Below are 72,089 nucleotides of genomic sequence, written 5' to 3'. Positions count from 1 at the left end.
GCAAGGAAAAACAGTGAAAGCATACTGAGGCACAGTGTCACAGATTAAGATAGACAAGAAAGACATTATACTGGTTAAGAAATTGCCCATGAGAAATTGTGCTATGTAGTCATTAAATGCAACATTAGAAAAAGTGTACTGTTTTATGGTACATTAATGTTTGCTCCCGTTAATAGAAAAACAAACAAACAAACAAACAAAAATAGTGATTTGAACAGTCCTAGGCTGCAGTCTAGCTCTTTGCTTTTCTTTCTGCCTGCCTGAGACTCAGAAAATGAAAGAACAGTTAAGCGCTTCTCCATGGACTGTGTAAAGGTAACATGAGGACAGCCTCTCTGATCACCCCATTGATGGCCTCCACTGAGGAAGTGGAGGGACACTCTACCTCCTTTATTGGGGGCATTCCTCAGTTAAGATAAAATTTAAATCAATCTATATTATGCAAAATAGGTGCTGAGTAAGAAGTGTCCCTGAGATTATAGAAAATATGAGCTATCAAATATAGAAATAAGTTGTTCCTCCACTATTTTGGGATTCATCTTGATTCTCTTTTCCCTCTTTAGACTGCTAAAAAGAAGATTTAAATAAATTTGACAGATGCAACTGCATCTTGTTTACCAGCTGAAACACAGGTGAACATGTCATACCTGCCACACACCTCTAGAAGCCTCACTCTGCAAGATACAGAGCATTATTTACAGAACCACAGAAAACTCCATGGTGTTTTGTACCTTTGACCTTTGCTAGAAAACACTTGATAGCCTTTCTACAGGTTAAGGCTTTACATTTTAATCCCTTTCATCAAACAGTGGAGAGTCTTACTCCTGCCTCCAGCAGGGTTTATAAGGTTTCTTTCACAATGCAGATTTAATTATTTGGACACAGTATGCATACCATTGTGTACAGAGATAATGAGTGAGCATCTAAAGGGCTACAGCGGAATGCATGTTCATTCATGCTGACCCAAAAAGACCCTTCAAAAATGGAGACTGAAACCACAGAGTATCAGAAGCCACAACATCAAATTCATTTGTCTGTGTGCTGGCTGTAGGCAAATGTGGATATAAAAGTAGCTTATCTTTATTTTCTGTTACAGTGGGTCTTGTGATTGTATGGACTTGTAGACTTGTATCAACCACAAAATCTCAACAGTGATGATAAGTTGCTTTGAAAGGGAAAAGGCCTACATTTTTGTGATTAAATCCAACTTGCATACAGAGGGCGAAAGAAAGATTATATCAGACATGAACACATGGCAGCAGCCTGCACCCATCCCCTGCAATTCTTTCCTCAGCGAGTTCAAATCCTCATTAATCTGATCCCTGCTTTCAGCACAGACCCAAATTTCTACCATGCTGTGCCCCATATTTTTCACAAGGCTCCGGGCCCGGCGTGGCTGGAGCTCACCCTGCTCCCCAGACAGGGCCGGGGCGAGGCAGCAGGTTCCGCACCGCGGGCTGAGATGCAGCCCTTGCTCTGTGCGATGGCATTGCGCAGCTCAGCATCAGGTAACCCGTGTTACGTAACGGAATCTGATAACAGTGCTTGCACACGTAGCTACTGATCCCCGTCTTCACGTCTGCATATGTATTAAAATACAGTATGATAACAGTAAGCCGGAGCTGTTTTCGGACTGTCACGGACCATACCACGGCTCACCCAACCGTCCTCACCGCTCCCACACCCGTGCAGCCCGCCCCACCGCGGCCCGGGCAGAGGCGGTGCCAGCGACCGGTGTGTTGGCACGCAGCGGCTGTTGGGTCACTGCTGCCACCTGGCGCCCAGCAGCGGCAGCGGCCTGCAGCTCGAGCGGGGCCCGCCCAGGGTCCGGCTAGAGCGGGGTGACGCCGGCTTGTGGATGCGGTGTGACAGCAGCAGCCTCGTCCCAACTCTTCATGAGGGAACTGCGGGCTTCCCAGCTGTCCGTAATTTATAGATCTTTTTTGGGCTAAGTCTGTAATAAATTCCCCCTCTGAGAGATCACAGAATCACAGAATGGCCAGTGTTGGAAGGGACCTCAAGGATCATCAAGCTCCAACTCCCCTTCTACAAGCAAGGCCACCAACCTCCACATTTAATAGCAGCCCAGGCTGCCCAGGGCCCCATCCAATCTGGCCTTGAACACCCCCAGGGATGGGGCATCCACAACCTCTCTGGGCAGCCTGTTCCAGCACCTCACCACTCTCTCTGTAAAGAATTTCCCCCTGACATCCAACCTAGATCTCCCCTCCCTCAACTTAAAAGCATTTCCCCTTGTCCTGCTGTTATCTACCCTTTCAAAGAGTTGATTCCCCTCCTGCTTGTAGGCTCCCTTTAGGTATTGAAATGCTGCAAAAAGGTCACTCCACAACCACCTTTTTCTCCAGGCTGAACAAGCCCAGCTCACTCAGCCCGTCTTTGTAGAGGAGGTTCTCCAGCCCCCTGATCATCTTTGTGGCTCTCCCCTGGATCAAGGCCTGCATTTATCAAACAACAAACAAGTAGTAATGATTCTACATAAACAAATAGAAAAAAAAATTGCAATATTATCTTCAAAAATAAGATTTTATCAAAACACCATATCTGTGGGGCAGACTACTGTTTTAGGTCAGAGATAGGGGCTGTTCATCCAGTAAATGTATTAGCATTTGTCGCAATAACTCTTTTTCAAAATCACTCCTCCAAAGCAGGATGTTCACGTATGCATACTGTTCGTCCACACTGTAGATCTGTATGTCAGTGTTGGGAGATTACAGTTCTGGAATGTGCACTGCTGACCTCTGGTGTGACAAGTGACACAGAATCACAGAATGGGAGGGGTTGGAAGGGATCTCTGAGGGTCACTGAGTCCAATGCCCTGCTAAAGCAGGTCCCTACAGTGAGTTACACAGGAAAGCATCCAGGCGGGTCTTGAATATCTCCTGAGAAGGAGACCACAGTCTCTCTATGTATACTGTTCCTATACTCCAGTCTGTTATATTCTAGGCCCCAGTGCAAGAAACACTGTTTTACCATGGAAACAAAGACACAATGTGCAAAAGCAGGGTTCAGCATCTCATTGCAGATGTTGTGTTTCAGCGAACGGCCTCTTCCAAAGCCATATCTGAAAATCTATGTGTGTGATTCAAGGTCTGCCATTACGTATGTTTATAAGCAGATGACAGTTGGTGAGAATAAATTAACATGCATCGTTAGTAAAAATAAAAACAACAACAACAACAAAAAACATCATATAACTGAAAATGAGAAGCAACTATTTGCCAATCCTTTCAGATCATTTACTAATCACTGACAAAGACTAATGGAATTTATATACAAGATGAAATTTCATGATTAAAAATGGCCAGAGTCTCTAAAGGCAATCATGTTGTAGATAATGAAAGAGCTGCCATGAAACACCTCACACATGCCATGACAGTGCAGTGGGAAAATTTCTGCTACTCATCTGTACAACAAAAGGACTGTGCTTTATATATGGACATTAAACTCTGAAAAATGCATAATCTTTGATGACAAAACATGTCTATCTGCATTTCTTCATTTGCTGAATGCTGCTGCAAATATACATTTTTAATCACCTCTACTATATTACTACCTTAAACTACTTTCTTCAGTTTCATCAACTATAAGCACTGGCTTTGTACATCTAAGCCCCATTACAACTATCTGCTGTGATTTTTTTCATCTCTCATTCATCATTTAACACTAGCTCCTACATGCTATGAGGTTGTGGTATCAATCTGCATCACTTTCACACACTAATGTCTCAGTCTCCCATATTTAGTCCTTGCATAGAAGTTCCCTGGAAATACCTGCAAACTGGTTTCACTGCTTTTTTTCTTTTGTTCCCTTTATAAACTTCCACTTTGTTATGGTGCATAAAAAGAAGTTGGCAGTGATTAAACAACCAATGTGCCAAGTTTTTGTTTTTTGAGGGTAACCGTAAAAGTGTTTCACATCCTTTTTTTTGTTGTTGTTGTTTCCACTTGAACTTAGCTAGCAAAAAAGCCTGTGAATCCTTCACAACGTATAGAAAGCTCATGCAGCCAGCCTTTACATGTGCATCTGTCTTTTTCACAGCAATTGTATGTGACTCAGTAGACCAATTCCAATTACATCTATCTAAAAATTCATTACTTGTGTTAGAGGAGAATAACTATTAGTCCCATCGATAATAGGCAAAAAAAAAAAATACCACAATGTGAGATCCACCTTTCTGAGGTAATAAAGAACATCAATCTCTTAGAGAACATCTGTGGATAACCCAGTTAGAGCTCACAGTTTAGAAACTGAAGATAAACCTTGAAAAGCACATCCATAGAAATTAAGCTTCCTTGACTATATAAGGCAGTTAACTACTATTTTTAGAGATCTTCTTTGAAAATGAAAGGGTGTTTTCTCCAGTTCCTGCTTCAAGAATTGAATCTAGAAGGATGGTGGTACAAGAGTCTAGAGAATGTATGAGAAAGAGAGTCAGCAGAATTATCTTAGCTATTATGTTCAAGATTTTAGTTAACAGCAGGAAAAAAAAAAAAAAGAAAAGAAAAAAAAAAACCAAAAAACAAAAAACCAGCTACCAAACAACATCATCACTCACATACAAAAAGGGTTAAGTCAGAATTATTTACTAAGTCCTTCACTTCAGTGGTGAGTAGAGACTATGATACTACAGTGCAGCACATATATCCAATGTTACTGACAACAGCATTAAAGCAGACTTGTAATTCAATCAAGCCTTCAATCACCTAAAACAGCTATCATATATTTCATTTTTACAGAAAAGTGTAAAATTACCTAGCTGGTATGATGGAAGCCAAAGACACCATTTTGTGTCTCTCTCTTAGAACTCATATCACATATTTCTAAAGCCTAATTTTTAGTGAGCCTGTCTGTGCCTACCATTGGCCACCAGTGCCACACACAGTGATGGAAGTGCAACACAGAGCCTGCAGATTGACTACAGTGACACTGCTGGAGTGGTTGACCATGGCTGGTGTGAAGGAAACAATTAAACCCAAAATAGATGTGGTGATGCCACCCACACAAAGTAAATATCCATTAAAAAGGTCATTTTACACATTGCATCAGACCACGTTCCAGCTGAGATCAAAAACATGCCGCAGATTGGACCAGTGACTCAGACCTTATCTATTGTATTCTAAATGAATTTTATACTAAAATGAACATATGAAGGTGGGCAAGATGACAGCATATTGACATTTTTGTCCCTGAAGGCAACAGTGACTCAGTAATGACTGCTTTCCTCTGAGCCACAGAGAAATCTGTAGCTGATAACTATGCAACGCAGATAGCTGAGTCAGAAATGACTCTGAACAGACCTGTGTTTTGGAGACAGAAGCTAAAGTGATTGCACCTACATGCAAAGAAAAATTTCTGAATATCAAATAATTTCAGTAAGAGGAACAAGATATGGAGAAAACCTTTCCAGACAGCTCTACATTCAAGTGAGCTATTTGAATACTGATATTTAAACACAGCTTGTGCAGTAGCTTATGATAACTCTACCCTAAAGATTACGTTTCACATCCTATTTGCACTCTAGTGATACCATTGTAATCTATTTTTCATGAAAAACAAACAAACGTACCTGTATGGTAAATATGTGAGCCAAGATTTTTAAGTAGCGGCAGAAATGCTTACTCTTGCTGATTTGTACAATATTAATTATCATGAGCCCGTAAGTTTTGTTTTTCTTTTTTTAATATATATGTATATATATATGATAGTACAAATGGATATAAAAGATCTTTTAATTAAAAAACAAATGGAAGTTCACATTCCCACAGTATGAGAATAAGTGTTGGGCACTTACATGGACAAATACTATCTGCATAAGACAAATGCTACAAGTTCAACAGTTTCAGTGTTCTTGCAATGGCAGTGGAGAGGCAGAGTGCTCCTTATGAGTAACCTATAATACAACTTTGTCTTATGTACTCATCATTTTCCTAAAGGACATTAATTATCCGAAGGCTGAAGCTATGTATTAGAATTTCTCAGTGTATGATAGAAATTTGCACAAACTAAAAGAGGTTCTTCAGTTGCACAGTTGCCCCAGTGAACAGGGTAGAAGTCACCCAAAAGCAATGCTTTGACTAGAATTAATTGAGGTGATCTCCAGAAGTAGTTGTCTAGCATTTTACCTAATAAATAGAGCATCCACTAGATTTTAGGAGAGAATCTTTTGGGTGGAATAGAGCTTTCCCTTGGCTTGGATGACAGGGAAAATCCATCTCCTCTCCACTGTCTAGCTCTAATCCTGACAATCAGCATTATGATCTGTGAAGTGACCAAACTAAAAGGAAAGATTAATCAAGATGAAACAACAAATACAAGATTGCTTTGTGTGGCTTTCTTTGCTGATTGCTTGGCTGAGGTTGGAGGATGTTAGGCATAGACATGAATTTTGTTCCACTTCTTATGAAGTGTTACAACTGCTACTAGATATCAGTTCTGCAGTCTGAGGTGATAGACCACAGTTTAAACTAAAGCAGCATGACTCTTCAGCAGATAAAATGTTGCCTTTGCACTGCTCCTTTACAACATGATAAAGGAGCTACAGATTGAAAAAAAATGAAATGAGGTACAGTTGAAATCTAGAAATTAATTATTATTTGTCTTAGAACAGTGCTGTAATAATGAACAGCTAAGGAGCACCTGTCTCTCAAAGTTATAAAAAATAGTTAATAAAGATTAATTTGAAATGTCAAAGGAGTTACCAAAAACAATTCTACAAATTTTCCCTCATTCAGTAGGTCCTAGCTCAGGGGTGTCCAACTTTTTTACTTGCCTGGACTGCACTGAGCGAAGAGAAACTGTCTTGGGCTGCATTTAAAATACATAATATAGGTGATGTATAGAAGCAACAAAACTTATTTATTATATGTGTAAAAAAGAAAAATAAATAAAAAGGGCAACAAACATAAAACTAGTGGACACTTGGCCTTGCTTTTGGTTAAACTTTTGCATGAATAAGGTGTGACAGTGAAGCAAGGGATATTTCTCTCCGGTAATAGAGACCTTATAAAAGTCTAGTCAAAATACATGACCAGTTTTTTGAGTTCAATGTCTTAATGCAACTCTGTATATTCCATCTGAAAATTTACAGGTAATTTATTTATGTCAAATGAAAACAGAGTTGCAAATTTACTGAAAAACTGATGATTTTTTTTAAAAATCATATAACTTATTTTAAAATTCCTATATCAAAATGCACATATGCACAGCTGCATATTTTTGACTGTTCACACAACTATGTTTAGCCAAACGCATACGATTATTTGCCATAACTTGAGCTAGCTATAATCTGTTTCATTTTAAATGCTGTTATTATTTGAAACATAGTATACATAAGTTGATTTTCACCTTGAAAAAGTGAAAATTACAAAATTTCTCAGCAAGTGACACAAGCGCATGTAATGTGTAGCACATGTGGGTTTCAGATTCAACTCAAATGAATGTGTGGCAGTGTGAAAGACAGCCTTGCACTGTGCCCTCCCCTTGACAGCACTCCATTGTCACCCATGCTTGAGCTACACATAATCTTCTCATGAAAAATATCACAAAAATACAATCCTCTGGGGCCACGTTCCTGGCTATCCAAGGCTGTGGGTTTAGTGGTAGACCTGGTAGCGCTATCAGTTAGACTTGATGACCTTAGAGGTCTCTTCCAACCCAAATGACCCAAATCATTGAATGGCTTGAGTTGGAAAGGACCCCAAGGATCATCAAGTTCCAACCTGCTTCCAGAGGCAGGGCCACCAACCTCCAGATCTGGTGCTAGACCAGGTTGCCCAGGGCCCGACCCAACCTGGCCTTGAACACCTCCAGGGATGTGGCATCTACAGCCTTTCTGGGCAGCCTGTTCCAGCACCTCACCTGTGAAGAACTTCCCCCTGACATCCAGTCTTAAACTTCCCTCCTTTTTTCATGAGGGACACATGTGGCAACCTGGGCCAAAGTTTAGCCATAGCATACATACAGGGTTAGGGAAAGGGTCAGAGTTAGGATAAAGGCTAAGTCTAAAATTCTTGTTGGACTGGAGTTGCTTAAAGGATGCCAATAGAAGCTGTAAAAAGATTTTTTTTTTTTTTTTTTTTTTTTTTTTTTTTTTTTTTTTTTGCCTACTTTTGAACTACTTGTCCACTTTCTTCTATTCTAGTCTGGACTCAAGTCTAAGCCAAGGTCAAGATTTAAGGCCAAGTTAGGTTCAAGCTCGGGAAAGAGACATAGCATAGATTTGCCATTGGTATAAAGCTGAAAAGGAACTGCTTAAAAAGACTGCAAAAGATCCTCAGCCCTGGTCTTAGCCTCTACTGAACTTCACACAGAGCTTCCCCAGCCCCTTTGCAGCTTCACTCCAGTGACAGATCTACCATTTGTGCTTCTTTCAGCCCTAAGCCATGCTCCTCGAATAGCCTCTACCGGCTAGGTGATGCATCAGGGCGGACATGCCCTGGGCTCTGCTATGAAATCTCCTAAGGTTTCCAGCCTCTTGTCTCTGCTCAGAGCCACCGCCAGCGCCACTTCAATGGGTGACACAGTTAAATAATGTAGCCATCACTAGAGGGCAGAACAGTCCGCAGGAATTCAATGGCAAAGCCTTAGGAAGGGACGATTTAGAAAGTCTCTGGTAAGTCCATATCACACAAAAATTAGGAACGCTCAGCTGGACTTTCTTTCCATGATACACCTCAGAAATGTAGACCCTTTTTAAAAGGCTGGCCATATTTCTGAATCGAGGAGCCAACAGAGATTCCGCTCACGGTTAATTACCTGCCACAGAACACATGAGGATCCTGGTTTTTGTCACTTTCTGAACACAACTGCTGGCTATTTCCATGCCACATATAAGTCACAGCTTCAGCTGCTTGCACATTTCTGCCTTTCCTTTGAAAATAAGGTTGGAGGACCAAAGCATCCTCTTGTCTTCAACCAGCTCTCCAGAGGCCTGGGTAAGCAAATCAACAAATCTATGATAAGGAGCCAGAACAAAGCCTTTTATCAGGGAAAATCTTTTCCCAGGCTCATGAAAATTTGCCCACCACTGCCCACATTAAAGCCTAGGTTATATAACTCACTATGGGCAGATACCTTGTCTGTATCTCCTGCCCATGCTCAACATGCTGTGAGACTGAGCTGAGGGGCTAACTGTGATTGCCATGTCACTTTGCAGTCTGTGCCTGCCATGATGCCAAGAATTGCGCTACATTGCTCTCCTTCCCTATGGAGATATGGCACTCAAACTACTGTCTATGTACCTACCTACCCCTACCATTAGATCTTCTATTAGTTTCAAGGCCTGGAATAGCATGACAGTACTTGTAATATGGATCCAAATCCTTTGATCAAGTATTAGCTTTGCAAGGGATGGAGGAATGTCTCCTTCATTTTCAAAAAGAGTTGAGCTATGTGAGACCCAGGGGACTTAACCCTTCACTTCCAGTCCTCGTCCTCATGCCCTGTGCATATGAGAAGCTGTCTTTCCTATTGTACCTACAGCATCACTGGGCTGTGAACCATGGGCAGTTTGCCCCACAGCAAGTATGCATGTGAGTGTGTGGAAGAGACCAGCATCTTAACAAAGCGTGAGAGGGAATTCATCATGCCATCTCGGACTTCACAGACAAGTAAAACTGAAACAAACAAAGACAAAACTCGCTCAAAATGTTTCTGAATAGCAGTGTGCAATATGTGTAGAGTAGCACCCAAGCACTACTCAGATGCTGAGGGTCAAACACTGGGCATTTGGTAGCGAGGAGAGTTAATCTAATCTGACAGCAACTGGACTGTGAAGGAATTCCTATTTGTCTCCTTTACTTTCCTGGGAGGTCAATGTTCAGTCAAAATTATACATCTAGCTTTGCTCAATAGCCAGTAATGAAAGGCATCTGAGAAAGAGTGGGTTTATCCCACATATATCTAGCACATCTTTTAGGACTAGCCCCACTCCTTCTCTTGGAGGTAAATATCTTTCTGCTGCAGCACTATTTGTGTAAAATGAGGTTTCTAGTGCAGAAAACACTGTTCCAGTTCTTCTGTTTTATGTTTTGTGGCTTTCTGAAATCCTTTCATAATTTTCAGGAAGGGAAAAAGCAGAATCAAACTGCTGATAGTGATACATCATTGTACTGGGCACACTATAAGGTGTCCAAGAAAAAAGCCTCTGCAGCTGCAGTGCAGTCAATTTCTTCTGTTCCTTTCCAAAGTGTGGAGGGTGGATTTCAAATGCAAGCAGTCTAACCTCTTAAATTTTGTAGTTTACAGTGAGAATAATGTCCAGATCTCTGTCTGACAGGCTCCAAAATACTCATGGAAACTTTAAAAAGATGTACTCATGTACTCAGCTGCTCTGAAAAAAGTGCACGTGGACCATATGAGCACTGTGCAGCTGGAAATCCAGTCCCACAGAGCTTACTGGAAATTATATGACATCCCACTTCTCATTAAGGATCTAAAATTGGATATTAAGACATAAAGCCAAATCCCATGCAGACCAGTCCATATCAAACCAAATTGAGTACTCAGCATCCACCTGAAAAATGCATTCCATAGTCCTGGAAAAAACACAGACTATTTTGCACTCATTACCATTGGAGAACAATCTCATTCTGTCACCATATTAAATTCATTTAGTGTATAATCCTAAAGTTGCAGCCTGATGACTGACACATTTCTCCAGCTTTCCAAAAGGGGAGTTCTAGACAGTTACCTAGACTCCATTTCCATTTGATGGCCACAATCTCTGTTAAGCAGACACCTATATCTAGTGCTAACATATTTTCCTAATGAAGATCTGAAGGGAGTCATCAAACACTAGCTCTGCGTTATGGTATGTACCTGTTTGAAATGAAGGGCACATCAAAATCTTGAAACTGCAAACACTTTGTCTGATCTTTAGCAGAGCACAGACCAGGGTGCTGGTGTAGGGCCCTCTATACTGATGCTACCCATGCTGAAAAATGTGGCAGGGAAAAGTTGGGGACCAGCTGCAGGTACCTCGCCTCAGACTGACCAGTTACTGAGTCCACCTAATGCATTGCACAGTATGGGTTTCCAAAGGGCTCAGAGCCCTAAGGCTGCTTGGTCACTTTTTCTGGCTGTGGCTTCAATCCCTAAACAAAGACTTTCAGCATTCAGCTCCTCAAGAAACTTTCTTCTCACTTGAAACACTTGACACTGCAGCTGGCTTTGTATTTAAAACCAGCAGCATTACTTCAGGCTGCAGCTCTACAGGGCTTACTTCTTAACTCGATTCTCTTCTTATTCATTCAATCATTACTTTGAAGTAACTCCATGCCATGACACTGGACTTACTTCAGGCTGCTCAGGGAGATCTTTTACCAGGAACTATGACTGAATATCACCTACTCAACAAAACATGCACTGTCTTCAAACAAATGAAGGCTGTTCAGTGTTGGGAAAAGCTGACCCGTGGACCCTACAAAGGAAATGACTGTCTGAAATTTAATGAAATACAAGCTAGAAGAGGCTTTAGAAGATGTCTATTGGGGCTTGGAATCAGAGAAAGTGATTGGGAAGAAAGATAACTTTGATCTTGTATTCTTAGTTGAAACTTAGCATTTGTAATTAAGTCTTTAAACAGCAAGAAGTTTCTGTCCTTCATCTCCTGATCCTAGATCACCTCACATATTTAATGAAGACGGGTCCAGAAGGTTTTCTGCAAACACAATGTTTAGGCAATGAAAAACACCATTGTTGTGAGAACTGCACTGTCGCAAGTGTTACAGAGCTGGAGAGGGAGCATCTGAAGCAGCATCAGTTCTGCCACCCCAGATGGGTGTTAAATGCTATTTAAGCGCTCACCAACAGGAACAGCAATGCCAAGTCCGTCATTAATAAGAAATGAGCAATGTTGCAAGGGTCTTTGCTACTGCTTGTAAGACTGATTCAGGAGTTCTCTCCCAGCGTAGCTGAAGGCATTGCTTGTAGCAAAGTCCCTTGCAACAGTGACTCTTGCCACCTCCAAACAGTGACCAAAAATCCTGTTTGGGACTTTCAGCTTCCCACGGGATCATTACCCTATGCCAAAATTGTGAGATTCTTTTCCACCTTTTATCAAACATTCTGACCAGTTGTTTGCAGAACACGCTACTTAGTAATACCCCATTGGGAGCTGCTAATAAGTGAGTTTTCAGACTAGCATAGGTAGCACTGGGATAAGCCCCATAGTTATTATACCTCTCTGTTTTAGAAAAGGAGAGCAGATCCCACGTGCACAGCTCTCCTTCCAGCCTGCTCGGAGAGCTGAGCCTGCCCTACTTCTCTGCCTTTCCTGAGGAGCTTTGTCTCTAGCAGGCAATCTATTACTGCAACACATTTTCTCCTCTATTTTCTAATCCCACTGCACCATATCTCTGATGACAGTCCAAAGGAATTAATCCTGTAACTTTAACGTTATAATTATCTGAGTTTGAACTTCCCTTCCTTCCTCCTTTTCGCTGTCCAAATCTTCCTGTCTCTGGACACAGAATCTATAAAGTAGTACAAAGGAAAGCAGATGTAGCTTAATAAGTCATCATATCTGTGAAAAGATATCAGAGCTATATCTTAAATTATTCAGAAATTTCAATGAGAATACCTATGTTCTTTAATATTTATGTTGGTGTTTCTATATATGTGTATTATTTTTTAATTGTGATCCATGTGACCTACATGAAGCAGGAAGACAAATGTGACCATACCAATGTGGTAATTCTGCTGGCAACAACATCTCTCATTGCTATGTTGATAAGTGTGTGAGACAAAATTTATGTCTGGGGTTTGTTATGCCATGCACTATGTAAATCACTAAGAAAAAAAAGAGTGAATTATGACTAACCATTTATTTGATCTCATTCTCCTGCATCTTGTGATCAAATAAATGCATTTCTGTATAGGGAAAAGAAAAAATAAAGAAAAAGAAAAAAGAAAAAGCTAAATAAGTTATGAGAAGTATAATGAACAAACTGATATTCAGGCTTTTAATTTCTGTGGTGCACATTAAAAATCAAAGCAAGACTTTTCTCATTTCATGCAGCAAATCCAATCTATTTAAACCTATACTTTAAATCAATGCATACACATAAAAGTGGTAGTATACAGCCTTCATAGATCATTGTATGAATAATCACATTATTGAGGAGCTACACTCAGCAGTTTTAGATTGGTTCTGTGGGACGCTCTATAGTAGACAGCCCTTAATACAAAGCAGATATTATTACCAAATACCACAAATTTCATCACTGGCCATTAAATATTTGTTTCCTAGCTGCTTCTTGCTATAGCATACCTTGCAGAGTTGCATACCTTGCCCCCTGCATTGCATACTGAAGAAGATGTGAAGGCTGCCTTGTTGGCATGGCTCTTCTTTGAAACCCAGCTTCTGGAGGACTCCCACAGTCAGACAGGGGTGGCCTCAGAGCAGCTCAGGCACTTGTTCTCCTAGCTGTCTATTGGGCTTGTTTGTACTGTCAGTTATACTCAGTGAGGATGAGGATACTACAGTGGATTTGAGGACAGACAATTCTCAGGTGGAAACATTCATTCATTCTAAAGCTGAAATTCTGTGTCCAACAGACCCTCATCTCTGTTTCACTCGTTGCAGCTGTAAAAGTAGCTGCAGAGACTAGATTTTCTAGAGACTAGAAAATCTGAGACAAGGACTTCTCTTATCTGAAGCTCTATAGCCTGCATTATAGCATATCCCTGTTCATGACAGCAATCCTTATGTAGTGTGAAAATCCAAGCAATGTATACAGCACCATACATTTGTTGTCCCTAGAGTTACTCCAAGCCTTGTCCTCTGTATCTTTTTATTCTCACTGGTGAACTTCTGCATAAGCTCTTCTGGTTTATTCATAGTAAAGCTGAAGCAAGTCCATAACATCTTTAAGCACATGCATCTAGATTCTCTGCCTTATTTTCAGAAATCTTAAACATCATTCATAGCAAAGGAGATATAAAAGTAGCACAGAAAGAGAGTTAACCATTTGTAGGTACCTAACATTACAGAAACTATTTAATCTCATGTCATCAGGTTTTGCTTAGAGATCCTTTATCTGAAAAGCACACCTTCTTGAAGCAGTACAGATTGGTTTTTCTAATGGTTTTCTCAGATTCTGCACCCATCAGCATTTTTTAAAAGAAAGGAACACTAACATGAGAACAGGCAAAATTAACAGTATGGATCAGAGATGTATCAAAAGGGATGTAAAGATCTAGAACTAAGCAAAAACTAGCTGGGACATGATGGTGTGCAATTTATAACAGTAGAACTGAAAGTACTCAGGAGTCCTGAGGCACTTCTGGATGTTCCTCAACTCCATGCTTTCTCTACAGCTGGTGTCCATTGATGAGTCTCTTGGGGGTGCTCTGCTAGAGAAGCAAAGAATGAAAACTGAGCAAAACACTTCCTCAATACACATTTCATAAAATATTTAACATACACTCAATAAAACCCAGAAATGTCTAAAGACATTGAGAAAGAAAAGTTAGGTAGTGCATCACTGATCCCTAGCTTTTCTACGAATATGATGTTGCATTTCATTTATTACATTCTTCAGAAACAAAAGCACAAAAGCCTGGTGCACAGTGCTCTCTTTCCTTAGGTGATTACTGCCACACTGTATGTGCTCTGAGTTTGATGGTATGCTTGCCGAAACTGAAGACTCTCATCAGGAATGAAACTTTGTCTTGATTTGTCTGCACAGATGTGCTCTGGCAAAATCTGATCAGAGTAATGCAGGAATGAAAGTTTGATCTAACAGTTTGTTTTTGTCAGCTCTACAGTCACACAGTCATTCAGTATGAAAAGCCACAGATTAATAACTTTCCTCCCCCAACAAAAAGCTTGAGTGTGAAAGATATACAGTCACTTGGGAAAGCTCAAAGACAGAAAACAAGGGATGCAAAGAATTGGGATAAAACATCAAGTCTAAGAATGTAAGTAAAACTGCTACTCCTTCATAAACATCAGCATCAAGTGATTTCTCAGGGTAAGCCTAAAATCACAGTGATTCTCACTGAGATTAACTGAAAAAGAACCTTTTCCACATTTAAGAAATGATCTTAAATCCTAAGTCTAACTATGCAAATTTCCAGTGTCCATGTTTTCTCTCTGAGAGAGCACATCTAGAAAGATGTGCTAGTCTTCCAGCCTGGACTGGCAGTTAACACAACACCTGAAACTTCATCAGCACACAAATAAACATATAACCTAAGCTCAGAGCATTGTTATATTCTTCTTCAAGGAGAATCCACGTTGTAAGCACCTTTTTTTTTTTTTTCCCAGCAAACATGAAACAAAGTAATAAATGAAGTAATAAATAAAATAAAATAATCTCCAAATGCAGGTTTTGTAGGTGTGCTTTAAAAAGATTGTTGAGACACTGTGCATACATGAGACTTTGTAGTTATCCAGCCAAAGGGAGCTGAGACTTAAAACTTGCCAGCAAAGGTTAATAAGCCAGTAACTAAGTCATGGGTGATTCTTTATCCTCCAAAAAGTGAAGCTGCTGACTTCTTGAGGAAAAAAAATAGTAATCAGAGGGATCTGAAAGAAAATACATGAAAGGCTCTGAAAGGCTCTGTAGAAATGCATCCTGGTCTGGCAGGAGAGAACAAGACACAGCGAGACATCTAAGTGTCTGAGATAAAAACCCATCTGTATCATCTCATAAATCTGCCAGAGTAAACAAAGAAATATATGTAAGCTATGTGGCTTTTATATAGAGCAAATATACACTTAATCTTCTAGTGAATCACCTTTTTCACACAAAGATCATCAGTGATCCCTAGCAGAACAGCTGCTCAGTCACATTCGGCTGTGGCCTCAGAAAACTCCCACACCAATGTCATGAGTAAAAAGCTATAAAAGAGCTGTTCTGCCAGGTTGGAGGGTCAAATAGCAGCCTGTAAATGTTTGTTATAGAGGAGAATGTGACTACAGATATTCATCTTTCTCTCTTAATGGCCTTATGCAGAAGTAAAGATCAAGTACATGTTTCATGAGATACTAAAACATAGGTCCGGTCACAAGAAATGAATAATTCCCATCACATGTTAAGAGAAGTAAACTCAGAAGTTAAACAAAAATCCACAACACACTGCCTTTTTGCATAAACTTTATCCCACAGGAATACAAGGCAAGACCACAGGTCTAATTATCCACCTAGTGGAAAGAAGGCTCTCTGTCTCATCATCAGGTATCTGTGAAGGTTAATGCTGCCCTGTGCTTCCATGTGGGATCACTACATCTCTGTCTTGCTGCAGCATATAAAGAGTAAAAGCCACAGCCATCTATCTTCTTGAAGGAGTCGATTTCCACTTACCAATGTGTTACACATCTGGCTTTCAAGAGACGGAATTTGACCACTTCCTAGTTTTAGAAGTTCTTCCTACCTTCTCCTACCATAGTGAATTCTAACTTCAGATCAGTCCACACATTTTACTGTGATTATCTGTATCTGTTTGCTCCCCTGCCCAGTTTTCTCCAATTCTTCCCGAGACCTATGAAATTATTCATCTTTTTCCTTCATGCATGACCAATATAAAGAAAAATCTGCTTCCTCCTCTTAGCCTGATCAGATATTCTCTTTAGCTTCTTCAAAATTAACACTGAAGTTCATAGGCTGGAGAACAGAAAAGGCAACTGCCCCAATGATCTCAGAAATAATCAAATCTATTCCATTTTGTTGGACTTTTATTCTTTTTCTCTCATCCTGCAGAATATTTCCAGTTCTTAGAAAAGGAAAGACAGGGAGCTGTTTCCTCAGTTACTTTATTCTAGAACACTGCTAGATGTGGCAGGTATTGCAAAAGCAATAGTAATTTCAGTAGAAAAATGCCTCTTCTCCTGAAACTAATTGTATTTTCAGTCAAAATATCATTTCACATTAAAAAAAATAATAAATACAGTTTATTTACATAGCAAGCATTTCTGATATCTATTGTTTATTATTGTTATACATTAATATATGTATAGACAAGCATTAGGCTTTAAAAGCACAGAGACATTAGTCTATGGGAAAAAGGCTTTGAGACAGTGGAATCAAACATCATCCAAAACAAGCCAGATTTCAGCATGTTCTATTGGAGGCATGATATGTTATCTAATGATCATAGTTAGAGATTAGCACATGTTCTTCTGGAAAGATGGATTTCTCCAGCTGTCAGATTGAAAAACTCAGGCCTAGGGAGATGATACTAATGTAAAACTGCCCATGAAAAGGACAAAATGCTCATGTCAATCAGTTCTTGTGATCCCAAATATTCATCATAGGATGCTTTATAACAAGGTCACAAAAAATGCATGACAGCCCAATTCCAGCTGTAAAGATTGGAGGTTTTCTGTGACACAATTTTTTCCATCATCAAAACATAACCCTAAAAAAGTGTTGAGGAGTGATATTGCACTCATAAAATGGGTTCCCATATGCTTATCTTTGAAGTGGCTGAAAACAAGACATTTTCCCTGAACATCTGAAGAAGGAATATAAATTGAGAGATTTCAGAGGGAATATGATCTTATTACTTTCCATGGAGGGAGTATTAGTAATACTCAGGCTGATGAGACTAAGGGAGCAGACTTGACACCATACATACTGCAATACAAAAATTCAAGTGCAGGGAGCCTCTGACTACTTCAGAAGCAGTGCAGACTGCAGAGCAACACTGTGATTTGTCCATAGGCCCAAAATAGAAGAAATGGTCCCACTGTGTATAGTGTGCTCCTTGCACAAAGTCTATCCATGCACTCTGCAAAACAACACCAGGAGACCAGGGCAGCTGGGAAACGGAATGCAGAAAGAGGAACTGCCCACAAAATCAGTCTGCACAAATTCATGATCAGGATGGTGCCACAAGTTAGCATCAACCTTTCTAAGAAATCCTATAAAGAGAATAAGATTTTAATTTGAAAATCTCAGATTTTTAACAAATAATTTAAGCACAAGTCATAATTAAAAAAAAAAGAATAAACAGTCTTCAACAGAGGACTAATCTTCATCTCTTCTTCGTATCTTGCTATCTTTTCTCACTCTCTCTTTCATAGGTAATACTAATATTTGCCTAGTCTTCATGTTATATTGAGTACCTTGGAAGTGAATAAGGAGGCCAAGTACTAGCCATAAAGAAACCAAAGTGTGAAAACACAAAGCAAGGAGAAGTACCCAAAGATCAGTTGTGTTGCTTATACTGCAAGTGTCCCAATTTGCTCCACTTTACCTTACTCCTTCATGGTCTTTTCTGCTGAGGAAAACAACGTTACAGAGCTTCTGGTTTAAAAGCCATGCTGATGAACAAAAACCTTTCATATTTTACACATTTGAAGTAGTGATATGAGTACTGAATTTCTGTTTTGCAGCACTGCTTAAGTACTTTCTGAAAACACAACAGACATTATTGTGGATTCCTTCCCTACAAGGAGAAATTTGAACTCTTCTTTTTACAGTAAAATCTGAAACTTGAACAAAATAATTCAGAATTTTTCTCATGGTCTTTATAGCCAGGCACATTGTGTTTTACAAACTGTCTTATTTAACATAAAAAAAGGGGTATTCAAATCTGCCCCTTATTTCAATTACTCCAATGAAATGTCCAAGGAAATAAATTTGGACATAGAATAAATCTCATTTAATCAAATGTAGACCAAATCTAACAAAAATGTGATTAGTTTGAATTCTTCAAATATATATACCACTTGAATGATTTTGTCTCTTCATCCCCATTAAAATCCATGTCTATTTTAATAGAAAATTTCAGATCAATATGTATATCTACTTCTTCTTGCCTGCCTCAGAGATTTCCATAAAGTGAGACTGCTAGTTGTTTCCTGCCTAGCTGCATATAGTTATCATCAGGATACCTTCTCAGACCAGCATGACGTTGGGGCTACATCAGAGGCTCCCAACAAGCAACGTGAGAATTCACTTCTCACACGTTTGTCAAGGACATTTTTTAGTCTGATCTTTAGGTAGATCCTACATAAAATTGATGGTGGTTCATCTTCGTTGTTGATAAGCATAATTACTTCTGGTGCTATAAAAAAAAAATCTACAATTCTTTCCATACGCACCTTCTTATTCAAGAGTCCCAGTGACCTGGATGCATGTACGACTCCGTCTTTAAATGTTCCAAGCTTCAGGAAGACTCACAGCAGTAAAGAACTAGGCACAGATACCTATTTTTGATATCTGTAGAGGGTGAACAGTGACTTAGAGAAGAAGCTGTCAAAATGGCTGAATGTCTCATGTCTGCATTTCTGCTTTAGAGGGAGGGATTACTTCTTTTTAGCACTGAAATACCACATATGTCTTAGCCATATAAAATAAAGTATAACTCCTTGTTTTCCATTCCATACAGATGAAAATTCTTTTTCCCCTTCTTAAATGTTTTTTTTTTTTTTTTCAGCTAAAAAACGAGGATCCAGGGCTTTCTGCTCTCATCGCACTCAGCACTGCTACCCCCACAGAGGAAATGTGCAGATAGAAGTGAGATGTGTGGGATGTTATGACTACTATGACCCATGTTCTTGAATTCATTCATATCGGTGATTATTTTTCTTATAGTTACAGAAAGCTGCAAGCTAAAGGCATAGAAGGGCATTTGTAAAATAACAATGAGCATGGCCAGAAGGAAGGGAACACATTCTGAATGCTGACTCACATTACCTCCCTTGCTGCCTTCAAAGCTCTCCTTAATCTCTTCATACTTACAGTTAACAGCTCAATCTACAACACCAGTGCCCTTGCCACCCCCATTCTTAAGCTTTTTGTTTTTCTCGTACTCCTACATTTCTAATGTGTTTCTGACTCTTGGAGAGCCACTGTGTTCTTGATTCATCCATTACCTCAAACAATCCCTTAGGCACTGCAAGAGACTCCGCAAAAAGACTGCTGGAGTATATCTGAAACCGAGTGAAAACAGTCCTGGGCCTAATTTAGACAACATTTTACTAATTATGAATAAATATACTATGGAACCACCTTCATGAGAAAGTCAAATTACACTTTTTTTTAGAGGTTACTTAGTCTGCAAGTTCAAAAGAGCATCCTTTAGAGATGTATCTCTAAAGGATGAAGCTGATCTTAGCTTCACTTATAGAACTCAAACAGTTCCTTCACAAAATGTGACTGGGAAACCATCTCACAATTTAAAAAACCTTGAGATTCTATGCCCCAATTTTTCATCATCATTAATTTCAAGAAAGATATAGCCTACTCGAAGCCCTAATATATACAACTTAGTTGTCTTCATAAAATAACTTATCTTCTAATTCACAGGGTATACAGTACAGAACTGACCAGAGAAAAAGAAGTAGAAAGATATTCATAATACTGTTTTCTCATATTTTCTTTTATCAGGAAATTGCCATTTTCACCCAAAGGTCGGAGACACTGGGTATTCCATCAAAACCTTGTCCTGCAAAGTCAACAGTGTTATGCAACTTGTATTCCTGTTCAGAATACAATCATTTCTTAGATATAGAATACTTACTTTTTCTGTTTTAGATATTTACTTAAGATATGAGATAAATAAACCTTTGTGAATTAAACCTGCCTAGGAAGAAAGCACAATCAAACAGCATGTCCTTATCCCTACAGCTAACACTGTGTTGGGTACTGGTGGTCAAACAAGAAGCTATGTTTTGAGGTGTCCTGGAATGACCTCGCTGGGAAGAAAATACATTTAAAATAATCAATTTTATTTTTCAAACATAAGAACCACCATAGGCTTTCTGATTGTAATTCTGAGTAATTAGAATTATACGCAAGATAACCTATGTCAAAATCAAAACTGTATATGTGCATCATAGAAAGTATTAACTCATCTGAATCCTTTCACAATATGGCTGCAAATAAGAATAAAAAACATGAACTCTACAGTGCAACGCACATAGAAATTTCCCTGCCAACACACTGCCTATTTGAAGGAGGAATGCAAGGTAAGGAGACAGTCCAGAAGCACATCCCCTGTCAAATGAGTAAGCTCAGCAACACCCTCCTGTCCTAGAAAAGAGTAGCTAAGAATTCACTCATGGCACAGACACTACAGCACTTTGTATTTTCAGAGCTGAATCTAAATTACCATTCAGATTAATGGTTTGAAATACAGATTGAACTTCTCCAGCATAAAATCAACCTGTGCGGAAGTTGATTCACATGATATTACAAAAAAGCCAGTGCCAGAAAGAGGCGATCTCACTAGAAGAATTGTGTGGATCTCTCAGCCACATACCACGTTTCAGATGTTATTTCCTTGCAGTCATATAAAATATTTTCAGTACTCTGAAAGTTCAAGTAAACATCTGAAAGTGCATCCATCATCAATTTTCATGAGAGGACATTGAAAAATCCTTTAAAGTTTTGTTCTTTTTTCATGCTCCCAAAACTGGAAAAAAAACAACCATGAAAAACAAAAATCCATAGGTACATGTATTTATTAACATTGGATTTTTAAATGCAAAGATACTGTTATTTCAACTATAGGCTTACAATTCTGCTCCATTGTTCTTGATGCCAAAACGAAAGAGAAAGAACACCTTGGTCTACTGCCTTTTGATCAGAAGAGTCAAACTGTGGATTCAGATATTTACGCACAAATCTCATTAATAGCAGAATCAATTATATTTGTACATGAACAAAAAATATGCCTCAAAAAAGCACTAGAAATTAAGAACTTTTGCTATCTTAACAATATACTAACAGATAAAAGCTATTAGCATACATGGAGAAAATATATATATTTAGGATACTAAGATGAAGTTCTCAAAATCCATGTCACTTTGATTGCTATAATGCTGAAAAACAAATTAGTTTTTTAATATGGACAACCAGTTTTGACACAAATAGAAATAGCTCTTCCTCAATTCCATAGTTTTATCTAAGTATGATTTAGTGAATACAGTTTTCAGAATAGACCTTTGTCACACCTGTCCTTTGCTTTATCAAGTTAAAAGCTGACTTTGAAATCAGTGGTAATGAAGCAATTTGCTATCCTTACCTATTTTATATGAATATCAAATATCAACAGTGCTCTCATTTATTAATGTGCATAACTGGTGCAGCTCAGAGTAGAACACGCTTAATTTGAAAACAATTACTGAAAAATATGGTTTTATTTTTATTTTACTTCTCTTAACTGCAATCTCTTTAGTTTGTAATAAGGCAAGCACCAAGAGACATGGCCAATAGGAAATTCTTCTATATTCATTAGTAATGTCTTCTTTCTTCCTTCATACTAATAACAAACAGATTTTTTATTTCCATTTTAATAATAAGGTTTTCAAATGTAAATTTTATCCTCTGAAAGTGAAATTCCCATTTCACATCTCAAAGTTTCAGCATCCAAGCCTACAGCTGGTATCCTGTGTAAATACAGCAGAGGAACCAAAGCAAGACCATTTCCTAGTTCTAGAGATCACCTCACTGAAGGGCAACAAACCTGAGCCAGGTCCTAAAGGAATGATGCGCTCACCATCCTGAAATACCGAGGCTGAGTTGGGCGCCAGTTATCGACAAGGGGGAGATCAGGTTCATTCTCAGCATTCTTTGATAAGCTACGGAGCTTCGCCATCTGCAGGAAAGCAAAATCAAAGTGTGGTCATGGAAATGTCTTGGGATCGAATTCATAAGCCCGGTAGTTAAACAAAGAGGACGGTCCAGATCCAGAAGCAGGGGATAAAGCCTCCTTCAAATTTTGAGGACGTCCTTCACCCCGTCACCACAATAACTGTACTCACCTTGTTTTTGTACTAGTAATATTCTTACAGATAATGAAGAGACAAAAAACGGGTCACATGTGAACAGCATCATGAGAAATTAAGTACCATCATGTATGCATTGTCTACAGAACTGATAACAGTTACAGAAATAGTAGGAAGTCCTCAGAATGTGGCTCAGAATATCCTCAGAAATGGCTTTGGTTGGCGACCCTGCACATAGCAGGGGGGTTGAAACTAGATGATCATTGTGGTCTTTTTCAACCCAGGCCATTCTGTGATTCTATGAATATGTGAACTAGAACAGCCTAACAAACTTCTACTATTAGCCTATGTCCTAATAAACTTCTACTTTAACCCCACCTTAATGCCTGACTGTTTACCAGCAACTAGAATTCAAAGGTGTTAAAGGGTGTTAAGACTAAATGATAAACTAATTGATCACTTCTGTCGTGGGTCTGTAGCAGAGAATATATCTTGGTGCTGAGACAAATATTAGTTATTTATTAATATTATTTAATATTAAACTTAGTTATTAGTTAAACCTGGATAATGACCCGATCAAGATTTCAGATGGACTGTAAACAGGGTCTGCAGCTTCATTTTCTGGTCTTTTTTTTTTTTTTAATAAAGTTGTATTCTTTTTGAGAGATGCCATAAAAATTCTGCCCATATTCTTCAAAACCATTTAATTCTCTTCCTCTACTGCTCTCTGATTTTCAAAACCATATACCCACTCTCAAATACATTCTGCTCATTTGTTGCCACTGCCATAGATGACATTAGACAGAAAGAACTTCAGCTGTGATTCACACACTTGACATTTCCCTTTCCCTGGCTTACTGTGAAGAGATGCATGTATTTTTCCATGTGTACATCCGAAAATGTATCCCCACACATATCAAAAGTTAAATTTCCTCACAACTAGCTTCAGTACGCTAATGATTCTACATTCTATAGCACAGAGTTCAAGTCTAATGGAAGCAGAACTTCTGTCTGGGCTATTAATCCACATTCACCATGCCTCTATTCATTATAGCTTATGGGCTGGGCCAGCTCACGGATCTCAATGTTCTTCCTCACTTTACAGCTTAGAAAAAGCATGAGCAATGACAGAGTCACATTTACACTCAATATGCATCAAATTGCATCAAATGAATTATTCATCTGAAACAAAATCTCCTATTTCAAATGAAAAGTAATTTGTATGGGAACAGTAGGATATGAAAATAGTTCATCACTTCTGTCGATACTGAAAAAGTACTGCTAGAGAAGATACTAGTGTTTTTTATTATGTTTTGGAAGATGTTTTGGGAAAAAGATGTACCTACTGAGTAAAAAAAATAACATATCCAAACTAGTTCCAATCCTCTGCCATGGTCAGGGTCATCATCCATTAGATCAAGTTGCTCCCCACCCAACTTGGCCTCGAATATCTCCAGCTACCTAAGAGTGAAAAAATGAGTCTGCACTTGGATAGATGAATTCCAAAGTTAAATCCTACCCTTTAATGAAAGTTAACCTGAACAGCCAGGCTGCTGACACTACATCTATCACAGAAATTTCCGATGAACTGATTTTTCCTGCAGAGTACTGTTTCTCACTGACTACATTTATCCTTGTGGCTAATATGCTACTACCAGCTGGCTGCAAAAACATCCAAGTGATGCACATGCACATGCACTTAAAATAAATACTAAATAAATAAATACTACAATGACAGCACACTTTCCAGGATTAGAAGTAATTGGTAATGTGACTGTTTTTTTTTTTTATTAACTCATCATATGGACTGCAGACACTCTGGAGTAAGAAGAGTCTATTGTATTTGTATATGGCACCACATACACACTGATAATTCTGCCTGTAAAAAGTTATCTCAGGAAAAAGCCAATGTGTAGAAACTTTATCTTAAATGCTCTTTTTTTTTCTGCATAGGATCAGTTACATATCTGCCTGTATATCTCCCAAGACTCACTAACTTCAGATAAGCTGGAAAAAGACTACAATTCAAATAGATCAGTGATTCAAAAGTCTTCTCAGGGAGCTGGATCAATGACATGATTAGCCACCCCTTGCAAAACTCATTTTAAATTAGAGATGCTCAGCAATGGCTACATCTTCCCCCCAAAAATTTGTAGTTTGTCATCTATGATATAAACCTCCAAGCAGATTTGTTAGTAACCAGTCAAAGCATATCTGTATTTTTCACACAAGCACCAGCTTTGAAATGTTCTGTGTATTTTAGTTTTTGGATGGGAAAGAAACAGAAGATGGATCAAATAAATAAGCTGTGAAAATTACACTGTAAGTTATATGAATACATTACTATGTTTCACCTCTTGCCTAAGGTTCACATCATACCTGAATTCTATTATTTGAAAGATAAAAGCCAGATAAATACATAAAAGCAAATAGATTTTTTTATGATATCTGCCCATCAATCAATGCAATAAAATTCCTTATCACCTGATGATCTAAGATGAAAAGTTATGTGTCCACATATAATATCTACATAACGTCTGTCACTTGATTAATGTTCAACTTCTCACTGTGCTGAAATCTTAAAAATTGTGCTATCACACCTGCTAACTAGAGGAATAATCTCAGATTTAAAAAATTAGTACAATCACTGGGTGATGAAACAGGGCATTCAAATGTATATAAACGAGAGTGAGAGGAAATGAGCATTAACACAAACACAGTCACAACTGTTGGTGTAAACCCAACAACAATCTTTAGCTAAATGTTTCAATGTTCTGATTTAAATGGTCACAGAACACAGGCTAATGGCTAGAGCTTTCCAATATTGGGTCTTGGGAAATGCGGGGTTTAGAGTTCAGTGTGAAATAAAAGGTGCAAACCACATGCAGCTCTTTCCTTTACTATTAACAAGATTTAATACCAGGAGGACACAGACAGGGAAATAAAGAGACAGCTTCTTTTCTTTAGCTGACATCACAGGAGGTCTTTTGTCCATGGGAGCAATAACTTTCTATAGTATTTACATTCTACAGCAATTACTATAGTAATTACTGCTTGCTATCAATCCTGCCTCCAACTGTTATTAACTCTTAACATCTCCATTGTGTTACAACTTTCTGGATTTATAAAGCACTCTGATATCTGATCATTTAAGCCTCCTTTCAGATGGGGACATTGAAACAATCAGTTTTATTTTATTATCTTGGCTCATGATGTCAGAAGCAGATAATGGCTATATTAGAGTAGAGGCTGAACTTTCTGTCAATATTCCATAACATTCTGTTGGCAAGTGACAAACCGCAGTAGAGGGGCAGTCTGACAAAATGGAAGTGAGTATGAAGCAAAAGTGTGTCACTGAGTTCCTCCATGTGGAAAAATTGGCACCCACTGACCTTCACGGACATTTGCTGAAGTTTATGAAGATCAAGCTGTGGGTGTGAGCACAGTGAGGTAGTGGGTGGTGTGTTTCAGCAGTAGCAACAGCGGGTCACCTCTGCTAATGCAGATTCTTATAAGCACAGTATGAAGGCTCTTGTTCATCACTGGCAAAAATACATAGTTAATGGTGGTGACTATGTTGAAAAATACTGTTTCGTAGATAAGATTTATTCCATCCAATACTGTTGTGTTCTTTGTAGCTGTTGTAGTTTCCATGGAAATAAATAGAAGGCATTACTTTTGGAGTGACCTACATAGTTTCAAAGGCATTCAATTCTTTACTGTCCTTTTAATCATGAACTTCTCACAGCATCCAATAAGCAGATTCATTGCCAAAAGAATCAGATCAGCTTACAGCATGCAACCAAAATGAAGTGAGTAAAATATTATTTGCTTGATGTTTACCTGGTCTGAGCTGACTATGATAGGCTCCCGAAGAACAATCCAAGTGATGCACTCTTCACAAGGTGGAGTAGTGAACGAACCATGGTATGTCCAATAGTCATGAGATTTAGGGAAAAGAATCGAAGGATCAAAGTTTGGAAAAGGAGCTTCTTTCCCCTTTAAAAAACAACAACAAAAAACAAAAACAAAAAACAGAATACACAAAAAAAATTCAACAGCTCTAGTCAAGATTAGGTAAAGATTCAAGCCTGGCATTTTAAAAAACAGCATGACTCCTGCACATTAAAAACACATACATGGTCTGAAAAAAGCACACATCTAAACAACACAATCACAGAATCATAGAGTTGCCTAGGCTAGAAAACACCCTCATCATCAAGTCCAACCGTTAACTTGACCTACCAAGATCCATCACTAAACTTCGTTCCTTTGTCCATGTCCACACATTTCAAATAACGTCACAGTGCAAAGGCAACTGGACTGAACAACCCTCACAGATGGAGAATGATACAACTCCATGGTACTACTTTTTAAACTTGACCTAATTCATGTAAAGCAGCATTCAATACCAAAGTGCTTCACTCCTTTCCATGCAGAAATACTCTCTTCTTTCTGGCCTGCTTCCTTATGGCAATTCTGCCTATGTTATGAATTGGGTTAGGTCACTATACAATGAAGTAAGATGCATTTTAGATTTTTGATATTTGTGTTGATAACAAAGAAGACAGCTTAGCAAATGTATATTAATGGTGAGATTCTAATCACATGAAGTTTTCTGAGACAGATGTCTAGTTGGTGGCACTTTAGAAAGCCATTAAGCAGACTATCTCAAGGCAGAGTGAAGTATTTTCCAAAGGTGCCCTTTCTTGCTAGCTGTCTACTTCAGGATTAAGACTGCATGTCTAGTTTTCAGGAGAGTGAATCTTGGTGAAATGATTCTCATTTACACAAAGTGCTGTAAGGCCCATTAAAGCCAATAAAGGCTCTTATGAGAGTAGGAAAAAAACAACTTTTCTTGCTAAGGAAAGTTACCCTTGATTTTATTCACAAGTATACTCTGACATTGTTGCATAGTTCAATCTGAAAACTACAAAGTCATGCTTCCTGATTTTTTTCATCCTGAGAATTCCCAGCAATCTTCTTATTAAAACAGTCCAACATTGTTACCTTTGTTTTGATAGCATTTATTTCTTCAAGAATTCTTTTCATCTCTGGTTTGGGTGTTTTTCCTACCTGTAAGGAAGAAACAATGAGCTATCCAAAGAGTTCTGCTTACCATTTTTCTTCTTTTTGATATTCTTTACATGTGCATCCAAACACAAATCAGCTATTAAATTATAATGCATCGACGAAAGCTATAACTCCTACCAGATAAGATACATCTTCCGTCTGTACCTTCTGTCTGTACCCCAATGGGTATTGTGATTCAAATGAGGAAATGACATCAGTATAGAAGCTCAGCACTGCAGATAATTTTGCAATGCAGTAATTCCTTCTGACATTGTATTTTAGCCTAAGAAAGGCAAAGAACTCTTCAGATTCAAATACAGATTTAGGAAAAGTTTCACTCTAGTTTGAAATTGAGACATGATCATATCTACTGTTGACAATTGCTGATCTGTTTTAACTCCAATATACATTAATTAAACAAGACATAAAAAAGACCTGTGTTTCAAGCTAAGACTTCATGCCTTTAAAAGGATTTTTTTTTTAAAGGATGAGTTACATGTATAGTCTATGAGTTAGTTTTGCCTGGGAAAAAGTTCACAAATAGCCGAGAAGCAATATCTGTCCTTGAAATCAGCTTATGACTAGCACAACAAGCAGCTGACTGCTATTGGTAAAAGTGCCACTACTGACACTGTGTCCCCAAAGCAGGGGAAAATACATCTGGATTTACAGCTTCCACCAGCCACATAGTGACACTATAGGTGCTGGGACAAAGTACTAGATACCATTTGAAATAACATGACTCATACTCTGTAACTTGAAAAGCATGCACTATTGAAAGTCAAGCGCTTCAGTGTGATATGAACTCTAGAAAATATATTCAGAAGGTTTTGTTTTTTTAACCCCGCAAGAACAGAAAACTCTACAGTAGCACTACAAAGGAGGAACAAGAGCTCCTACTTACTTGCAAAAAAATGGCCAAAACAGCTATACCATCTGTTCTTCTCACAGCATCAAGGTAATTACTGTATTTTGGATTCCAGTGTAACAAATGTAGCTGAAAACAAAGAGATATAAAAACAGATCCATTAGTGAGTTGTAAGCCACTAAAAGCTGCATTTAGAGTTCTTCATGTATGTGAGAAATTTTGGGACCACAAAGAATGAGGAGTAGGCCTCCAAAAAATTAGACAATTGAAACATGAATTATACCAATCACATTATCATTCAGAATACTATTTTTATTAAAAATAATCTACAAACACCTCAGTATATAAACAGCAAAGAAGAACAGAAGTCTCATCTTGAAGCTAAAGAAAAGATTTAAGTAGGCAGGCAGAATATACATGTATATCAGAAATGATCTAACTATGTGATTCATTACAATATTATTTTTTTTTTTTTACAAATTAGAGCAATTTTAGCAAAGAATTCATAAGAATATATGCTCTGTATATTATTAATCTACAATTCTTATCTTCTCTTACCATCCTCAAGGCAGAAAATAAAAGGAACATATTTTCTTATTTCTGTGGCCAATTCTTTGCTTTCACGAAGACACTACTCTTTCAGAACAGTGTTTTGCATTGCTCCTCAATAACTCAAACTTGATGTCCTATGTTTCAAGTCACAATGGCTTGAAAACATGGAAACTTCTGCTTCACACAATATTTTTCTTTTCTTGCGTTGTGAATGAAGGAATTATTTTAGCTTAACTCACAATTATAAGAATCCATGGATGAAGAAAATGTCACGGATAAGTTAGACCTGCTCGAAAAGCAGACAAATCTTAATTCTTGCCCTCCCTCCCCCACAATAATGACAAATATTACTTTATACCTTATTTTAAAGTAAGAAGTGGTGACACTTACCTCTCCTGCATATCTCACTCCATTCACAACATGCTCAGAGCCATGGTCATCAGATGAACCCCAGTGAAAGTGAAGCTGACGCAGCCGGTAGACACCCTGAAGTGGCCCACCTCTCAACACTGTAATTGACAATCTGCATCAGCATTAGATTCAGATATATTTCAGCTTACTTTTAAGAAATGTATAGAATTTTAAAAATATTTACATAAAATTTCTGTACGGAAGTCCTGCATTCCCAGAGACCCATCTATATTTTGGAAATTTGCAAGAGCACTTCAGGCAAACATTTTCAGCCACAAGCACTTGCAGTCAGCATGTGTCTAGGCTTTCATTATAGTCAATTGAGATCATTGTCTTAATTCCGCTGCATAAACGTGAGCAGCTGGGATGTGCTGAAGGTGTCTGCACAGGGCTGGCAGATATGATACAAGATCTGTAAGAAAAATGTACACTTCTAAAGCAGCACCTGGAGCAAAGTGATACACATTATGTCATCAAAAACAGCATGAGATACCTATTGTTTAGGTAACTGAATTAGGCTACTAATCAGAACAATTGAGCTGCTGAAATAATTCTGTTTGCTTTAATCAGACACTCAGCAGATCATGACCTGAATTGCTCTCTAGACTCCATTGATTCAGTGTAACTCCACCTCCAGTGAAAAAGATGTGAGTTTAGATACGTAGCTCAGCTACATTTAAAACCCCACACAGGACACCTAAGTTTAGGTGTCTTAATGTCCTTCTAAATTCCATCTAATATTTGCCTATGTCAAAGCACACAGAAATATCCAGAAACTCTACAGACTGTGCCTGGTATGGCAGACAATGACTAACTTGTTTAAAAAGCTAAGAAAACATTGATGCTGCTTCTGTTATAATGGCCACTTCTCCTGGCCATGGTAACAGCAAATGAGCCAGAAAAGCAGTTACTGAGAATGCAAGCTATTGTCCTAAAAAAAAAAAAAAATTCAGCCTGTGACAAGCAACAGTCATCCTAAATAATTTCAACATTTACACAGCAATGGAAGCAGAGGGTTTGAAAATAACTCACACTAAATAGGGAAGAACTTCTCAACATTCCTCAAATATTAATTAATATTCAATTCTCATTTGTATTATTTGGAGATAAATTAATAAGCATTCCATTCAGCAGTTCTCAGGAAGAAGCTTTTATAGGTTAATGAAAAATATCCTTAAGTCCGGAAAGAAGGAATAAAATCTATGGTCACCTCAAGAAATAAAGGACTAAGAACATAATGAATACTTTGTACTGAATATTAGGAGCACACTGCTACTCTCCACAAGTGCCTTTTACTTGTTCCACAGACATGCAGTACCATGACTAATGCTGATACACATACGGTAACAGTAGTAGCTAATAAGGCCATCAATTCTCCATTAAAATAGATCTGTAAGACCAAATAATCCAGTTTAAGACCAAAATGTGCCATTATTCATGCAGATGGGACATCAGCAGACATTTTTGATCAGGTATTGTGTGAAGCTCTGCATTACCTCATGCCAACACATCGCTGCTTCACTCCTCTATAAATAGACTAATTTTTACTTAGGACATTTTGAGCAGACAGAATGATGCAAAGGTGGTGATAGCTATAAATCAACATTTCTCCACAAACAAAAAGGTGTGGTTTTTTTTCTGTTTTATTCCAAGTGAATTTGCCAAGAAGGTCAGTGACATTCTGGCTTGTGTCAGAAATAGTGTAGACAGCAGGAATAGGGAAGTGATTGTCCCTCCGTACTCAGCACTAGTGAGGCCGTACCTTGTTCAGTTTTGGTCACTACAAGAATGACATTGAGGCTCTGGAGCCTCAGAGAAGACGTCCAGAGAAAAGCAATATAGGTATGAAGAGTCTGGAGCACAAGTCTTAGAGGGAATAGCTGAGGGAAAGGCTGGTGCTTAGTGTGGAGAAGAGAAAGCTCAGGGGAAACCTTATTGCTCTCTAAAACGATATGAAAGGCAGCTGTGAGGTGGTGGGGGGTCAAACTCTTCTCCCAGGTAACAGCAATAGGACAAGAAGTAGTGGCTTCTAGTTGTGCTTGTGCCAGGGAAGATTCAGGTTGGATATTGGGAAAAATTTATTCTCAGAAAGAGTGGTAATGCACTGGAACAGGATGCCCAGGGAGGTGGTGGAGTCACCATCCCTGGAGGTGCTCAAGATATATATGGATGTGACACAGAGAGACATGGTTAGTGGTCATGGTGGGAGTGCATTGACAGTTGAACCAGATGATCTTATAGAATCATTAAGGTTGGAAAAGACCTACAAGTGTGCTGTATAAAAAAAAGAAATATATGGAATGACAATTTAAGTAGAAATTATCACAGTAAATGAAAGTCTCCTATGCTTTAAGAAGTGTAAAATAATAGTTGCAAGAACTGTTTTCTAATATCTAGAACAAAACAGTCCAAAGCAATGTCTGTACAGCTCCAAGTTAATGAAAGGAATCTTCATTTTGGTTAAACACGTGGCTTGGAACATAAATTCTAAAGGTATCTTCATTCTCCTGGGATTTTGTTTTCAGAAAATGCTAACAAACTCACACCAATAGACCCGATTGAAAAAGAGTATGAGATCAGTTCCAGTAAAAAAAATTCTCGCTTTCTACTTTGTCCCTTATGAGCAGCATAAGACAGTGGGCTAATACATCTATTCTCATTCCCAGTGTGGTCAGCTGTGCAGGTGCTTGCCCCAGAAAGAGCACAGGAGGATGCAGCCTAGGCCAAATTATGTCTACACAAACACCTTTCTTGGTGGGTGTGAAGACATCTTATGGAAGTGGAAAAATAATAGAGAGCACCAAACAGAATCACAGAATCACCGAGGTTGGAATAGACCTTCAAGATCATCCAGTCCAACCATCCACCTATCACCAACAGTACTCACTAAACCATGTCCCTCAACACAAAATCCAAATGTTCTTTGAACAAACAGACTCATGAAGCCAGTTGTGTTTATAAACAGGGCAAGAACTAACTGCTCTTACAAGGTTCACCATTCCCACATGCTGCCAAATCCATAAAGTGGATTCCACAGTGAAATGAAATTAGTAAGGCATTACTGCAAGACAATTGAAGGCCATAGCCTAAGAAGGCCCTTAGTTGTTCAAGCATTTGTAGCTTCAACAGCAATGTAGAAGTCCAAAGTCAACAGGAACTCAATTACTAAATCCCCTGAACCCAAGCTCTGCACTGGTCATTAACACTCAATAACTTCATGAAGACACTACAAATGATAAATGTGCTAAGCACCAAAGGAAGAATTTATCTTTGCAGCCTTTAGCGGTATGCAGTATACCATAGTGGTATGCAGCATAGCTACTGGGGTACACAAGCATTGGAATTAAGCTGTGCTATTTCTGTAACACCTACTGACTTCTTCTAGTACTTCAGTACCCAGGAATTAACCAAATCTACAGCATGCATGGATATGCTTGCCAGTAAAAGTTACTGGGTTTTGTCCTTTTTGTAGAACAAGTCAACAAATATATGTTTATTCATCAGAAGTAGATAATAAAATATTATTTTAACAGTGATAAATAAGATTTCCCACAGGTGGTACTCTTAGAAATGGTGTCCACAAGCACTAGTCATGCTAAAGAAAGATAAGCAACAAACTCTATTTACAGTGACAGTGTCTGCCTTTGATAAGAAAACAAGAGATTCTGCAAAAAGCATCCAGGCAGCCTTATAAAAAGTGTGCCTGCACAGTGGTACTCCAAACCTTTAAATGCCAACCATCAGGAACTCATTAAAAGGATAAGCAGGAATCAACCTTGGCCAGTGAACTTCCATGGAGTATACTGAAGAGATAAAAAAAGCACCATTTGACATAGCCATAACCTATCTTTCTCCAGCTGCTGGGTCTGTGTTCCAGAAAAAGACCTACATATCCTTACTGTTTATTTAATGATTGAACATTTGACCTAAGCTGTTGTCCATAGAAATGACAAATAAAGCTGCAGTCATTAGTGCTAAGAAAGTTAGAAGCTGCAGAACTCATGCAACATCATGATAATGGTCCTTCCAGTTAGATGGTTTCAAGATGCTCTTCTGGGGCGAATATTTTTGGGAATTCTAAAAGCAAAAAGACTCTGCTAGTAGAAATAATACTGCAGTCCTGTTTCAAAACAAAACAGTTACTGTTGGATCTAAAAGAATATCTGACTTGCCATTCCAGCCAATAAATGTGGCAGTGGTGTGTACATGCTAAACAGGTAGGCTGCCAAAGCACCCCAGAGTTCTGGTGCAGTTGCCAAAAGGTGGCACAACCACCTTCTTCGACATAGGTATGGTAAGAGAGACAACTGAGTCCAAATGATCCATTAGCTTTCACAGACAACCAGCAGAGACAACACAGCTCCAAAAGCAAGTATCTTTCAGAAATGCCTGGAGGCATTCAAGGCCAGGCTGGATATAGCTCTGGGCAGCCTGGTCTGGTGGTTGGCAACCCTGCACAAAGCAGGGGGGTTGAAACTAGATGATCATTATGGTCCTTTTCAACCCAAGCCATTCTATGAAATGTCTTCAGTTACAAAGCAGATTCTTGAAGTAAACCAATATTCATAAACTGCAAGAGTAGGCCCAAGGATAAAGTAATAAGGCCTCTGCAACATAAAATGTTAATTATATTTGACTGCACTTTTTCCGGAAAATTCTTTCCAATAATTTGAGTTTGAAAAACTGTCCACATGGTGCATATTTAAAGTTTTCCTAGCAGAGAAAATACAATGAAAGTAAAACTCTGAGAAATCATTAGCAATTTACTTAGCAATAATAGGTCTATTTCATCCACCACTCATGAAAATCTAGATTAAGTACAGACACAAGTATGACTGTTCTAACCAAAAAAGTTACAGAAATAAAAGAAGCCCTTGTTTTCTGGCTAACTCAGAAATAATTCAGATAGATAGAATGATAGATGAATGGATAGTTAGATAGAATGGTTTTGTTCCAAGGGATTGAAACATTCAATTTGTTATGATTGTTATTATACAGCCTTATAGTATGAGTAGGTGGTTATTTTACTGGGAAAATAAGTTACTATACATATCAAAAGAAACTTAAAACTTGCTCAAGTCAGTAGAAGCATGCAGAGTGGAATTCGTCCTGCAATTAACACTATATTAGAAAAGGAACACCACCCACAGACAGACACCCGCAGACAGACACAGCAGTTGCTGAGTAGTTTTCTGAAAAAAAATTCAGCACATTCCAAACCTTTCTGCTCTTTCTAGCCAAAGTGTATGTATTGTTCTACCTATACACTCCCCACCATGCACAACTTGAGTAATTGTAAAAGTATCTGATGTTAATGCAAGAGATGCAACGACTGATATATTTGATGCTGTTCCAACATGTAATGGAGATAGTAAAAAAAAAAAAAAAAAAGGTAAGCAATGGTCACAGAGATCTTCACATATGCCATAGCAACATGTCATTACTAATGTGTAGTGCTATCTGACATTAGGAATAATATTTTATACAAATAACAGTAAGTATTCCCATTTTGCTACAAAGTTAATCAAAGACTTCATACTCACTTATGAGTTTTGAGAGTATTGACGAGTTCATCTTACATAATACGTTTTTATACTCCGTTTTCATGAAACCCAACTCATTAAAAATCCAACTTAAATTAATGCATGTAGATATTTAAGACCAACAAACTTATTAGCAAAATTTCTCCTACTAGTTATTGCAGTCAATCTTAATTATACTGCAGTGGCAAATGAAGCTTATAATATAATTAAATTTAAGTCTGTGCATTGCAGAAGACAGACTTTTAATATTTTACTAAAATGGACATTTTTTTCTTACCAACTCATGTGCTATAAACAATGCAATTCTGTTGACCTCAATAAAAGAATAAAGGGAGAGGTATGCATTTGATTTTTCCCTTTTATCTCAGTACTAAAGCAATTTCATACTTCTTTAATGTAATGTTTTTTCCTTTGAAATATAGCCAACAGTATCAACATGAAACTTCAGTGGTTATGCCAACAAGACTAATACTTCTAGCACCTGTTGAAGAGAACAGATATAACTCTTCTAAATACATGGCCCCACTAACTCTTAAAAGTTATGCATTATATATGCAGCATACGCTTCATCTTGTAGTAACTGTGAGTAATAAGATTAAAGATTTTGGACATCAGAACATTCTGGACATTGAAGATGAAGCATTGGAATTCCTCAGCCTTTAATTAAGACAAAATATCACAAATGCTAAAGGGCATTTTAACTGATTGAATAAAGTGATTATGTGGCAACATTTGGTCTGTTACTTCATTTATTAGAAATCACTCAAGTACAGTTTTCAAATATTGTGACTTCAGCCATATACACAATTACAGATGTTCTTCTGTGCAGCTCAGATAGCCTTGTATGGAATTCAGTCCTCACAGGCAAAGCCTGAACTCTGTGCCCCTAGGAAGCAACACACCAGCACTGGCCTTCGCAATTGCAGAAATTTATCCTTCGCCTTAACTCATCCTGCATCAAGCTTTTCTGCAGCTCTCTTCATTCCCTAGGATTTTACCTACAGACTTCAAAAGTAGTCTCATACCTTTCCTGTCAGATGTGTGGGACACTGGAGGAACAGAACTCAGCATGCCACATGCAGGCTCTACACAAGGACCTTCTGACAGCCATGAGCACTCAGAGTACTCTTTCACCCAATTTGAGAAATATACGCTGATATACAACAACAGTTCAAGCTGAAAACAAAACTAACCTGATCTATCAAAAGAATCATCAAACACAACTCTGCAGGTTTTCCCATTATTGAGGATGGTCTTCGCTGCACCAGGATCGTAACTAGCAAACCAGGGCAGCAGGGAGCGGTCATAGTGCACTTCTTTGTTATTGATCTCAATGGGGGACTGATGGCGTCCTTTGGCAGTAGGGTAATTTTTGTGCCATTGATCTGGTCCTAGAAAAAAAATCAGAGAAACATCATGAAAACCTCTTCTAGCTAGGTACAAATTATATTGTTTCACAATGAATGGCACTGTTGAGCTACGGCAGTAAAAGTATTAATAAGTGGATTGCTAACAGCAGGCTGTTAGTCATGAGCTGTCAAGAGCAGCACTGTGTTACAAGCATTTAGATCTCTGTAGCTGGACTATGACTGCACGTTATTCATCTCAACCAAGCTTGCATCGCAAACTGCACCTTTTCCTTACTAGGAGCCAGACAACACATCAAGAGGAAACCAGAGGTGGATTTGGACCAAAGTCCAGCAGTGCCCAAAAACATGATAGGATACACCCATTGACCCCGCCATGACAACACGTTCTCAACAGAGACAGACAAAGCCAGCGGCAGTCAGTGCGGGCAGCTGTCAGTGCCGGCCCGGCACGCTGCCTGGCCCCGCGCCCTCTCACCGTTGTCGTCGTCGTAGCCCCACGGGTAATAGTTGGGGTTGATCATCGCGCCGCGCTGCCCCTTGGCGCCCCTCGGCAGCTCCGGAGGGACAGCGGCTTCGCATCACGGCGGCTTTTTATACGCTCCCGCCAATTCCATGCCCGTCCCCGCAGAGAGGAGCAGCGCGGTCCCGAGCGCCGGGGGCGGGGAGAGCCGCGCTCCCTCGCCCCGCCCGCCCTGGCCCCGCTGGGTGGAGTGCGGGGGATGGCGGCGTGGGCAGCGGGGCGACGCGTGGGAAGGGCGGTGTCGCTCCTCGGCCGTCCTCAGATGCACGGGGACAGAGTCGCTGCTGTGTTCTGGGAAGGCCACCCCAGGGTGCAGGTGTGCTGCTGCCTGCCCCAGAGAAAGGGGGATGTAGAAGCGTGTGAAGCAGCTCCAAACTGTCAAAGAGAGCAGTCCAAATCGTTTGGAAAGTTTGGACAGCTTCAGGCCAGTACAGGGCTGGAGCTGCGGGCTCCTTCAGCTCGCTTCTCCCTCTCGAGCAGGTGCTGCGCTTCACCTGTGTGCAGCAGTACAGGCCTGCCCTGCTGCTCTGCCCCCATGTTTTTCCAAGGTTGCTGGGCTCTTTATGGCTGTTCCTCGAAAGCCTGTCGTCTGTAAGACTGCATCTGGATAGATCAGATTGGGTGTCCCCTGAGGAGCCTGGTTAGCTGTGTGTTCCCCACCTGTGTGTGTTACAGCACAGATTCAGAGGTCAGCTGAGGATGAGACACCACGTCCAACAGCTTCTGTGCGCAAGCAGCTCTCACAGATTCACACCCATCCCCATAAAATTTCCACATATACAGCTGGAATCCAGCATGGCTCCCCGGCACACTGCCTGCCAGTGTTAACATAAACAGCTTCACCACTGCGTCTCAGTGGAGTTAGTTGTCCCCGGCCTTTATAAAGGGACTGTGTCCTACTGCAGGGGTTCTTAGTGGAAATGCTTGCTCCAAACAAAACCTTAATTGTCAAATTAAGCACAGGATCTGTTTGTTTTGCTTTAGCTCTAATACTCTTTTCATTTAGCAGGGTGTTAATGCATCAAATTGCTCTTAAAATTGTGAGCATACTTAGCATGCACGCGCTCCTTAGGTGACTTGTGTGTGACATGCAGAACTCAAATGGCTTCTAAGAAATATTTGTTGTTCTGGCACAATGGGAATTATTAAGAGAGTTAGATAAGACAGACATTAGCACCAGTGTTGTAAAGTGAACCAAGGGCCTAATGAGGCAGCAGAAAAGACATTGCACTGAAAGGGGAACTACTATGGTATAAGCTGTAGTAGGCATTCTGAATAAAAACATGTTAATAGTAATGACGAGGAAATTATATCTTTCTGTACTTATACCTCAGACAGAGGTGAAATGGAAAGAGTGACTGAAGCTGAAGAACCAAGTCAGCCAATGAACAGATACAGACACGTGTCACCAAGAAATAGATGCAAGATAACTGCTGAATGTTTGGAGGCACCCAAAGTAGTCCACTAGCTTTTTAATAGGAAGATGGAGACATGAACAGTGTACACAGGAGCTATGTATTTATGCCCTACAGAGCATGCACTATGTCCCACTTCCTCCTTTTGTTACTCCTGTTTCACCATCTTCTCACTACCTTGGCCCACAGAGAAATCTCCAGGTCCAGTGCATCTTCTGGTGACTCAAATATACTTGCCTGTCTTCTAGATGGAGATACATTGCAAATGTAACCACAGCCCATATGAAGTAGCCTAGGACTACGAAGAGAACCCTGAAATAGTTATAAGAACCTCTATTTCCAATCCAGCATTAGATCACCTGGAACCTATCTCTCTTCACATTTTCCAGCTTGTCAGTGTATTTCTGTTAAAACAGAGCTTTATGTTGCTTCTTAAAGCCAAATTAGAAATAAGTCAGGGAAACAACAATGAGAAGATGTTTGGGAAGAAGAAAAAGAAAAGAAATGGAGTTCTGCTGTATGCATACAGGCTCATGCATCGAAGCTAATCAGTGAGTTTCATGTGCCCCATATAAATATTTCCCCAACCTTCCTTTTTTTCTTTTTTTTTTTTACAAATAGTGTGCCCTTCACCCTTTCAGGAATCTCTCCTAGGTCACCACTTTCTAATAACGTATCGTTAGGGCAGAATTAAACTTCGGGACTCTTAGGTATCAATCTGTGAATTTGTGATTTGTGCACTCACAGAATAACTTATAGATTACAAGGGTGCAGACTGTGCCCCAGCAGCTCTCTCAGGTTGAATATTCACTTCTGTACTCTTCAGAAAGTCCCCAAGTAGAATAACTTAAATATGTTGACCTTAGTAGCAGAAAATCTCTTTTTCTGCTGAAAGAAAGTTATTAAAAGTCTTCACTGGGCTTTCTTATTGCTGGACATGACCTAAGTTCTCTTCATGCTACAGACAAGAGAAGTGTTATAAGTAAATGTACAGATGGCATTGAAAACAAAAATGACAATTAAATTTATTCTAAAGTGGAGGCTGAAACTAATAGACTTTTCATAGAGCAAAAGGAAATTCAGTAAAAGGACAATTACATATCCCAGTCTTCTACAAACAGATTACATTATGCACATTGAAGTCTCCAGTGCAGAGATACTAGATTCAATGAAATACTTTTTCAGGCATCATGGCAGTAACTGCTTTTAAAGTGGTAGGAGTTACAGGAGAAAAAAAGAAAACAAATATATCAACATATTCTCTATATGATCTGCATGACACTCTATGGCAAAAAAAAAAAGTTTTCCCCCAAAATATGCTCTATTCATGTGCATATTTATAGACTCTATTACATCCTAGGATTATTATTGTTGCTATTTACTCTTTATGTTTAGCAGTAACAGTCAGAGGACATATCATGCTATATACCCCACAAATACATAATAAGGCCCTCTTTAAAGGCCCGAAAGACAGGTGGGAAAAAGGCGGGCAGTCAAGAGTACTAAGAGTAGCTTATAATTACAAAGCAGTTTAATGACACAGTATGATACAGGATTCCAAGATTCTTGATGATTTACCCAAGGCACAGATCACTAGAAATTTGAGTTAAAAACAAAACACTGGTTTTCAAATTTCTTGCTGAGGTACTGAAATTTATTTCAAGGCGGAATGCAAGTCACAGTTTGGTGGGTCCTGTCCTTGGGCTGGAACTAATAAATCTGCTGCTTTAGATAATGGCAACACGAGATAAAACAAACAAACAGATTTGATTTCTGATTTAAAATCCATTTAAATAGTACTGAGTTCAAAGATAAAAAGCACATGTGAGGTTAAGAAGTCACCAAACAACATCAATCCTTTAAAAAAGTAAACAGGCACATTCAGTAGACAGAATCCTGTAATCTTTCTAGGAGAATATCTATTGTGGTGTTACTGTAAGATTACTCACATGGCATGCAAACTGAATCAAAGTCTCCATTCAAGAATGAAATTTGAATTGAGCAATCTGCTTATGTCTGCTCTAGCATTGAGCCATTTTTAAAATTATAGTAGAAATCTTGCCCCCAACCTACATTTTTGAAGGATTTAAATATATCAGAATTGAAATAGTTTTGCAGTATTGCTAGTTAGAGGAAAAGTCCTTTGACAGAAAGCACAGCATGAATCCACATTGCTTACATGTCATGAAGAAGTGCTCAACAATAGTATCTTCTGTGTCAGTATACTAAAAACGGTGGGAGAGCAGAACTGCAATTGTGAGGATCCATCAACCAAATCCTTGATGCTACTGGTGGTGATAGGAACAGAGATACAAAAACTACTTCCAGAAATAGATAATAGGTTGTCTTTGCTCATGTTTCATAATGCACTTCGATAGAGTGGAGGGGGTTACTATTTCTAGCAATCCTGACATAGAGATTCCTTCCAAATTACTTTATTTGAACTTTCTAAGGGGACCAGGAATCAGTGCAAGGTCCTTGACTGATTAGCAGACTATCACCTCTGTATATTGTTTCCATCTCTCTTGATTATTCATTCCTGCTTTGCTTTGCTTTGTGTAAGATAGAAAATAGAGTGCGTGGTCTCTCATTTTGATTAAGTACAAGAGTAATTCCAGTTCAAAGAGGCAGAGGCACGTAGTTAGCCAAGAGATTTACGTTGTGCAGTTATATTTGCTTCTCATACATTCGTTGTTTGGACTGTATTGGTTTATTATTATTATGTGTTTCCACATAATACTAATCATGGTTAAAACCAAGGCTTTGTTAGGGGAGGTGAAGAAATGATTAGAAGCTTATTCTGAATTTGTATCCAGGGCATGCACAAAACTGTTTTAATAACAGGATAACTACATTCATAGTATCAGTCTAAGAATTGCTTTATTTCTCAGTAGCATAAATCTATCCATACTGACATTTTACTGAAGACATGAGAAAGAAGCCAAGAAGCTATGACGTTACCTAGATACATCAGAGGGTCAAATTATATAGTCAGGGAAAAATGTGTAACATTGCCAGTCTCTTTCTTTCGTAATAAAAAAAAGTGAAGAGTGGGATATTTCTGGTATTTTTGTAGTTCCTTTTATGAAGCCTAGGAGGAACCAGGCCCTGCTGTGTTAGATTACTAAACAACTCTCATCCAAAGAATTTTATGAATTGCATGCCTTGTTTTGAGAACTAAGTGAGGAAAGAAATAGAGAAAGAAAGTCTACTGTTGCACTAGAGAAATTCATTCTTCCATTATGAGGCAGAATCAACTGCAATTTCCAGTAAGATAAGACCTCTTTCATTATGTGCTTCTACTTATAACCCAACACAGGATTTGGCTGATTCATATAAACACTGATTTATACTGCATTTTCAATTCAAGTATTTTTTCCCCAAAAACGAAAATCCCAAATATTAATATGTACAAAGAATCATGGCCAGCAGGGCGAGGGAGGTGATCCTGCCCCTTTACTCTGCTCTGGTGAGGCCTCACCTGGATTACTGCATCCAGATGTGGAGTCCTCAGTACTGGAGAGACATAGACCTGTTGGAACGCATCCAGAAGAGGGCCACAAAGATGATCCAAGGGATGGAACACCTCTCCTATGAGAATAGGTGCTGATCAGCCTGGAGAAGAGAAGGCTTTGGGGAGATCTGGTAGCAGCCTTTTCATATCTAAATGGGAGTTATAAGAAAGAAGAGGACAGACTCTTTAGTAGTGTCTATTGTGACAAGACAAGGGAAAATGGTTTCAAACTAAAAGAGGAGAGATTTAGATTGGATCTGAGAAGAGAGGTTTTTTTATGATGGGGGCAGTGAAGCAGTGGAACAATTTGCCCAAAGAGGTGATGGATATCCCATCCCTGGAGACATTCAAGGTCAGATTGGACCAGGCTCTGAAAAACCTTATCTATCTATACATGTCTGTGTTCACTGCAGAAGAGTTGGACTGGATGACCCTTAAACGTCCCTTCCAACTCAAATGATTCCATGATTCTATGATATTCACATTTGTAATGCTGAATATCGCTTCTGCGGGAGACTGAGCATGGTAATGCTCATTTCCTCTACCTTTATTGAATGTAGCCTCCACAGAAAATCAAGTGATCACACCAGAAAACTGGTGTTAAGAAATATTAAGTGGAAAATATTTTCCTATCTGTCATGTCATGATCATGGCTCAGCACAGTTGTGTGTGTAAGGCAGAATATGTATAGAGTGGTTTTCGTATTTTATCTTCAAAAACAAAAAAATTCAAAAATACTGCTGATGGCAATGTTGTTATCTTTTAAGAGAGTAAATGAGCCTTTTTAAAAGGATATAGTCAGAAAATGTCATCTTTGTCTCATATTCATACATGAAAAGCACTGGAAGGTGATAAAAGCCCTTTTGCTCAACTGCTGTTGAGCTACAGTGCTACAGGTATTTTACAGTAGGCATATTGTTCTGTAAATCTGAAAATTGCACATATAGCAGAGTAAAAATATGAGGGAAACAAGCTTACAGTAAGGAGACATTTTAATACAAACATTTTTGTGTATACAAACTAGTCGATAAAGACAACCTGAGAACTGTTTTGAGATAAGCACCACATAACCGAATTGGCTAAGCATTCTGACATCATCTTCATGACATTTCTCTCTCTGTCTGCTTGGAAGTAATGTGATAACTAAAGAATGGGCAGCACCATAGCATAAAATACCTCTGCAGTTTTCTGCAGATCAAATAAACAGCCAGCTTGTCACACCAGCTAATGCTACCCAGCTATAAACTGAATGCTTTCCCTATTTATCTTCCCAGTTAGGCATATTTACAGGTAAATCACTCGGTGATTTATTGGCTGAGCAAGAAAAATCAGGAGAAATAAAAAGAAGAGAGATATGAAGCATTTAATGTGTGGCTGAAAGAATACCCTGGGAAGGAAGGAGAATGGGAGCTGAGTATGGGAAATGGATAACAGAGACCAATAAGAATTCCCAAGGAAAGCAGAAAGGAGACTGAATAGGAAGGGCATCAGTGAAGAAAGATATGGAAGATGATTTGTGGCACAAGAATTATTTATATGACAGAAGATAGCCTGGTTGCCAGGAGTCCATAATACGGAGAGGAAAAAAGAAAGATGGCACACAGTGTTTGTGAGTGGAAAAGTGAGAAGAGCCAGTGGCAAGGTCAAGAAATATGTCCATAAAAGCAATAATATACTGGGACAATCCTCTAGTATGCAGAATCTCTCCATCCTTAAAATTTTGTATAATGACAGAGATCATGATAATTTAAGTGAAATTAAGATTGCTATTTATTCAAGTACAGTGAGCAACAGTTGTTACAGTAGAGTGCCCAGTAGTATCCTTGACTTGATTTCTTTTGTTTTACTTAATGGCAAAACTATAATGACCTATACAGTGGCACAGAATACACCTTCAGCATATCCGTGGATGAAATCCAGGGCTGCTCTCCAGGAACACTGAAACAGGCTGGGGAATTGGACTGACAAAGGCAGAGCAAGGTCTTGCCCCTAGGCAGGAACAGCCCCAAGACCAGGACGTGCTGGCCAGCAGAGAGTTGTGCACAAAGGAACATGGAGATCCAGCAAAGACTCCATGAGGCTGTGGTGTACCCTGGACATGGTTTCTAACACACCGAGCTGTGTTAGAAAAGTGTACCATCAAGAAGAGGAAGGATAATTTTCTCTCCTCAAAACCTACGCAATTCTGTCTGGAATCCAGTTTTCAGCCCACAAGCACAAGAATCATAGAATCATGGAGTCATAGAGTCATAGAATCATAGAATTGCCTGGGTTGAAAAGGACCACAATGATCATCTAGTTTCAACTCCCCTGCCATGGGCAGAGTCGCCAGCCACCAGACCAGGCTGCCCAGAGCCACATCCAGCCTGGCCTTGAATGCCTCCAGGGATGGGGCATCCACAACCTCCTTGGGCAACCTGTTCCAGTGTGTCACCATCCTTTGTGAGTAAAAGTTCCCCTTAAAGGAGGAAGTTGTTGAAGGAAGAAGGATGTTGGCAAAGTGTTTTGAGTTCAGTGGAGCACCATTAATATGGTTAGTGGCTAGAGCACATGGCCTGCAAAGAGAAGCTGAGCATGCTGGGTTTGCTCAGCCAAAGAGCAGACTAAGATAGGATCGCTATCACTGTTTCACATCAGTGCCTTGATGCAGAAAGATTGCACCATATTACAGAAGAGTTCCAGAATGATTGTTCTCTACTACAAATATTATTGTAGCATACCTTTAATTTAATTAGGAATTTTGTGGAAAATGATGCAACATACGTGAAGCAGCAAAAAGCACCTTATGTTTTGCAGCAGATTGCTCATTGTATGCCTGGCAGTGTGTGAGAGACATTCCCATTGTGCTTTTCATTGAGCATGCCATAGTTGGTGTGCCATGTCACAGCCAAGAAGCCAGTTTGTCATATGCCTTCTACTTCACTGAAATTCATGCCAGGCTATGGAAAACATGGCAGGCATGAATGGAAACCTGTCAACAGCCAGATCTTTGTCTGCCAAAATAAAAAGAACAGCATACTGAGTGAAATCAGGTTGCTAATATGTCACAGTCTCCCTGTTTTTCTCCAGTTTCTATTGTCAAAGAGCAGAATCTGATACTGGCAGACTACGAGTAGATAGCTCTATAGAATATATTTCTGCCAGGATTTATTCTATTTTTATTGCTGCTGATCTGCAGCATCACATAACTGTTATGGCTTTCTCTGTTCTACCACTTACATTATTTTCGTCCACTAAAAGTCTATACAAGAACAGAAAAAAAAAAAAAAAATGCAAAGTTTGCTAGTATCAGTAACTTTGTCACCATTTCAGGTAAAGGTTTTTAAATGCGGATGAGATTAAAAAAACAAGTACCAAGTAAACACATCTAGGTTAATGTTCAAAATGTGTTGGCACTCTTGGATGGAACGCTGGATAAAACACTTGCTATATTTCAGCATATGTTCCCGTCTACTCACTTTGCAATGCAATGCATCTACAACACATAATTGTGAGCTCATTTGGATACTTTCTGAATGCCACTCAGCCATTTCTGTTGACTACATTGTTTTGTCTACTACCTTTCAACTCCTTTCAAAGCCCTGGAAAATATTCGCTTTTGTATGTGTGCGCACACACAACCATTGTCCATGTGTAATTGTCAGAGTCAACAAGTATGCTTCATTTAATGTACAGGGGGTGAGCTGAACAACAAAAGCATGCCCAAGAAGTGTATTAATGTGTGGGCAGAGAACTGTGTGAACCTCTGCATAGTAGTATTAAGAGAGTAGAGGAGATGCTAAGTCAAGGTAAACAAGAAACAGGTATTTTTGCAGAAATCACTTGCAAAAGTATACCTGGCACTCATGGACAGGTCAGTCAGACTGCTGCCCAGAAAGACTCCAGCAAATCTGGCAGATCTAGTCAGCCTGCTTCTACACAAAACCCAACAAGTGCATTTTTTTTTTCTCCCTTTACAGTTTGCAACCCACACTAACCATCTTCTAAGCAAAGGGAAGTGTGATTTTTTTAGATCAGACATAGAAAAGCAAGAAAATATCATGAAAAAGACTGATGAAAAGGACTCCAAAAGCCCTCCAAAATTTAAAAAGCTAATGAGACCAAAGTCTAGAACAGAGCCTGCTGTTGGAGAAAACATGGAGACAAGCTGAGCAGAGATGGACAACAAGACAAAACATTGGTCTCGTTGGTACATTTGCACAGAGCAGAAGGAGGAACCATGTTCTCAGCAAGACCTGGAGCTGGATACATAACACTGAACCATAGATTATTTTGGAAAACACATGAGAGGGATTTCTGGGCTGTGGCCACTTTAATTATATTTATTGAACTGGATTTAGCTTCTGTTATGGCAAAAGCCATACAAATATCCTTTGTCAGGTACCATCAAGGGCATGTTCCAAGTGCAGTAACTGTACACAACAAAGTTATTTTTATGTTTTATCCAAATGTCCATATACTGATGAGAGAAAAACGTAGAATCAAAAAATAAATCTGAGCAAACATTAATGTTCAGAACAGATGGATTGTATAGTGATTCCAAGTGACAAGCAGTAGATAGGAAATCTTTCTGCAGGTATTATTACCTTGGTGCCCCATCTATCTGAGCTGCTGGCAAAACTCCACGTACTAATTTAAGATGATATGGATGTTCTCATTGATTTCTGCCACCAGTTCCAACCACTGACGTGTGAGATTTTATATGCAGCAGACAGACCGGATGGTGAGTCAGAAGCTGAGGCAAGGAGATGTTCCACAGCTTCTCTACTCGGAGCTGATTATAACCGTTCTTTGCTACAATGCTTATTCACCAGATGTGACTTTTATCTCTGTGGACACATCAGTTGAATTAACCTACCCCTCTTCTGCCACATAGAGTATTCTGTTCCTTTGCTGGCATGAAAATATGTGTACATTCATTCATGATGCGTATCTGTGCAACAAGTTTTAACAAGTTTTTCTTTATTCAAGAAAATCTTGCCAAGTGAAGAGGTTACTCATATGAAAAAATACATTGTGGATTAGACTTTACAGTCTATAATGTGAAGATTTATTTTAATAAATGAATCCGCTGTTAAACTGGCAGTTTTATGCTCTGCAAGTAGAATGATCTAGACGGCCTACAACAGCCTTTGAGACTGTTCCACACAAATCTTTTCTGAATGATGGGATATCAATGCCTGCCTAATAATGTTTCAGTACAACAGGAAAAAACAAAACAGTAAAGAACCTGATAGTAGTGCTGCTTTTTTCTGCATTTAGACAATTGCAGAGCAAGGGAATAGCAGAAATATTGGAAAATGACTAGCCCTTCAGTCAGCGTCTGTGACCAGTGAACACCATGCTTCCACATGGGCAACAGGGGACTCAGCAAATTAGCACAAGCAGCAGATTTTGCCAGGTTTCTGAAAATGACTAGTAATGCTTGCTTTTATTAATAAAAAAAAAAAATACATTTTCTATTCAATATTAACCACTGGAAGTTCAAATTGATTGAAATAAAAAACAGCAGAAAGCAAAACTCAGTACAACTCAGATCATATCCTTGAGTAAAAAGTCACAACTGGAGAGTCAGCAAGAAGTTCCTTTTATAAAGAACTGGTAGGGAAGATTCTTTGCTTATTCCTTCACTCCCCATCAACTCCAAGATGAGGAGGATAATAGCTGCATCCATAGCAAATATGATTTTGGTTTATTAAGGCCACACAAAGCAGATAGAGGAACTCTGGTTTGGAGTTCAAAATATTTTACAAGACTTCTTACAATAGCATTGAAATGGTCTGATGATGGGCACCAGTGTAAGAAACTTATTTTAACTTTTAATTAATATTGTACATTTCCTCTTTAATGTAAATCCTAACTTGATTTCTACCTTAAAGGTAGAAGACATATTCAGCTTTATTTGGATTTCACTCATTCCGTGCCTTTTTCAGATTTTTTCAGTGGTAATTCTAGCAAAGTGCTGTAAGGCATTTGACGTGGAAAGAATTGCTTCTAACTGGCACCTCTACCTTTCCTGACAGAGACAATGAAATCACTGTTTCAATTATAGGTCTTACACACTGTTGGGCAACAAATCAAGTTTCATCTGTTTATTCATGGGGCAGTAGCATTTGTTTAGCTATAAATTAAGGTATGTTGCAGACATTGATACCGTCCACTGCTCTATGATGTCTGACAAGAAAAATTATTCCTTGATTATACTCTTACTCCAAAAAGAGTATTTATTATACAGGCAATGCACAACACTGTGGAGCTATTAAATTAGAGCTCAATGGCTGGAAATCTGCAGTGTTAAGGAAAAATCATCGCTGATCTCTGAAATATGTCAATTTTAATGGAAATGTCTTTGCTTTAAATTCAATAGAGAAATTATCATAACTGTGAAAGATGATTGAGACATCAAGTGCAGAGAGAAAAGGAATATGTGGGTTGATAGAGACAGTCAGACAGCCTCTCAGTAATATACAGGGCAATGTGTCTTGTTCATGTCTCATAATTACTCAGGTCAGCAACTGATGTGGTGCCTATCAGTTGGAGGTTCTTCACTGAGAGGGCAGTCAGGCCCTGGATCTCCCTGGCTGGGCTCCCAAGGTCACAGCTCCAACTGCTAGAGTTCAAGGAGCATTTGGACAATGCTCTCAGACAGAGATTGAATTTCAGGCACTGCTGTGCAGAGCCCAGAGCTGGACTCATGATCCTTGCGGGTCTCTTCCAACTCAGGCAGGAGGATGATTTGACAGAGATATCGGTAGCCAGTGATATTCAAAACAGTACAAGCTCTGTTGAAGGCAAAGTATAGGAGATGTGTGATGTGTGTGAGGGGAGTAAAGTGAGGCTGGGACAGCCTCTCTCACGTAGCATTGTTTCTCTTTAGCCTTTCCAAATTTCTCCACGATACTCTATTACCTGTATCTCCATTCCCTCTCCTCACAAAAACCTTTTCACCTCCATTGGCAGACTTTTAATTAGCTGAATTATGTTCCTTCTGTCACCTCTTCCACAGACAGGGAACAGAAGTGTGTATGAGGCCACCTTGCTGCTGTAGGAACGGAGAAAGTGGTGTAAAGCCCTGCCTGCACCTCTGCTGAGCAAAGACTACTGTGGCTCAGCTGTGGGCTGGCATGACAAGGCTGCCAGGTACTTGTGTGCAACACTTGTACTTGTGTACAACATTGGCTAGCATGGCAGAGGTTCAACACCTTCACCAAATATCTTTTGTTTGTCACCTGAACTACATTCAGGAGGGAACTCAACTTTTCTCACAGGTAGGTAGAGATAGGACAAGGAAAAATGGTTTTAAACAATAGGAGGGTGGAGACTCGGATTTATCTGATGTTGATCAGATTTCTTTTAGACTCAAGCAATATATTTTCTTCTTGAAACAGGTCAAGGAATACCAGTAAGTATTTAGCGTGAAAACTTCCTATTCCATTCATGCAATGCTAATCCCTATTATGTGCCATTACATCAAAAGGTTATAATCCTGAAATAAAATCCCTAAATGAACACCATGGTTAAAGGCAGCCAACATTACAGTCACAAATAGGGCACAGAAGCAACATGGGCACAGAAGCAACAAGGGACTGTGATGAAATTGCTTTTTTGTTCTTTTAGCTCTACCATCAGAATCACAAAGTCACAGACTCATAAAATGGCTGAGGTTGACAGAGACCTCTGGGCCATTTGGCCCAAGCCCTGCTCAGCAGGGACACCATCTTCAAAGGGGAGACCCCACAGCCTCTCGACAGCCTGTGCTAGTGCTCCAGAACTGCACAACACAGCAGTGCTGACTGTTGTTCAGAGGGAGCCTCTGTGCTCCAGTTTGTGCTCTTGTCCTGGCTCTGTCCTCTTTGAACTCTCCCTTCAGATATTTGTGGACATTGATGAGATCCCCCTGACCCTCCTCTTCTCCAGGCTGAATGCCCCAGCTCTCTCAGCTTTTCCTCACAGAAGAGGTACACCAAGCCCTTCATCATCTTGGAAGCCCTCTGCAGGACTCCTTCTAGGAACATCCAGGTCTCTCTTGTACTGCAGTAGCCAGGCCTGAACACAGCACTCCAGGTGCAGCCTCCTCAAAGCTGATCAGAATGGAAGGATCGCTCTCTTCTGCTCCATTGGTGATACTTTGCCTTGCCCGGCCAACAACCAGGCTAATACAAACTTGCTGGTGTAGTTGGCTTCCCTTTGGTATACAGTATATTTATATGAGAGAATTCATTATAGTTGTTAGCACTCTGAAAGTATTTGAAATCGATGGGCGTAAAGGAAACTCAGCCACAATCATTTTTCAGTAAAGGGGTTGGTCTTTGGTGTTTTGTATTCAAATCAATCAAATCACAGAGTGAACTAAAGGCAGCATATAGCCCAAGATGTCATCTCCGTATTCTGATGTGAACATACATGTACTTGTGTGCCTGCGTAGGCAGGTCTGTGTGCTGCGTATGGTCAGTAGGAGATTAGGTGAGAAGACAGCCTATTACTTCTGTGTTGGCTTTGGAGATCTCCAGTGTCATACACCGGGCTTTGACCAAGACCAGCTACTTGGATATTGCACTGAGAAAGTGCTAAGGCAGGAGTGATGGAAATGAAGACTGACATGCAGGAAATAAAGTTCAAAATATCTGATATCATGAGTGTATGGTATCTATGCTCAGATGATCAGCAATTTCTATAGAACTAGCATGGAATAAGCCACACCTCTGTTGTTCAATACCCTCACTTCAATGCTTGTTTAATTATTCCTATGAGAGCAGAGGAAGCCTAGACTGTGCTGTAATTCAGGTTGCTTGTTATTAGCAAGTGGTATCAGAAATTGTGAATGTTGAGGAACTAGCTCCACCATGTGGACTATGGAAAATAAATATTAGAAAGTCTAGCCAAAAAAACACTTGACTTCTGAATAATGACAATAAGGAAATACATTGTACTGTAAGAAAATATAGCAAAATATAGCAAAATATTGGTCTTCCTCTAGGTTATTTGTTAGCATTAAGTTCTACAGGGAGAGATATACTCAGAAAAACAGGCTTTGGTAAGATAAAAAATAGAGTATAAATTTCATACTGCATTAATGCTAAAACCCCATTCTCTTACACAAATGTGAAGTGAGGTGTATATAAAGCGTTATTTCTTTTGTGTACAATAGTACCAAGGTCCCCAGAGTCCTCCCAGTGTCCTAGGTAGTAACAGGCAGAACTGCATCTGTATGGACAGCACTGGTATTCATTTATGTTTTTCAGCACTGTTGTAATGACTGTTTTCACATAATGCCTGGATCTTCTCTGGTGGGTTGTCTGCAGGCAGAAAGACCATGTGTTTTACTTGCTGCAGCTGATCCATGCTGTCTGTGGGTGGAAGAGATAATACTGCTTTACAGCGAGTCCTGTCATGGGAAGCATCTGTGGAGGGCAGCTGGCAGCCTCCCAAAGGACCTGCAGCATCCAGGTGGCCTGCTCTGCAGAAGGCATCAGGCATGACAAAGGGAAGAGGCTTCCAAAGGAGCTGTGTGGGGCTGTGTGACATTTATGGAAACTTACTGTATCACACAGACATTGCTGGACAGAGGGCAAACCTGAAGGAAAATACCTTCCTAACAGGGACACTGTTCTGATTTGAGATACTTGCATTTCTATTCTGCCTTAGTAATACAGTATCATTTTCTCTATTTTAAGAAAATTAGTTTTTCTACCTTATAAGCCTCAGTTCAGGGTTCAGAGTTTTTTAGTGGTGCTTTTTAAGGAAAAGAAAGGTAGGAGGCCTTCCTTTTTCCAGTTCCTAACACCTGCATCTTGGTAGGTCCTGCATTCTTGAGCATGCAGTGAATCAGTAAATCAGTATAAGAGCCCATTGCTGGAGGCTTTACAAGAACATTCCTACAAACCAGTTACAGTAGACAGGCTTTCCTGTTCTGCAATGATTATATAACTTACTTCTTTTTCATAGGAAATGCAAGCATGCAAATGACTGTGCTAAGGAATAAGCCTATATGTATAAGTGCTCATTGCAGTGCAGCTCATATTAAATAGACTGTTACCCAAATCTGTGTGCAACCTCTCAGCTCATGGAAGGTAGTTTATCTGCTTTCATGTGCACTATAGCTATCCGAATAATTGCGGAAGACAGGCAGATAGATGAGGTGGAACATACACTGTATAGCTTCACTTGCTGTGGACAAAAGAACTTGGGAAGAAACAGATTATTTTATTTTGCTAGGCTCACTGACAACATTTTTAAACTCTAATTACTCAGATGATAAACAGCAGCAAACACATATGGGAATCTCTCCTTGAGATTCAGTAAAAATAATCTATATTCTTTTCATTTTGCAGTAGAAATGTATAACCATAACTGCTTGTATACTTAGGGTCACAGCAGGAATTTACAGCTCATTTATGAACAACTGACTAAAAAATGATCACAGCTAGTGGGAAATTACTTCAGTCATTAAGAAAAAGCTTTGAAATGGTAGGAGTAAGCTTCTAATTCTCTAATATTTGCTTATGTGATGTGTGAGAAGCTGCAAGAGTTTCATCTGTCAAAACCTGAGATGGTAATTTATTTAAATCATTTGCCTGCCCTGCTGAAACTAATATATGCATTATATGCACAAAAATAATGAAGGATTTAGTGCACCACACTGATTAGGAGAATTTTTACAATTTATTTAACTCATCAGTGCCCAGAGGCTTTTTTCCTCTGTTTAAAATAGGTGAGGTAGCAGCACCAGAGTCCACAAAACATATTACTATTTTGTTACTGACGTTATCAGTACCAATACTGTCCAATGCAACGGAACAAAACTATGCATGTTTTACATGACAAAGTCTAAAGCATATTTGCAATGATGTTGACAATCTTCAGTACTAATAGATTCAAGACAGAATGGAGTAAGAGTAGATGCATGGAGAAATAGTCCAAATTTCAGACAGGTTTTCCTCTGTGCCCGTTCACCAAACATGTTTGCTGTTTGAACCACAGCTGCTTTGCCAATAGTTGATACATCTCTATCTATTCTGCCAGTCAAAAAGCAGCAGAGGAAACATGCAAATAAAGGGCATCCAATGTGTGCGTAGCAACCGCACAGCGTCAGGGCAATTCAGACATCATTTCACTTCAGAAGTTTTACTTTATGTACTTAAGAAAGTACGAATGAATCAGGAAATTTCAAAATGATATAAATATTCAGCTTGTTGATCAATATACTTGCAAGAATGCACAATTAATATTCAAGTTATTGATATTCATACATGAATCTATGATCTTGGGGAAGATATGACAATATTTGTGTACAGGCAAGAAAAAAAACTAACAGTTTTTTGTACCTGAAAACATAGAACAAGTGATTTTGTTCTGAGGTAAAATGCACTCTACTTCATGTCTCATGTTTTTGAGAATCTGACTGATTGGTAACAGATGAAAAGGCAGTTGCTAGAATGTCTGTCTATCCTTATAGTAGGAGCATATGTATCAAAGAAAACAGTAGCAAGGCTTTCTAGTAAGTTCTTGTTATTTTCTATCATCATTCACCATTAGAAATAAAACAAAAAAAAATCGATTTCTTATGTAAGTCAATTTATTGGTTGTCTGAAGACACAAAAGCTGTTATTTGGAGTGAGGACAACTAATCCTGTTTTACTGCTCCAATAACAAGAAATCAAAACATCACAGTCAACAGGTTTTAAGGTAGAAAGGCTCAAATTCTTATCTCATTTATTTGTGTAGAACTTTTCTGAACACTAAGATCAACTGCATATGGATATGTGAAAAAAATTTTACATGTAAGACAGTGCAGTAGAAAACAAAAAGTTGCTACGAGCTTTTCTGTAGAAAAATTTTTGTGTTGAGATGTACAGTTCAAAGACCTAAGAGTTTCTTAAAATTAATGCTGTTCCACGTGTTGCACATCTAAAAATCAAAAACTGACCTGACAAATGCCAGAACATTTGTAAACAGGATTCAATCAATATGTTAGTTCTGCTAGCTTGGTTTTCAAAATAAAATTGCTTTATACTAAGCAAATAAGATTCTAATAAACTGAAATATTAATTCTCAATGGGAATTCAGCAATTCCTTGAAAATTTCTAAATACAAAGGATCAAACTCCACATTCAGTTTCATTCCTGAATTCTCATTGAATTGTGCTGGTAATAACTGAATTTGGCCAATGTTGCCTATTTGTTGCTTCGCTGTTGGAGAACCTTTTTTTCTAGCAAAGGTGAAAAGTGAAATAGTGAAGGATAACTGGGAAATTCTCATTCTAGCACTTGTATCTCTGCTTTATTTCGAACATAGACATATTGTTTATATAAATTGCCGTGAACATGTTTGTTGCAATATCTCCAGAAGAACTCTCTCTGCTGCCTATTGATGAGTTAGAGGAAGACAGAGAATCCCGAAGCTTCATACATGCCATCTGAACTGTCTCCCTAGAAAGTGAGCAATCTAAACAGATTCCACATCATCTCCAACCATGCAAGGGTACAGTAAACAAACACCTAAGTGATTTTTCAGTAGTAGGGAAGACAAATGACACGAGTCATCAGCAAAGACTCTCTCCATATGCAATAAAGCCCCCAAAAGGTGAAATCATTAATATGTAAACTAAGATGCCAAAAAAAAAAAAAAAAAAAAAAAAGGCAGAGCATCAAAGGCAAAAATGCATTGTCTGGACGCGTACTAGCAGAGCAGCAGTAAGGCTCTTCCCTCTTAGCAAACCTAAAGTTGCTATCCTAGCAGCATGACAACAGCAGTGCTGTAGCTGGATGGGTGAATTAACAGTAGCAGTGAAACAAGGAAAGATCAGTGGGCAGCAGCAGGACATGGCGAAGACAGCAAATGCTATAATGACAGCAAGATATCTTTTTTCTTCTTCATATGCAAAAGCTGAATATGCTTACTTGCATTCCGAGAATACTAACCCTGGATAACAAACTGTGAACAAGAGAAGGAAGGAAAAAATGTGGTATATTAAAGAGGAATTTATTCTTTGGATGTTCACACTGGAGATGGGATATCTGAGGAAGATCTCTACAATGGATGTTGTAGCGAGTGGGCATTTTAAAACCTGTTCATGTACTGTTTGATCCAGCCACTGCTTCTGCTTTCCTGAAGTGCTGGTTCACTTTTTTGCCTCCATGACATTTCCTTTGAAATCCGTTTGAAATATTGACACTGAGCCCATTTTTCCAAGACCACATGGCAGAGAAGTGACACTATCACAAATGCTAAATCACTTGTGGTCAAGGAACACGTGTATCTCACATTTCCTCCACAAGTTTAGTAATTGCATTTGCATTGAGTATTTTTTCTGATTTAAGAGACAGATTCAGTTTTACCACTCAGAATTTTAAGCTGAGAAACACAGATCTTTATCCTGCAGAGGACAAAAACTAACTATGCTTTAAGATGCAGGGATTTTCTCACTCGGGTTCCAGAGAGCTTTACTTGAACGAGGCTCTCACTATCCTGCCCTTCACAGGCTGAAGTGGGCGCCAGTTATCAACCAGTGGACACATGGGCTCGTTCTCACCATTCTTGGAAAGACTACGGAGCCTCGCCATCTGCAAGAAAGAAAAGGTAAAGCATCCATGTGAATTCATCTGGAAACTACACCTTGATGTCTAGAACAACTGAAGGAGAAGAGGAATTTTTTTATACAGCCATTAAAATTACTGGTAAGGACCACTGGTAGAGATCTCTGCAGCCCACCAGCTAGCATGGTTTCTGTGGATCTTTACAGTCTTCATCCACACATCTGAAGAACAACAGATCATTTAATTCTTGACTGGGATTTTTTGGATTTTGCCTGAGCCACACTCACAATGTGAAACAAGAGTAGGGGCTTCTTGTGGCCCTCCTGGAGTTGAACTTCAGTCAGATCACTTGTGGAGGACGCACAGGATGAAGGAGGATGCAATAGCTGGTCTGCAAAAGTTGTTTTTTGGGTGGAAGGGGAGAGAAACGTATGCCAAATGGATTATTAATCTGAAATTTCAGGCTTACTACATATTTTATTCAGAAAATACAAGAATGTAAAACATGTTGCATCCGTGTGAGAAAATAAGAATGCTTTAAATATTTTGTTATTTGTATTTTCAGCACACAAACTCTCTCACAGTAGCATCTAGTGGAGCTTGAATCTTACTTCTGTAATTGTTCACACCAACTCCTGAGGTCAATCTAGAATCCTGATAGAAGGATTCTTGAATTACAAATCATCTTACAAATATCAATTCACACACCCGTTGAATAAAAAAAATTAGCTAGACTGAATACATCTGTCAGATCAGTACAAGAGCCACCTTTTCATTATTCCACTTTTACAAAATACAAATAATCCAGCCTTTAAATCTGAATAGCCTCAAATTAAAGGACAACATCCTTGCAAAAGAGTGATCTTATTTTAAATGTTTACTTTTTCTTTTTCTTTAGCATTCTCTGTCTTCTGATTCTCAAGGTCAGTTTCACAGTTTGATTCAGCTCAATTCTTTTAACAGGCAATTTCTCACAGCCTTCGGCTAAAGCTTTCCTTGTCAAAAAATGCAAGGTAACATATGGCTTGCAAACCATCACACTGACGTGATTTGAGACTATCGAGAACTGATAAAGGGGTTAGCAGAACTAGTCGGAATTTACCTGGTCTGGGCTGACTTCAATGGGCTCCCTCAAGAGAATCCAGGTGATGCACTCTTCACAGGGGGGCGTCGTAAATGAACCATGGTAGGTCCAGTAATCCCGAGATTTAGGGAAAAGAATTGATGGATCAAAGTGCTGAAAAGGAGCCTCTTTCCCCTTACAGAAAGGAAAAACAAATCTCTTAATACATATTAAAAGAACATCAGCAATGATGTTATGCAGGAAGTAATTAAATATAAAGATAAATGACAGAGACCAACCTCCTTTTCTTCTTGTCAAGTGTCTGTCCTGAAATTAGTAATAACTGTTTAACTTCATAAATAAATTAAGAGAAATTACAATCTGAATTGTGCAGGACCAAAACATATCCAATTATTGTATTTTCCTATTACATGCACCCTCAAAAAATTCATTTGGGATTATAAAGAACTGGAAAAGGCTCCCCAGGGAGGTGATTGAGTCACTGTCCCTGAATATGTTTAAAAACCAGATGTGGTGCTCAGGGACATGATTTAGCAGAGGGTTGTTAGAGTTAGGGTAGTATGGTTAGGTTGTGGTTGGACTTGATGATCTTCAAGGTCTTTTCCAACCTGAGTGATTCTATGATTCTATAAACATTACAAAAGTTTAGCACTGGGGTATTGCCAGTAATAGCATTTTTATCCAAAAGAACAGCGGCATTTACCCAGCATTCATTTTTCCTCACCTCAAGGAATTCAAATCTGCATCTTACTCCTTTCCAAATTATGCTCTATTTACATTGTTGCGGGAACACTCTCAATCTCTTTGTGGCACTGTTACACTTAAAGTAAAAAACTGAAATATTCCCTGGAGGGGTACAGGACCCTGAGTTCCTTATCACTACAGATCAATATCACCAGAACAATTCTAGACAACATTTCTCAAAAAAGTCTTTCCTACCAAAGCAGATACTCAGGAGAATATCTCCACAGTAACATAATCAGATTTTCTTGTCTCCCCTGCAGGGGAACAAGAACTAAGTAAGAAAATTTTGTTTTCTGCTGGTATTTAGGAAGCAATTCTGGAAAACAAAACCAATTCTTCCTAATTTCTGTTTCTCTGATGGACAATCTTCTGTTAGATAGATATGAAGAATGATACAAAACAGTCAGATGATCTGAAATCTTTTCCACACATCCTTGCACAAAATACTGGCAGTAGGAATAACATCAAGACTCCAAATGTGCCTTCCTGACAAATTCAATATGTGTTTGCAAATAACTTCACCAAAAAAAAATTGTGCTTTTCAGTAAATATAGCACAGCGTCCAAGAAACTCCTCTGCCTGTATTGTATTGTAGCAATTGAGACTGCATGCAAGATAAATACACTGATGATACCATCTACTAATCTGTCCTGAAAAATAACAGTCTTGGTAAAATATATGTTATAAGAGGGGAAAAAACCTTAAGAAATAAAATGCAATATGCGGATGATTGTAGACGTACCCATCTTTCTCTGCTTTTCTTGGAAGGTTGCTTTTTCCAGAACTAAAACATACAATGTTTGTAGGATATCTGTTTTTCTGTTACAAATCATAAATTCTGCCAGATAGGCAGTCTTGGACAGAATGTAAGGGAGTATTTATCACTACCACCTTGTTATCACTATATGCTACAGTGCTTCTTATCACCTGTGGCATGTAAATCTTCAGCATGTAAATGGCAAAAAATGAAATAGGGACTGTATGAGTTGGTAGATAACAGATTTCAGACTTGGATCCTCATGTCAATGGCACTATGTATATGCTTAAAAGGCAAAAAAATTCTTCTAAATTTGGAAGAAAATGTGCATAAACTTTGTAAAATTGAGTCCTAGTGATCTGGTGTTGTAGTCAAAATCAGATAAAATAACAGTTTCATTTTTAGCATCATTGGAATCGTAATGCTTATCACGAAGGACAATGCCACTGTGTACCTAGGAGTTAGGTTTATAGTAATCATGTCAAGTAACAATAGAAATAGTAATGATCTTTCCCTGTAAAGAACTCTCTTCTGCAGTTTTACATATGTAAATACTTCTGTCCTTAGGTATGCATCTATTTATGCTGGATCAACAGTGCCTGCAAGGATTGAAAAACATCCTCTACAACAACAGGAATAATAACAGAAGTGAAGTATTACATGATTACTGAAGTAAAAGAAAGTGTCCTACTCCCCAGTCCAACCTATCACCTCTAGTGCTAATGTTAGGTACTAGAACAACGCAAAAAAGAGTGAATCTCAATTTCTAATTTCTGCTTCTGCTGCTTTCCAACTACGTTATAATACAACATATTGTTTTGATACCTTGGTCTTTATGTTGTCAATTTCTTCAAGAATTCTCTTCATTTCTGGTTTGGGAGTTTTTCCAACCTGTAATGCAAAGCAGAAGTACTGCATTTTTTCTTCTGACACAGAATATTCCACAGCACATCTGTAGTCACATCAGACTTGATGTAAGACCTATTCTGGGGTCACTCTATTGCTTATGCTCATGACATTCCACACCTCCAAAAGCACTGATGTAGCTCTTTATCTGAGAAGAATAAAGATAGTATGCAAAAGACATGATTTTATTGCCTTGTCTTTTTCCAAAAGCAGATAAAATTTGGTTATTCAGGAGATAATTCCTTCCTTCCTATTCCTTCCTTCTTCTTCCTTCCAAGTTTATAAACAAAATCAATTTTAAAACATCTGTATTGTATTGGTCTTATTAACCTGCTGCATTTCAAGGTTAAAATATTCAATGAACTCCTTTTACCATCAATTCTTCCAATTACCTGGTCTTTTGGAGCACTCCCAACTCATGTAAGGACCAGCAGGAGACCAAGGAAGTGAATCAGTCAACATAATCTTGTTGACAGGTGCTCCTCACTCAGTACAAATCAGAGCACAGAGCTGAGCAGCTATCAGGGACAAAGTCAGCAAGTGCCCTAAGAAGTTGTGTCTACCTCATTCAGTACTGTGATATGTGCAACTAGTGTCACGAATGACATCTGAAGTTTGCTCTGAATGTAAGAGGGCATGGAATCTGAAGGGCCCAAGGACATACGTGACTTCAGCTTGTGTGCTGCTTACAACGTTTTCCTGTAAAATAATATAGTTCAGGGAAAAATAATAGTAAAAAATGGAAAATACAGAAAATATACAAAAACTGGATATTTGTCACTTACTTTCAGAAAAACGCCCACAACAGCCACACCATCAGGTTGTTTCAAAGCTCCAGCAAAATTACCGTGTTTTGGATTCCAGTGTACCAGATGTAACTAAAAATCAATAACACTTCAGTTGTAAATGCAAAAAAAAATTGCCAACAGAGCAATTCTGCATTAATTAACCTTACATTATATTAAGAAAAGTTTCCAGTACACAATAAATAAAGGAAGGGACATGAAAATGTATGTTCCTATGTTTCCATGTGCTCGCACTTTCTATAAACTAAAACTATGCATTTAACTAAAGCATAAAGAAAAGGAAACACCTTTTAAAAATTCATCTGACAATCCAACTACAAACAGTTCAACCCAGGCATGTGACATGCACACATGTAGTGTATAAAACACCTACTGATATGCGCTTCACACAGGGAGATTTTTAGACCTTCAGGTTATGCAGACATCACCTTAAGGATTTACACTGGGTTTTATCCAGTACATTTGATATTGCTTTGCATCTCTTACTATTCTCTGCACACCATAATAGAGAGCAATCGAAATTCTAACTTGGCATTTCTTTCTCGTTTCTACTTTCATCATACATGTCAAGTTCTATATCTCCTTCCAGAAAAAGCTCTGGAGACTCAGGAATCGCAAAATAAGCAGTGTCTGGAACTTTATACCATACAAATGAGTCAGATTTTGTTGCATATCCTGAATGCAAATCCTTAGCAGTTTTCTATAATCACAGTATTTTATTTCTCTAATAGCAACAAAATAAAGAGTATGTGATGCTGTTTCTTTTCCCTTGAGAACAATTATATAATTGCTAAGGATAAAGGTAGAGTATCCATACATCTTTGGCCACATTCTGGCAATATTTTCATACTTTCCAGGCATCCTTCTCTTGTCTCATTTCGAGGAAGTAGAACTTGTTCAGTCAGCCACAGAAAGTTGAATACTAATGCAGTTTGATTGTGGCTGAGGAATAGAGGAAAAAAGAAAACACCAAAAAACATCACTGACAGTCATCTCAGAAATGTCTATGCACACTGATCCTGTAAAATATCTGCCAGAACCTTCTCCTATAATTGGTGTGCAGAGCCCCTGAAAGCTCTCCATCTAAAGGATGAGTTATTTATGGTAGGAAATCATTACTGCAGTCTTTTTTTGTGAACATATTGTTAGCCTATTCTCTGATGAGATAGACGAAGGAGGTAATACTTGCTTGCAATTCACTAGCACCACTAGTGAATTCATTCATATTTATTAACTGAAGAAGTCTTCAGGACCTAAAACAATCATTAATTTTAGCAACTTTGGACAGTAGTGGCAAGGTAGTTTATATATTATAAAAAACAACCCAAGTATCTTTTATCTTCAGTTCCTGAAAATACATACGGAGTTTTTAAAGAGTTTTCAGCAAACAGAAGGTACTCTGCCTGTCCAAATCAGCTTTAAAGTAGATATAATTTTAAACATCAGCTTATCAAAATGCACTTTTAGGCAGTTTTTCTGGTCATTAGTAATGCCTCCTGAAACTAACTTAGTAGTTTGAATTATAGTAGAAATTACTAACAGCCAAAAAAACATCAGCAGAAAACAGAACTTTTTATTGGAAATAATGTATCACTTTGCCTCAAATATTTTTAAAACACTCAACAAAAATAAAAAAAATAAAAAAAAACCCTTTCTCAGTGAATCAAATGGTCATGTTAGTATGTATTTGCAAAGATATGTTCATTGTCAGATACAACATATCCCACTGCACAACGATGAATATTCATAAGTTTCATGGACGAATTATAAATGAAGCAGAAAATAAAAAGAAAAAAATAGAAGGATAGTCGTGTAAGGGAGAATGGTTAATCTGTTAATCCACTCAGATGCACAATCAAATTCCAGTTAGTGCCGAACACTACTATTAAAAGTAACTCCTACCTCTGCTGCATATTTCACCCCGTCTATAACATGCTCAGAGCCGTGGTCATCAGCAGAACCCCAGTGCAAGTGCAGCTGTCGCAGCCTGTAGGCTCCTGTGAGCGGCCCACCTCTCAGCACTGCAAGTGATAACCTGCATCAGAGCTAGCCTACAACACGGGGACACACACATTTACCAAATGGGGACCTGTACCTTACAGGTTTGTAGCACCTCTTGTAAATCCAGTTGGTCACAGCAGAGGCCACAATACTCACCACTGTGTAAGAGTGGGTTGAGTTCTGTATAACTCAAAATGAGTGCTATTTGAATTGAGAACCGTACAAGCTGCCATTCAACAAGCACAGAATCAAAACTCAGCTGCCCAACAACTCCCTTCCTTTTGCAAGCAGGCATCTTACACTTTCTGCTGTAGAGGGAAAAGGATGCTATTCACAGCTGTTTCTTCTCAAGAAAATGGCCTGTAGTAAAATGGTTCGGATAGAGCTTTGAATAGAATCCAAAAGTGCTGTGAAACATACCTACAGTGTAAGACCCTCATACTTGTTAAAATTCAGTCATTCCAAACTGTGTTTACAGCGTATTTGGATGCTTCTAGGAAAATAATCCTTTTTTTTTTTTAAGTGAGGGATGAGAACAAAGTTGAGCTTACATGAATTAGAAAAGTATTCTTGAGCAAGCAAAACCTTTAGTCTGCATTTGACATAAACACCAAAGAAATAAATTAAGAAACTACCTTTTCTGATGTTCTTAGGCAAATAATGCTTATTCTGCTCTTTCAGCTTGGGGATTTCTTTCAGTAGGGACTGCTTACAGGATAAGCTCTCAAATGTATTTTTCCTTCATTACCTAAGACAGGAATTAAACATGTTTCCTTACACAGAAAGCTGAGAATGCTGCTCACACCAGCAGTGCCAGAAGACCTTGCTTAAATTGCATTCAAGTTTGAACTTCTAACAATAGCTTTGAAGTTCAAAGTTAACATATTTAAAATCTCCTGTATCCAATGGTGTCAAATTTATTTTTGATATCATATGTGTTGGAATACCTACAGATGTGCTAAGCACGGAGCAAAAGGTTTAACTTTGCAGTTTCTCTTTTTAGTTGGCATGTGTCACAGCCAATGACAGAGTATGGAGGGCAGAAACAAAGCACTGCTTCGAGTTTCAGACACACACTCCTCATAAATTTTGAGTTTGTTAATACATAAATTATCATAACTTACTAATTATTGTAGAGAACCGTCAGTGAAAGATGTAATATATCACAAGATATTCTTCTTGCTTCGTTTTTGAACATAGGAAAAACAGGGCTTAAATACCATGGCTCAGATTCTTAAAAGTACTTGCCATACACTGGAATCAATGCAAGGCAGGAATTTTCTTTCAGGAGCTGAATTCAGGTGTTCAATCTACATTTACAAGCTAAATTAATACCAGAGTTAGAAACTCATTTAGCAGTGGCTTCTTACAAATGGCCCGTTCCAGAGCTCAGATACTGTGCAGCACATGGAAACGGCACTTCATAATGGTCTGCAGATCTCTCTGACATAAATCTTTTCAACATGGAAGATTTTCCCATTAGATAAGACTGAAAAAAATAGACTTGTGCCTACTGAGCTCAGCTGTTGTCATCATGGAAGTCAACAAAAGAAGGCAATACATGTTTTTGAAATCACTTTTCCTGTGGTTCTTTAGAGCTATCAAACACTGTATTTGATTCCAAGTAGATAAACCTCCAGGAAAGGACTTTCTGCAGCAGCCTGCAGAAAGTTAGTAACAGAAGCAGGGAGTGAATGTGTGAACTGGGCTTCCAAAAGAACAAAGATAATGGGGAAGGAAAGGAATGGAGGGAAGACAATTTACAGGATGGGCAGGAAGGACTACACCAAGGGCTGTGCCCTTCTTGATCAAATCAGGGACTTTCTCCAAAACAGTTCCTTGGGCAGACACTTCCTTGAACAGCCTCCTAAATATTTCAGCTTTTAGAAATCTGCAAAGATAGAGCAGAATCATCTGAAAAGGTTCATAATCAGTTTATCACAGGCTTTGAGTCGTGGTATTGATTTTATACAATCATTGTGAAAAAGTATTCTATTTTATAACAAAAGCATAATTTATTATTTACCTGAAGCCTCTGTATAGAAACGTCAGTAGTGAATATTAGAGCACTGCAAAAATACATGACAAAAAGATGGTTCGTGTCCTAAATAGTTTGGATACTGTCCATGAAATGTGGAACAATAGCAGGTAGCTGTAATGGTAAACAGAGGAGTCCAGGAAACAATGAGCTCATCAGAACAAACAACAAGTGATTGTAACCTTTCAAAATACCGCAGATGTATTTCATTAATTATATGGCTTACTAACCACAAGTTTCCAATACAAATGACATCAAAGCTGATACAGAAAAAATACAAGGAAAAGTAACTCTGTTTTCTGTAAGTATGATTGTTTTTCTTTTTGCCTGATCAATATTGCATTCTCTTGAGATGTCTTCAAATTATATGGCACTGTGAATTCATATTTCACTTTGACTGTTGCTGTTTTGTGTTCAGAACTATGTACTGATATAGCTCTGGAATCTAGTTTTGAACAATCTAACTTCAGAGATGCAAAGCTGATCTCTCAATCAAATAACAATGCCACTTTATAGCTTTTCAGTCTTCTGCAAAGTACAGGGAAAAGAATCAAATCAAACATCAAAGTCTGAGTTAAAAGAATCTGAACACTTCCAGAACTTGTTAAACAGTTTTGGAGCTGCCGCTCAAAGTAGATGATTGTGCTTATAAAGGTATATTGTCTGCATGCAGCAAACTTGAAGTAGGAGTAATGCTTTCATAGCACTTTGTTGGTGACTGAAGTCTGATGACAACTCTGATTTCATTTAACTGCATTCAGTTGCTTCCTTTTGAACATACAGATGTAGTCCTGCAGTTCATACTGTTAAAAATTCTACAAATGCCTATGGCATGTTGCTTAAACAGGCACTGCAGGCTTTGAGCTCTGTTCATCTGCTTTGTTTTACAAAAAAATAACACATACCTGATTTCAGATTATATTCTTCTCATTCATGTAGTTTACATATATTACAAAAACACCATGCTATATATTATATAAAAATCTGCAATATTAAGCCTCCCCTGATGTTAAGCTGTTACTGCATTAGAATCAAAACATTTGCACTGGAGTTTTACAGACTGAAAAGACTGAATTTGAACAGAAGGATTTAAAAGAACTTCCTATCTTGAGAAGTCTAAGGGTTCGGGACTTTTGATGCAGGAAGAGGCAGCACAGAATCATAGAATGGCCTGGGTTGAAAAGGGCCAGAAAAGTCATCTAGTTTCAACCCCTTGCCACAGGCAGGATCAACCAACCACTAGACCAGGCTGCCCAGAGCCACATCCAGCCTGGATGTATGCATGAGATGGGGACAGAAGTGTTTGCACGCATTGTGCAATGACAATTAGTGACAGAAAGAGTAGACCAACAAGAAAAGGCCATAAACAGCAAGGGATGGTATAAGAAGTTGGTTGCTTCCCTTTGCATTCAAGCAAATACATCTTTGCAGATTCTTATAGGTAATGGTAACTGTATTTGTGATTTAACCACATCCATTTCCCCTGTGTGGAAGAGTCAGTAAAACCACAGTTTTGGACAGCTGGTCAAATGTTATGGGTGACTTTTGCCAAGAGAAGTTCCAGATTAAAAGGCTGACTTTGGTGATTTAGTGGTAAAACAGTAGAGATACTTTCAGAACTAGAAAAAATAGCCAGAAGAAACTGAAGATGATGTCAAGCATGTAGAAGAACATGAATATAGATAGGATATCTTCCTGAAAAAGAATAAACACAATGTCCAAGTGCTCAAATACACTGGGACGGTGAAAATCTCAGAATCTGAAATAACTACATGGCTGAACAGAGCAATCAGCAACCTGACTGCGAGGGTTTCAACCAAATAGAAGAAATCAAAGTCTATGGCAATGTATGAGCTTTTTGTTTACAGAGTGTCTAGCCAGTGCATGAAATACTTCTGGATGAAATTCTCTCGCCTTACACATTTGAGGACTTGGTGTCCATGCTGAATGTTACGTAGGGAAGAGCTAGCAGTAATGCTGCTAAGAGCCTACCCCACTAGATCCGCTAAGAGCCATCTGTGCAGCTACAGCCCCCTGTCCAATCTGTTTGCACAACATAAAAATGGCAGGACACACCAAAATAAGTGCTGGGACCACCTCCCTTGCCTACACAAAAGTCTTCATTTGTGTGGGCTAGCTGTTGTGGGGTGCTTTGATTCCAAGCGCTTTGTGAGCCTTCAATCCTAATTACCCCCCAAAGGCAAAACAGAAGCTGACCTGATCTATCAAAACTGTCATCAAAGACAACCCTGCAGGTCCGCCCGTTGTTCAGGATGGTTTTAGCCGCCCCGGGATCGTAACTGGCATGCCAAGAAGAAAGAGAAGAGTCGTGCCGCACATCTTTGCTGTTGATCTCGATGGGCGACTGCTTGTCTCCTTTGGCCATGGGGTAGTTCTCATGCCAGTGCTCAGGTCCTGGTGGAAACGCAAAGGATGTTCACCAACACCTCCGGCCGGGCTGCGACGCCCAGCCCCCCAGGGGCTCCCCATGGGGCTCCCCATTTCACCCGAGCATTTCATTCTGAAGGAGGACAGCAGACCCCGAGCCCTGCCCACCGCAAAGCCAGCACCGCGCTCCCTCTCACCGTTCTCTCTGTCGTAGCCCCACACGGACTGAGCCATGCTGCCGCTGTCCGTCCCACCCCTCAGCCCCCGCGGTTCCAGCGACACGGCGCTCCCGTCTCTTTCTCCCCAGAAGCTTTTTATAGCCCGCCGCCGCCCCACGTCCCGCCCTGAGAGGTGGGCTGGAGTGGGCTGGGGCCGGTGGGAGGCTGCGAGGAGGGCAGGGCCGGGGGCGGGCAGGGGCGACTCGGCTTTCCCGGGGTCGTTCCCTTCCTGTCGCAGCTCCGGATAGAGGGATGGATGTGGAACGCGGCCTTTTGTCCCTCTCCCTCACAGTGTGCCCTGCCCCGCGGAATATTTTCCCCTGTTTGAGGGCAGCGCCACTGTTTGGAAATGCACGTGGATGAGGCTGGGCAAGTTTCCAGAGTAGGCACACTTCAGAGTTCTGTCTCAAGTGGTTGTTGCAAATACTCCTCTGTCAACGACTACAAAAGACATTGTAGCTGTCTGAGAGAGATCTTGGAATGCAAAATCACCTTGCTATGCAAAGTCAGCCTCTGTTGTCTACAAAATAAGTCCATTCCTTTCTGTTTGGTCAAATCCCATTTGCTTTTTTCCACTTGCTTCCCATGTACAGAAGGAGCTTTGCACTGGATAAGTACAAAACCACACTCACTTGCTGGCTATTCATCCTGCATTCTGCCAAAGGCTGCAGCCCAGAACGTTGATCCTCCATTCCCTGCAACTCTGTCATCTGCTAACATCTAGCAATAAGGAGTGTGGTTGAGGCCAAACTGCTGAAATTCAGTCTGAATCTATTGTAGAACATGGCCAGGTGTTGGGAGGAAACAGCCACAGACGGATATTTCAGCCTCTACATGAAAGCATTTGTCATGTCAAGCAACTTAGCAATTGGTATTTTAGTTAGGAAAACAGCTGTTTTCCAAATGATGGAGAGTTAATGATCACAGTGGTGATAGTTGGCTTTCTTCCTGAATTTCTGTTGAATGTCAAAGCTTTTCTTTCAAATGCCACCTTCACTACAATCTCCCATGACTTTGGCAGTCCATGTTATCCCTACTGCAATCATTATCTATCTCAAGTTAAATGCTACCTCAAACTGCGTCCCTCAAGCTAAATGTTTGAGGGTCTGCCAAGGAGTCTTGCAAACCATGGAGATTCCCAGCAATAATTGCAGTGAGGCTGATCGTGTGCCCATCAGTACTGGAAAGTAGATTGAACTTAAAACTGCACCTTAGAGACTGCACATGAAAACTTCTAGTATTGATGGGGTACAGGGAAAAGCTTGAGAAGGTAAAATTTACCTTCTCAAAATTTACCTAAGGTTAATTTGATCATATTTTGCATCCCACAAACATCTAGAGGATAAAAGTTCCACATATGGTTTGCTTACATTGCTAGGCTAATAAATAACTGAATTTAGACTTTGTTCAATTTCACTACAATGATTTTTCAAACTTGATCACTAAATTCTTCTTACTCTGAGATTACTCATAAGTAGATACCCACTTTTTGACAGAAAGTTAGGACAAGATTGCTCACTTAGGAATCTGCTTCTGAGAAGATTTATATAGGGCTTTATATAAAAAGTTTTATATATATTCTCTAAACATCTTTATACAGAGAATATAGGTTGAAACTCATGAAATCTTAGATACTTACACAGTATTGTAAGAAGTATGCCTGCCAGCACCTTTAAAGATAAAAGACGTGCTTGCTATTGATGTGACTTTTAAAAAATGTAATTCCTCCTATCTTCCTTAGACATACACACACACACACACAAAAAGTTAATTATAAAGAGTGGAATGGAAAATTACATCATCTTTTCACTTCAGAAGAAAAAAAAGAACTCTGAAGCAAAAGAAAACATAATCTTTTACTTTGTCATCAATGTAATGTCACATTTGTTTGCAAGGATAGGCATGTAAAGTTGACACCTGTTGCAATTTTAATTCAGAAAGCTTAGACTTTAATCCTTTTCGAATGGTTTCTACTTTATCTTGGTAGAGAGAAATATTTGTGAGCTCATGAAATTCTAATTGGAGCAGCTTATTTTCTTTCTGAATAAAGAGACAGTTTTAGTAGGCTTGATTATTATAGGCTCAGAGAGAATTTTAGTCAACTTCATGCACACACAAGGAGTGCCTATTAGGCCCATTTATAGAGGTAAGCAACATGATTTGTATGACACAGAAAAAGGGGCATATCGGTACTTCCCCAGTGTTCCATTTCATTGTCCTGCATAAGATTTTACAAAATCTGCTCTGTTAAAGAAACCTATAACAACAGTAAAAGTCTTCACATTTAAATTTTCCAGTGAGCTAGTCCTGTTGTACCCACAAGAGCAGCTCTTCTGTCAGCTTCAGCACATGTAGGGTTCTGACTTACTCATGTAAGTGACAAATAGTAGGATCAGGGTACTTGGAGTCAGCCCCAGACACTGTGTCATATCACAGTGTTTCATTGACTTTGTGTTGTTACTCTTTTCCTTTTGCTTTCATCATCAAAGGCAGAACAAAAAGAATATGTAGGAGTTTTATCTGTATTAAAAGGTAATCACAATAAAATGCTTTTTGCATCCCTTAGGACCTACTTTTGTATTTATCCAATATTGGCACAGAAATTCATTATCATCTAATTGGCTTAACATCATTTTCTCTAGGAAGTAAATGCTTCTGTCACATAAAGCTCCTATAATTAAGAAAAGCCCACAGTTTTAAGCATGCAAGAAGAGCAGTGGTTCCATCTAAACAGTACTAATAAAAACATTATTTGTGATTTTACTTGCAGAAGCAAAGCTGTACATTTGTTCCAATGTTCTGATTTTGTTCTTTGAGGTAGAAGTGATTTCAGCATCAACTGGAGACTGCAAGATGAAGTGCTGAATAAATACCAACCTCTAAACCTGGCTTCTCTTAAACTGTCCTTATAGAATCATCCTGAAATACAGCACATTTAATGTGAGGATGTTGTCAAGTAAAAAGTGACGCAGCATGGAAAGTGATTAAAGAATGCTGATTATATTTTAGCTTTGACAGATAGCTGCCAGACAGCTTCTTATCACATTATCTGTAAATACGTAATATCAAAAAGTACTAAAATCCAATCCCAGTAGCAATCTTTGTGTCAAACTTTTCTGTTGCAATAATAAAATTGCACAGTCAAAGTAGACAAGTACCTGCAGCAAATCTTCCTATAACTTAAGAAAAATACAGTGGGATGAGGTGACCAGAAGTAAAACTATTTGCTTCAATCAGTAGTTGTAGACATGCCCTTGTCTGAAGCTGATACCCAATCACAAGACCACCGTCTACTTCGAAATGTGTCTGAATAAATAAAACATAGTCCTGTTTGATAACTGTTGATCCAAAAGAGGACTTTAACATTTGTCTCCTAAATGAAATATCGAAATAGAGAACCAGTACTAATTAACATGCTTTAGCAATAGGACACTGTCTGAGGGATTTGCAATTCAGATGTAGTGTTTTCTTCTGCCCAGCAAACAAAGACTTAGTCGAGTTCATTGCACATATGGAAATACCTTGCTTGAAGTCAAAGGCACTTTGTTTGGGTAAGGAAGGGAAGAATAAGCAAAGTCTGGAAAATGGCTCAGAGTCTGGAAAGTGGCTTTACTCAGGACACAGAAAGCATAGGAGAAAAGTGAGTTACTTTCTCCAGCCCTGGACCTCACTAGCTGTGGCTGGATTGGCTAATACTTTGACATAACTAGGACAATCAAAGTTCTGTTCCACCTCAGAATGCCACTTTCCAGCAGTATCCAGAGGCCAGAGTGACAGCTAGAACTGGCTGACTGTAAGGGGACTCACACAAGTAAATATGCCAGCAGGATGTAATTCAAGAGTTCCCCTGCTCGAAATTAAGCTTTCCAGGTTCCACTGTGCTTAGGGCTATTTCCCGTGGGTGATTTCATGCAAAGGACTTTACCAGACGGAGCACAGAGCGTGCCCATGATGAGCACATTGTTAAATAAGCAAAAGCATTTACGCAGTCCCTGTGGCCAATCTAAAAATAAAATATCTTCCATTCTATTTAATAGCTTGTGGAAGAAAACAAGACAACATAAAGGAATCTGATAATACAGAATAGGGAAGGGGCAGCAATATTTTTTGACATATTGCACATTGCATGCCCGGCAGTGCAAGAAAGGCATGTCACTCAGTGCTTTTGATTGAGGGATGCCATGCTGGCATGCTGTAGCCAGAAAGCCAAATTGTCATATGCCTTCCACTTCACTGAGATGCCATGCTATGGAAAACATTGTGAGCATGAATGGAAACCCCTATTAACAGCCAGATCTATGTAGGAAAATCTGCCGAAGGAAAAAGAGAAGGATATTGGGTCAATTTTGTTGTTTTTTACACAATGAGTTATTTAGCTACATTTAGATTATTTGATGAAAAGCAGAATCCAGCGCATCCAGGCAAACAATAGGTTTTTTATGCGTATTTCCATTTCAGGAGACATGTAGTTCTGCAGTCTTCTGTTCAGACTCTTTTGAGCTTGCTTGCAAAATCCCATCATTCTCCTTCTATGGTTCAGAACCTATATTACCATTTGCAGAACTTAGTGTTTAGTCCAGATGAGGCAATAAATATGAAAGCAGCACAACAGAATTCAGATTTTGCAAAAGGAACTTAAACAAATTTTCCTTGTGGTAGTCAATTAAAATGAATACCGACTTAAAGTCTATAGCAAGTAAATAAATTAATAAATTGGTGAGTTTATTAAATAATGCATACTGATCTGATACAAGAAAAATATACTGCCTTTTTAAGATATCTTTTAGGTTTGAAAAATTAAACTCTGCAGGGAGATGACTCTTCTGTGCTGTTGGTTGTTTGTTTTTTTTTTTCTCATAGGAATTTACTTGTATGGTATTCACACTGAAATCCAAATCTGAGCTGGGCTGTCTACTTTTATACTCATTGGCACAGTCTGACTTGAAATAATCCAAGTATGAGAATCTGACCTATACTCTTTGCTTTTATAAACTGTGGACGTGTCTGTTTAGAAATTCCATCAGATTGGCAACTCTTCTATATCAAGGTAGAGTTTTATGCATGACCTTCATCTTGCATGATACTCTGGCAATAACATCTACCTGAGAATAGTCTGAATCAGACCACAGAAATGCTAAAAGGAGGATGGAGGAGTTCATAAAAGCTTTACAAAGGACATCTCGATGATATATGTCACATAGTTAATGATGCAGCAAAACAGAAATACTTCAGGCATTTTCCAATGAGACACATCTTCCTAAAAGAAAATTTTATAATGAAATCTTTGGATATGTTTTCAATCTTCAAATATGCCATCTGCAGACAGCAGAGATTTCAACTCTTAATCATCTTCCAAAAATCCCTTGATAGATCCACGTCTCCTGAAGCCCTAGGAAGGTTACTCCTTATGAAACCATATCATTTATGCACTTCTAAAAGTCAGAGCATAGCATCCCATTTCTATTAACACCCGTGCTTCACTTCAATGGAGTCAAGATTTCACTCTGAGACAAGAAAACAACTTTGAAACTTTGAAAGCTATATGAGTAGGTCTAAAAAGGATGGCCCGATGTATGGAAGTATAAACATCTATATGTATACGGCAAGTGTAATGAGCAGATAGTTATAGAAAAGTCAATTT

At 38.9% G+C, this 72,089-nt stretch overlaps 2 protein-coding genes across 2 annotated transcripts; both read right to left on the bottom strand.

Moving 5' to 3' along the window:
• Positions 1-22,334: 22,334 nt before the first annotated feature.
• Positions 22,335-37,166, bottom strand: LOC100539600 (carbonic anhydrase 3-like). Its single transcript, XM_010709099.3, has 7 exons — positions 36,998-37,166; positions 36,346-36,543; positions 29,589-29,707; positions 28,683-28,775; positions 27,716-27,781; positions 26,549-26,704; positions 22,335-22,575 (listed from the first exon to the last, which is right to left on the bottom strand). Exons 1-7 carry the CDS (start codon positions 37,041-37,043, stop codon positions 22,456-22,458), a joined length of 798 nt encoding a protein of 265 aa, XP_010707401.2. The 5' UTR covers positions 37,044-37,166; the 3' UTR covers positions 22,335-22,455.
• Positions 37,167-55,288: 18,122 nt separating this feature from the next.
• On the bottom strand, positions 55,289-66,524 carry LOC100538829 (carbonic anhydrase 3-like). The gene is made up of 7 exons (XM_003205148.5): positions 66,428-66,524; positions 66,060-66,257; positions 61,706-61,824; positions 59,783-59,875; positions 58,917-58,982; positions 56,609-56,764; positions 55,289-55,533 (listed from the first exon to the last, which is right to left on the bottom strand). Exons 1-7 carry the CDS (start codon positions 66,462-66,464, stop codon positions 55,414-55,416), a joined length of 789 nt encoding a protein of 262 aa, XP_003205196.1. The 5' UTR covers positions 66,465-66,524; the 3' UTR covers positions 55,289-55,413.
• Between the last annotated feature and the right edge of the window lie 5,565 nt (positions 66,525-72,089).

Source organism: Meleagris gallopavo, chromosome 3, assembly GCF_905368555.1.
Source record: "Meleagris gallopavo chromosome 3, MGAL_WU_HG_1.1, whole genome shotgun sequence".
NCBI lineage: Eukaryota > Metazoa > Chordata > Aves > Galliformes > Phasianidae > Meleagris > Meleagris gallopavo.
Note: the sequence above shows the minus strand (reverse complement) of the source record. Positions and strands in the feature narration are given on the sequence as shown.

Excerpts from the sequence above, each read along its gene's own strand:
- LOC100539600 (XM_010709099.3), bottom strand. The coding sequence starts at position 37,043 with ATGATCAACCCCAACTATTACCCGTGGGGCTACGACGACGACAACG. Across the intron at positions 29,708-36,345 it reads TGATTCTTTTGATAGATCAG|TGTTGAGAGGTGGGCCACTT; the intron begins GTTAGTTTTGTT and ends TGTCAATTACAG. Across the intron at positions 26,705-27,715 it reads TAAATGCTATCAAAACAAAG|GGGAAAGAAGCTCCTTTTCC; the intron begins GTAACAATGTTG and ends TGTTTTTTAAAG.
- LOC100538829 (XM_003205148.5), bottom strand. The coding sequence starts at position 66,464 with ATGGCTCAGTCCGTGTGGGGCTACGACAGAGAGAACG. Across the intron at positions 61,825-66,059 it reads TGACAGTTTTGATAGATCAG|TGCTGAGAGGTGGGCCGCTC; the intron begins GTCAGCTTCTGT and ends TATCACTTGCAG. Across the intron at positions 56,765-58,916 it reads TTGACAACATAAAGACCAAG|GGGAAAGAGGCTCCTTTTCA; the intron begins GTATCAAAACAA and ends CCTTTCTGTAAG.